General features: G+C 42.8%; 1 protein-coding gene across 1 annotated transcript; it reads right to left on the reverse strand.

Annotated features, from left to right (window-relative positions):
• Positions 1-10437: 10437 nt before the first annotated feature.
• On the reverse strand, positions 10438-56511 carry WNT2 (Wnt family member 2). Its single transcript, XM_023228217.2, has 5 exons — positions 56128-56511; positions 53780-54006; positions 48268-48545; positions 30814-31078; positions 10438-11610 (listed from the first exon to the last, which is right to left on the reverse strand). Exons 1-5 carry the CDS (start codon positions 56208-56210, stop codon positions 11381-11383), a joined length of 1083 nt encoding a protein of 360 aa, XP_023083985.1. The 5' UTR covers positions 56211-56511; the 3' UTR covers positions 10438-11380.
• Between the last annotated feature and the right edge of the window lie 4437 nt (positions 56512-60948).

Here is a 60948-nt window from a genome sequence, read left to right on the forward strand (position 1 = left end):
TTTCCTACACCAACGTGGTCTTCAAAACCCAAACATCTAAACAGAAACATTAGTAAACTTCTATTGGGGTACTGAATCGGGTTTTCAGCTTTCTCTTCATTTTGGTCTTTGGAGCTTTCCTATATTAGAGACTGCAGGTTGGGAGAGTTCACTTATACAGTTCAAAAGATGTTTATTTTACTTTATGCAAAATTTCTGGGCATTTGTAGCTGGGGGCTTTTTTGAGAAATATTTGGTTTGCCATATTACCAGAAATATTTATGTCTCATTTATTTCATTTATCTTATTCTATGGTGTTTCCCAAACACTAGGGAAAAATGTTTGGCAGATTGTAAATTGTACCAGATATTTGTTGAATAAATAATTGTTGAATTAAGGAATAAAGCTGAATAACATCCACATATTTTAGAAGAAATGTTCAGAAGATAGATTCTTAACTCCAGGCAGCAGCAGTAAGGATGGGAATTTTCAGCACTGTTCAAAGACAATGAAAGAAAATGATATTTGGAGATGAGTTGTTCCCTGTCATGGGTGTTAATATATTCTACCTACGGGTCTGATTCTGCTATAGTTGCTATTAGGAAAAAGGCTTACAGGTCCAAGGAATAGAAAAATTTCCTTTGGCCATCAACTCACTCTATTTATTGCTCCAAAAGAATGAATCGTTTGAATACAATAAAAGTTGATTAACAAAAAAGAAAGAATCAAATTCTAGGCAGGATTAAACTCCCTAGATTTTATTTACTTATTTAAAGTACCACCTTCTTCATGATCTCACATTTCTTAACAGCTTTCTCACAGATTAAAATGCATATCTGGGGGCAGTTTTTTTCCCTATCGTGAATAAACATGAGTATAAATCTATTCCATACACTTTCAGAATAGTTATAATAAAATTTCTCCACCCTCTCCCCTGACCCCTTATTTAAGATTTCATTTATACAAAGATTCCCTCACTTGCCTTCATTCTTCAAATATTTATGTGAGGACTTGTCTTTGGTTCCCCTACTTTCTGAACAGATTTACCTTTTATTAATTTGGCCACCATCAGAAACAACCCCAATCACAAGTTTGGACTAAGTGACCAGTCAATTGGAGGTGAGTGCTGGGAACCTATGTTCATCCCTACTGGACTTGGACTGTTTCTAGATAACAAGGTGTATTAGTCTGTTTTCACACTGCTGATAAAGACATATCCGAGATTGGGTAATTTATAAAGAAAAAGAGGTTTAATGGACTTACAGTTCCACATAGCTGGGGAGGCCTCACAATCATGGTGGAAGGCAAAAGGCACATCTTACATGGTGGCAGGCAAGAGAGAATGAAAACCAAGTGAAGAGGGAAACCCCTTATAAAACCATCAGATCTCATGAGACTTATTCACTACCACAAGAACAGTATGGGGGAACCACCCCCATGATTCAATTATCTCCCACAGGGTCCCTCCCACAACATGTGGGAATTATGGGAGCTACAATTCAAGATGAGATTTGAGTGAGGACCTTTTGTTTCTAGAAGCATTATCCAATAATCTAGTATTATAAAAATCTTCCCAGTTTGCCTTATGAAGAGAAAGAACACCCATACTTAATGTTAAAGGAGGCAAAATCTTATTGTTAATAGATGCCAATATCATATTTATATGTACTTTTTGCCTTTAAAATATTTTAAAATACATCATTACATTTGAAAGCAATTCTGAAAAATATTTCTTAGACATTGTTGCTAAGAAAATTCTTTCTTCTTCAATGAGAGGGCAAGTTTATTATGAAAAGTATTTTTTAAATTATTGACATGTTAATTCGACCTGAGTAATCAAGTATTAGGCAGAGGCTTGGAGAAAACTCTTAAATTAGGATTCATACCACGCCTAAATTGATACATATAATATTTTAGAACCATCATCAACTGTGGATTGACTCTCTACATGACAGAGAAAGCAGATTTCTCATGACCAGAAATCTCAGATTTTCTGCAAGAATCTAAAAACTATTTTATTTTATTTTTTAAGACTGAGTTTCACTCTTGTCACCTAGGCTGGAGTGGAATGGTGCCATCTTGGCTCACTGCAACCTCTGCCTCCCAGGTTCAAGCGATTCTCTTGCCTCAGCCTCTTGAGTAGCTGGGAGTGCAGGCGTCTACTATCATGCCCAGCTAATTTTTGTATTTTTAGTAGAGACAGGGTTTCACCGTGTTGGCCAGGCTGGTCTTGAACTCCTGACCTCAGGTTATCTGCCCACCTCGGCAGTGCTGGGATTACAGGCATGAGCCATTGTGCCTAGCCTATTTTATTTTAAGGAAAAATGCCTGTTGTGTATAATTCAAAGTCACTTTCTGGTAGAGTTTTGTTCAATATGTACCTACATATGATTTGCTATTTAAATTTCATATAAATTAAATAAAAATCATAGAAATATTTTGGCCATCCATGAATCCTCATTTTTGCTTAGAGAATATGATCATTGAACTGGTCGTTTTCAATAGCCAGTTGGACAAATACTCATTGAGTTCTAATCACACGGAGCCTCTGTTATTCTAGAAAGGACACTGGAGTGAGTTAGAAGACAAATACCTGAGTCCAGTCTGTGCCTCTTATACGCTTATAAGTCTTTTATGACCTGGAGCAAATTACCATATCTGAAACTTGCCTCATCTCAAAAATGGGGATAATCGTATCCATATCTAAGGGTGGTTCTAAGCACCAAATCCAATCCAAGTACTTTACAAAGTTCTTGTCAAGCAAAAGGAAAAGTGTTTGGTGTCAGTCCTTCCAGAAGGCTCTGAGCAAGTGTATGTCTGTCTTAGTCACGATTACATTTCCAGTATGTAGCACAGTGGTTGACTCATAGGAGATGCTCAATACAGCCTTACTGAATGAATAATGTGTTCTTCCCTGAAGATGATTCAGAGTGTCTTGCTCATATCACAGTTCGAATCATGAAGTTTCTTTTGTTTTCCCATGAATAACATCTGGAGGTTGGAATAAATAACCTGCAAAGTTCCTTCCAAATATGACATTCTGTGATGCCAGGAATTTTCACTCTCGGGGTCCCCAAGTGTCATGTAACCTCACTGCTCTGTTGAAGTCCCATACCCATATAACAGAACAATAATAATTTTCAGAAACTATTTAATTATCTGTCTACTATATGTAGGCCAGAAGAATCATCTTGACTTGCTCATTCCGTTGGTTCAGAAAAATTTAAAGAAATTTGCCAATGAATGGTTAATAGCCAAAGGAAATATTCAAATTCATTTGTCTGTATAGACAGTCTACTGAGTAATTCTTACTCCAGTTACTAAATACTGTAGAAGAGGAAAATTTCTCATCTGTGAATCATGATTCTAATAAAATCTCCAAGGGCTGGTGTAAATACTTTTAAAAACACAAGTGCTTATTATTTCATGAGAGTTGCTGAGAAGATAAGGCATTGCTTATAGTTACAGCAGTATATAGGAAAGTTAAACCCATACTCCCTTCTTCTAGTCGTACTCTTAGGCTGGGAATATTTGTCTTGATTAAGCACGATTCCAAAATGACAATTCAGGGTTCAAGGCCTTTCACAAAGTTTCATTACCATTGGAGAATAATGATCCAGATGCCAAAGATTATGTGGGTGAGTAGACTTTTGGAGACACCGATTCAGATTTTGTTTTCTGTTTTTCCTGCTGTTTCTTTGGCTGGTGGGCAACCTCCACTTGTAACCTGAAGCACCTAAACATTTACAGATGGGTTTGTGACGCTCCCCAGCCCCTGCTGGAGCCACCAGTGTGAGCAGTCCAGCTGAGTGAATCCTGGTTGCATCTTCATCATTTAATTATTTGAACTGGGCTTGCGGGCAGTAATGTGATTCCTCTCATCTGTGGAACTTAGGAAAGCCTACGATGCTATTAAAAGAGGACTGGGTGAACTGCCTGGGGAAATCCAGGGCCTGTGATTCAATTTCAGGGGCTTTCATGGGGTCAGTCACTACCCGGAAATTACAAAATCAATTTAAGGGTCCAAAAATAGTCTACATGTTAAATTGATCGTGTTGATCAGATTTTAATCGTGCTCTTATCTAGAACTAGATAATACCATGAAGGAACAGATCACGAGCTATTTGTTCATCCAAGCGGTTCTTGTCTGATCGTTGCTTCATTGGGCAGCATAAAATATAAATTCAGTTTTGCCCATGAATTGTCATGGCAAAGACAGGATTTCTGATCACTTCTGTCAGTCAGTTGTCAACTGCCCCAAATTCTCCAGCCAGCTGGGGTTACCCTTCCTTTTTCCTTTGAGACAGAGTCTCCCCCAGTTGCCCAGGCTGGAGTAAAGTGGTGCAATCTCGGCTCACTGCAACCTCTGCCTCCCAGGTTCAAATGATTCTTCTGTCTCAGCTTCCCGAGTAGCTGGGATTACAGGTATGTGCCACACATCCTGTTAATTTTTGTATTTTTAATAGAGACAGGATTTCACCATGTTGGCCAGGCTAGTCTCAAACTTCTGACACCAAGTGATCTGCCTGCCCTGTCCTCTCAAAGTGCTGGGATTACAGGCATGAGCCACTGCACCCAGCCTAGGGTTATCCTTCTTCTTGTCCACCGCCCAGACTGGTTTTTTCTTCTTCTATACTCTACTTCATTTTCCCTCCAGCATGCACTGCCCCTTTCCCACCCTTTACTGGCACACATTAGACAGTATTTCAGTTTGTTCTCTGCTAAAATACCAGCTGGACCACGCCAGGGGACATGTGGTGGGGCAACTGGCAGTGACGAGGGGGGTTTCAATGAACAAACTGCAAATAAGACCCATCTGACCTTAAACTTGAAATTCTCTCTCTTCACTTGAAACCCAGACTTTCTTCATTTTGCAGAGTCTCCTCCTTATTATTACTCTCCCTGCTGACTATCTTGAGAAACTCAAATGTGTTGAATTATTTGCTGCAGAGGTCTGATGTTCTCACTCCTCCACCTTTCCGGGCACATGTATCTTGGGGATTTGGGGTTTTCTGTTTTTGTTTTTCCCACTGAGGGTATTGTGAAACTGAAGAATTCCTAAGAACTCTGCCTCCAGCTTCTAAAACCACATTATTGTTTCTCCCTGTTACCCTTCCATCCTTTGTCTGATTCCCCTCAGTTAATGCCCATCCTAGAAACCCAGGAGCCTCACACTTGCACAGACTCCAGGGACACACAGTGCAGGCCTACAGGAGCTTCCGGTCAAGTCTTAGCCTTTCTTATTCTGCCCCATGATGCTGAGGGGTTTCACAACTACTCCTTTTCCTAAAGATTCCTTTCTGGCAAGCCTGATACATTAATACTAAGAAGCGATCCCATTCAACTAATGTTCCCGATGAGGTGCTCCTAACTGAAAGCGGCTTGCATTTGAATAGAGGGCTTAACCCAAAGTGTTAGACCAGTGGTTCTCAACTGGGAACAGTTTCTCTCTCACCCCTCCTTCCTTCCCTGGGGAACATTTGGCAATGTCTGGAGACATTTTTGGTTGTCACAGCAGAGAGTTAAGGGAGTTACTTCTGGCATATAGTGGCTGGGTAGAGACTAGGGTTGCTTCTAAACATCCTACAAGGTGTAGGACAGCCCTCTTACACAAGAAGTTAGAAAACAGGAAAATTTCATTGACAATTTCAGGGCAAAATATTTGGGGGAGATGTCCTTTGAAAAAAACACACAGACACGTGAATCACCACCCCTTTTTATTTTAATTTTTTGAGATATAGGGTCTTGCTGTATTGCCCAGGCTTGAGAGAAGTGGCACCATCATAGCTCTCTGTAGCCTCAAATGCCTGGGCTCAAGCCATCTTCCCACCTCAGCCTCCTAAGTAGCTAGAATTACAGGTGTGTGCCATCACACCCAGCTTATTTTATTTTGTTTTATTCTTTATTTTGTAGAGAAGGGGGTCTTGCTATTTTGCCCAGGCTGGTCTTAAACTCCTGGCCTTAAGTGATCCTCCTCCTTTGGTCTCCCAAAGTGCTAGCATTACAGGCATGAGCCACCACACCCGGCTGCTCTCTCTTTTTCAGATCATCTAAGTAGGTGCAGGAGTTCTAGATGGGTGGATGGAATCCTAGAGGGACAGTGTGCAGTCTAACCACAGGGCTGCAACGTGGTGCTTGAAGTGCAGAACCCATGCCTTGGTCAGCCAGGTCGCCCTAAAACACAGCTCATCCAGGAGGAAAAAGTGGGGAGGGTGGACTTCCTTTTCCTTAGTAGCCCCCAAAATCACAATGCACAGATTTCAGTAACTGGGCAAGGGATTCTGCATGTTTCTCACCGAGCAGAGAAAATGCTATTTCAGCCCAGAGTCAGCACTTACAGGGAATGCAATAATTTGAGAAGTTGATGGGGGTGAGTTAGCTGCTGGGGAAAGACACCGAATTTATAAACACTGACAAAACATGCTAACATCGAGAGAGGGCAAGCACTCAGACTGGTGCACATAGGAAAACACAGGGTGAAAATGTGGCATCATTTCTCAACTTTTAACCTAAGTCTTACTCATCAACTCACAAGAATAGCTATTGAGGCAAGTCAATTGCCTTCCCGAACATCTTTACAAACTTGAAAGATGCCTCTTGATTGAGTTGTTTGAAGTATGGTCCTGAGAAAAGACAAGGGAATAGTTCCCATAACCTGCAGGGACTTCTTTTCACCAGAGGGTTTGGCAAGACTACCATGAGTTTAAAATAACAGAGTTAACACTGAAAATTCACTTTATTATGTTTTGACTTCACAGAAAACATAGACTTGTAAATAACAATAGTTTTTTGTAACAATCTGCATGACACTTTTATTAGCTAGTGGAAGTGGGAGGTTTGGTTAAACAGGAATCCATGTGAATATCGGGGGGAAGAAAGCTAGAGCTGGAACAACTATGATTTAGAAAAATAATAATCATGTTGGGTTTTGCAAATCACCTGTCACCTTGCTGATCCCCAGAAAAATGTAAAGAACATTCTCATGGATGAGTGAAAATTTTCTCTGCCTAGGTAAGGAGAAGGTCAAAAGACGCATAGCTTAGCTGTCAGTTCGCACCCGCGGATTGCTTTTCAGAGGCTCAGTGTGGACTTGACAAAAGCTATTTACCAGCTTTGGAACTGGCAAGGTTTATTTGTTGAGTACAACTCTTGCTCTTAAGATAAGGAAACCCACGCTGAAGTACAGTAAATAGACACAAAAGAATGGTTCTGGTCCATTGGACACCCCTCTGAGCCTTTATTTTGAGAGTCGGCAAGAGGAGAGATGAATGTTTTTCAGCTGCGCCAGACAACAGCCCCGGGCCAGCTTTTAATAACCGAGAAGTAATAACAATACCCCGGCCTGAACAAGCCAGCCAGGAGAGCGCATGCACGGTCATGTTGTCCCTTCTGAGACACCCCTGCTTTCGGTCTGTTAGAGTTGATGTGAGGTTCCTTCATAAATTAATATGGCCTAGAAACGTCGATGTGAAACTGGATTTTCTGACTTTAAAGCTACCTTCTTTGAAAAAGAAATGTAATGCTTGATTTTTTTCAGACTTTGTAATAATTCTAGTTAAAAAACAATATAGTTGTGACCATTTCAAAACACCTCTTGAAATTAATATTGGCTGCCCGGAACAGAGCTACACAATAGGTGTGGACAATCTGAGCCATGGCCTGGGTCCCTGAGCCCGGTGGGCCTCATGATGGCTCAGGAAGTAGGTGCTGAATGTAGGGACAGCGAAGTGGCAGCAGGAAGAAGGGTGGGGATTACCAACAAAAGCAGAAAAAGCCACTGGTCCCCACCCCCCATTTTTTTAAGAGACATAGTCTCACTGTGTCACCAAGGCTGGTGTGCAGTGGCACCATCTCCGCTCACTGCAACCTCCGCCTCCCAGGTTCAAGTGATTCTCCTGCCTCAGCCTCCTGAGTAGCTGGGATTACAGATGCACCACCACCACGCCCGGCTAACTTTTGTATTTTTAGTAGAGATGGGGTTTCACCTTGTTGGCCAGGCTGGTCTCAAACTCCTGAACTCAAGTGATCCACCCGCCTTGGCCTCCCAAAAGTGCTGGGGTTACAGGCGTGAGCCACTGTGCCCGGCCTGGAAAAGCCACTGCTCTTGATCACCAAGCTTGGCCAGTCATCTGGCAAAAGTTACCAGGTTCTTTCCCTCTCACATCCCCTCCCATCATCTGGCCCCACCCAGATGCCACATGATAGATCTCTCTTTTCAGATGTTTATTTCAATCTGGTGACACCTGGAGAAGGGAGAGCAGATAGCATTCTGGGGCACCCTATGCCTCTCCTGCTTCCATTCTGAGGCATCTTTAGTCCAGTAACATGCCAGAGCTCTCCCTCATCCCTGAGGGGCACAGAGCCAGAGTTTAGTGTGGTCATGGCACTGGGGACTAGCGTGCTTAAGCTTAAGTCACTTGAGTGGATAAATCATCTCTTAAGGCAGAGGATTAACTCTTTCAGGCCTTGGGGGGCTACCCAAGATGCTGAAACTGAGTGCTCATTGACAAAACATGTTCCAAGAATACAGACAAATATCAGTCAGCACCATGAACCAACTTAACAGAACCAAATCTGTTGAAGAAAACAACTTATATGCTCAGTCTCAGGGTCATGTGCAGATTATATCTTTATTGTAGAAAACTCCAGTGAACTAGTCTATGTCCTTTTGTGGGCACTTTTTCAGATATTGTAGAAAATTAATGGACATTATCTTGGACCTAGAAAACTTCAATTTATAGTAAGATTTTCATAAGGAGGGAATTTATAAGGGGATTTCCCAATTATTTTGTTTTGGCTAATTTGTGCCATACATTCCCCTTAAAAGCCTCAGATAATTCAGAGTTTCAGTGTATTTCAGGTTCCTGGAATACTGATCCTCTACCAAGCTCGAAGGCAAAGGAGTTTTAAAATTACCGTCATTTGTTTTGTAATTTTTTTCCCAAACAATAGACATTTCCTCTTTCACAAGTGAAAGCCGATAGCAATATTTCATTCTCTCATTTTTCCCTCCTCAGTGGCAGGACCCACCACTACTTGCGATGGTTGCCATTGTCTCCCTTAGGGATTAGGACAATTTATGTAGGTTTCTACGTGGATATGCCTCGTCCCCTTACCACTTACCAGGAGGGATATATCTCAGCATAAAAAGAATGTCAGATCTAAACATCCCAGGCATTAAAAACAAACAAACAAACAAACAAACAAACAAAAAAAAAAAAACAGCAAACACCCCATTGGAAGCTAAAATTATTTAAAATCCACTGAGTTAATTCTGGGAGAAACTAGTTTCATTTAATGGATGAAGTCCTACACTATCTCAGACACTCAGAGTGTGGTCCTATTTGTGATGGAGCATTGGGCAATGCCTGATATGTGCACCGATCCCTTCACCTCTCTTGGTCTCAATTTCCCCAAACTGAAGGAAGCTGAGATGTCTCCTAAGATCCTTTCCAATTTGAAACACAGCCTGGATTGATGATTTCACAGTTCATCTAGCAGGAGGAAGGGCTGACGGCTGTGGGGCCCTCATGAAAGTGCCTTTGCACTCTCATGAAGGAATTCACACCAACCTTCAGTGTAACTGAAGACTGAGCAGCTGCCCACGTGCCTGGCCTTCTTCACACCAAGTTCAGAGCAGCTACTGTAATTGCACTGCTCCCAACATCTGAATCCATAGGATAAAAGGAGGAAAGAGTCACTTTGGAGAAGTTAGAGAACAAGTTAGGGGTTTGGGAGTGAGGGAAAGGGGATGAATTATGTCATTTTTAAGAGGGCTGGAGGCAAATGTCAACTATGACAAAGTGCTCCAGTAGGTTGTTTTCTCAGTCTAAATGACCTTACTGTCCAGTATTAAAGAATGAGGAAGCACCAACAATTTGATACCAGATGCATGTAATGAAATATCCTGTTAATATAGCACTGTAAGGAAGTCATATACAGAATAAGAACCAAATTTTTCAAGAAGACGAGAAGTAGCTATTTCACCTTTCTTTCATTTAATATTAAAAAATGGTGCAGGCAGCCCCTCCATTTTCCCTGAATGTCATCTTTTGGCTGATGGCAGAAGCCAACCACTATTTGCATACTGATGCTCCCATAATTACAGTTGAGTCCCTTAAACATAGTCTCCAAGTTACGATTTGTTTGCAATATAATATAGCAGGGTTACCAACTTTATAAGCAATGCTATGTGTCATTTGCTTTAGGCTACAGTATCACATCATCTTGTAAGCATCAAATAAATACAATTAAATATGACAGGTCTTTAAACTGGCCTTGAAGGGTGATGGGCATTAGCAGACGGTGGACATGGCCGACTTCTTTCAGGCATCTGCTTAGTGTAAGGCTGCCCCAGGCATGAGTTAGCTCTGGAAACCCCTCTGTCAGCATGTTAGTTCACCAATCTTGTATCCCCAAAGTTTTCATCCTTAAAGTCATTTCAGTTATGAGATTCCATGGGTCACATGCGTAACACCAGATAGGAATTTTATTCTCCCTTTTTTTTTTGATCTGTACAGATACATTTCTGATATTCCATCCACTGAATTATTTTCCACCATATTGACCCAGTAGTTACAGAATATTGCCAGACCATTCATCTTCCTTTTAATCCCCTTCAGGTTCTAAGTGAGAAGGAAGTCTCATTCCCTAAAGATTGTTTATATCAAGGGGACAGTAATGCAAAGCAATCCCTTTCTGAGGCTTTTGCTCTTACAAAGATACAACACACCACAGTACCAAAGGACACACGTCCCCACCTGGTTACATCAGATTTTAATATGGCAATAAATGCCTTGAAAAATACACATTTTAAACTTAAAAGTGTATTGAAAGCCATTCTTCTCCAGGCAATTACCAATTACCCCTAGGGGTGGTAGCTGTAAAATCACTTGATCAGACAAAAGTCTTGGTCTTTTCAAAAATTAAAGTTAAGTCAGGGGCAGTTGATTCTGCTTTCTTTACTGTTCCCATCAGAGAGAAGTATGGAATTTCTTAATTGGGACCATTTGTGGGAAGACATTGAGAAAGCTCCTTTGAGGCACTCTTTTTTCTGCCTGGCCAACTGCTCTAGAAAGAAGAAAAGTCGAGGTGGGTGGAGACAGTGGTCTGGGCCCATGACCCTCCCAGTTGAACAGCCTCTCGCGCTATTTCCAAAGAGAACTCACCAGGAAAGGAGATGACCCCAGAATGCCGGGAGATGGATAGAATAGGGTAGGCTTTAGGTGCAGCATGTGGCCCCCCATCCTGGGGCCCCCAGAGAGGAAGAGGGGGTTTCTGTTGAGACAAAGGCCACATGCCTTAGGAAATATCCCCCCAGAAAGAACCTGAAGGTCCAGGGTTCTTGCAGATCCAATGCAGTCCTTGTAGAAGGGAAGGTGGATGGTGACACCTGCTGGGGTCATGTGGGGGTTGTCCAGTCAGCGTTCTTGGGGGCCTTGCATGTGTGCACGTCCAGGGCCTCCAGGCAGTCCTGACAGCGCACGGCGCAGCACCAGTGGAACTTACATCCACACTTGGTCATCCGGGTGACATGGGAGGTGTCGTAGCCTCTCCCACAGCACATGACTTCGCAGCTGTCCATGCCCCGGGAAGTCAGGTTGCACACTCGGCCTGCTGTACCCAGGGAGCCTGGAAGACAAGCCAGGGAGTGTTACTGAAAAGGTCTGGGTGAAATCCAATATGCCTCCGGAGGAGGAGTCATGAGGTCCATCCGCTAGGACAGAGCCCTGGCCCTCTCTCCCTACAGCCTGGGGCTGTTATACCCATTCTGTGGGCCCATGCCACGTGTGCCAGTCCCATTATGCCAGCTGCAGGAGTGCAGTGGTGCTGAGAGGGCTGAGTCCCGAAAAGGTGAACATGAAACTTGGGATTTCCTTGGACACGCTGAATCCAGCTCTCCCACTTCTGAGTTGGATAAATTTTGCAGATTATCCTTACCCAGCCTTGAATTTAAGGATCCTTGATCAAGCAGAGCCAGATCAAAATAAAAGAAGGATCTATCCTGGCTCCCTCTCCCTACATCAAACCACATTAAGGAAGCAGTGACCAAGGTTAGCTCTCTTGAAATCTGTCAGGGCATGGAGCCCTCAAAGGGAGGCAATGTTATCTCCCTAGACCTGATTACACTGGCTTATTAGAAAGAGAATAGAACTCTGGTTCTGAAGGGGAGAAATGGGCATCATTTTTGTGAGACCCCAAGGAGGGAGAAAGGCCCCACCAGGTTTATCATATTAACTGTCTCTCCTGCTGCAGTCTAGCAGGACATATAGATGTGTGTGAGGTCCTGGGTGAAGCCAGGATTCCAGGCCTTCAATAAACAAAACTGGCATAGAAAATCTGCTAGGAATTACCAGTGGAACATTGTCTTAGTTAATCATCGTAATGTTCGCTAAATGGCAATCCATATTTAGGTATTTGTTTATGAAAAATAATTTTAAAGCTAGAAAGCCTATTCATTTACCCTACTCTTGGGGACACACTCAGAATTCTTTCATAAGCACATTATCAGTCAACAGAACAAAGCATAGTAGATATTTAGGGAGAGTGCTGGGCTTACCATGATCCTTTCTACTTCCTCCCCCACAGAGATGGGCACCTGGCAGCCATGTTGTATAATGGCACCCTGCTCACTGGTGACCAATGATTGGACCAGAGGCAATCACCTGACTTGTGCTGGGCCAATCAGGTAAATTCCCTGAAGGTTTGGGATTTTGACAGAGATTGTCACTATTGCCACTTAAAAACTCAGTTGCTGTTGGCAGCTGTTCACCATGGTGAGGTCTGTGGACTTGAGGAGGTCCACAGAAAAATAGAAATGAAGCAAATGTACAGTGATAGTGAAGACAAGACATGGGAAGAAATGCTGCCCAGATCCTGAACTATTTTCTGGTTCTGCTTCCATTTCTCCCTGAGGCCTGGCTGCATTCCAACGCTTGAGTTCCTAGAGACTCTGTATCCTTGTAAGAAGCTTCCCCTTGTGGCTTAAACTGTCCCAGTTACTATTGCTTGCTATCAACAATCCTACCTAATTGATAAACCTAGAGAAGCTAAACTCTTATTTAAAAAAAACAAAACAAAACAATTTATATCAGGGTGAAAAAGACAGTGACTTAATCCATTTTCAGTTTCTTCATCATTTAACTAGGAATCTCTTCCTTTTGCTATCTCTGACAATGCCTCGTGACTGTCTCTCTGTTTATCACAGTCCGCTCTGTGTTGGAATTATCTACAGAAATGTCATGTTGCCCTGCCTGTTCAGGATGACCAGGGAAGCAGCAAGGTTCAAGCAGCGCATGGGGTCAAGAAGAGAAGAGGGTGGGGCAGCACTTGGTCAGAATGATTGGCAGCGGAGAGCAGGAAGACTGGCCGGGGAACTTCATGAGGACAGGAAGGATGGCAAAAGGCCGGGGTCAGGGTGGAGGGTGGGTCGGCTAGGGATGGCTCCGAGCTTGCATCGTGCTGAAGAAGCATGGGGTTAGAAGAGGCAGCAGCTCAGCTTGGATTCCAGGCAGCCATCAGGACAGTCCTCAAAATTTACTGATTATGCGGAAAGGACTCACTGCCAAATGCTGCCTCTTCACAGCACACCCATTATTTCATTCAGTAAACATTTAGTGAGCACAAACATGTGTAAGACACTGTGCCAGCTGCTTGGGGCTTGGGGGACAAGGGAGAATAAAATAAATCTCAGTGAACCCTCTATAAGGCGCAGAGATAAACATGTAAAGAGAAACTTCCACTGCTTTGGGTTGTTTGATTCGCTGAGGACCTACTATAACCCACAGTACAGTCATGTGCAAAGCACCACAGCACACAGAGCTCAAAGACGGTCAAATGAGGTTATTTAGAGCTTGAAAAATCAGGGTTCAAATCCTAGATTTGCCATGTATCAACTGGGCGGCCTTGGGCAAGTTACTTCAACTTGTTAAGCTTCAGTTTCCTCCTGTGCAAAACTGGAATAAAAATAGTTATTTCGTCATAGAGCTTTTGGTGAGAACACAATGAGAGAATGCATGAAAGCACCTGGCATAAAATAAGTGCTCAATAAATGTTAACTATATATGTCTGTATCTAGCAAGTGTTTCTTGAGTGACTACTATGTGCTAGGCACAGTTCTGGGAACATGGGATATATCAGAGAACAAAACGAACATCCTGCCCTGAGAAGTTTATGTTCTAAGAGCATGAGCCAAGCATATTACAATAGTGATATTTCTTGGTATTAACAGTAGCAAATAGGAGCCATCAACTACACAGTTTTACAGAGGAGGTAGCATTAGAGATAGGTGTAAAGGACGGCTAGAAGATTTGCAGGTAAAGAATGGGGTAAACAGCATCCCAGGCAAGAGAGAATCTTCCGGCAGAAATTCTGAGGGCAAGTTCACAAAAGACTGCTGATTCAGGGAGGGTATTAGGGACAATGAGCATCGGAAGGGAGGCTGGAGCAACAGGTTAAAGGGTCTGTTTTTTTGTTGTTGTTGTTGTCTGAGACAGGGTCTCACTCTGTCACCCAGGCTTGAGGGCAGTGGCACGAACATGGCTCACTGGAGCCTCGACCTCCTGGGCTCAAGGGATTCTCCCACCTGAGCCTCTCAAGTAGCTGGGACCACAGGCACACACCACCATGTCCGGCTAATTTTCATATCTTCTATGGAGACAGGGTCTTGCCATGTTGCCCAGGTTAGTCTCAAACTCCTGGGCTCGAGTGATCCTCCTGCTTCGACCCCCACCAAAGTGCTGGGATTACAGGCATGAGTCACACGCCTGGCCTAAAGGGTCTTTATGCATGCCACAGTTTGATTTTTATTACAAGGTGGGTGGTGGACCTGTCCAGACCTTTAATTCTGAAAATTGTGTCACGGAGATAAGTCTGGAAGAGTAGCTTAGGGCAGGGAGCAGGGCTGCTGGAATAGTCCAAGCAAGAGATATTGAGTGAAGAAACAAGCAGGACAAATACATGATTGGCTGAAGAGGGTGAACCACTGGAACTTGATGACTCATCGAATTAAGGAGTAGAGGGAGTGTCAAGTAGGAAAATACTAAAAAAAAAAAGTTAATTTGGCTGCATACCAAGGAGGTAACTGGCGCCCTTGATGAGAGCCGTTTCAGTGGATGATCTAGATGAGTGTGGTGGAGGAGAGGACATGGGGACAGTGAGTGTAGGTCAGTTTTTAAGAGGCTTGGTGATGAAGAGGATGAAAGAGAGTAGGGCCGAGAGTGGTAATGAGAGCAGAGGTGGGACTCTAAGGTTGTTTTAGGCCATTACATTTTTTGGTGGTATGTTTTGCAGCAGTAGATAACTGCACAAGGTTTTCATTTCAGATTAGGTTTCCATGTACATAAAGTACAGAAAAGGGAAAAACTAGTCATTGCTATTAAAGTCAGGGAGGTGATTTCCCTTGGGGAATAGAGAAAAAGAGCGTGAGACATGCCTCTGGAATACTGGGCCTCTTCAGGTTCTTGATCTGGGCATAGGTCATGTGGGTGTGTCCATTTGTGAGAAGTCATTGTGCTGTACACATGGAATGTGGGCACTTTTCTGCATTTCAGACTTCAAGAAGAAGAAGAAGGTAGTAGAGTAAGAAGAGAAGGGGCGGGAGGAGAAGGAAGAAGGGAAAGGAGGAAGGGAAAGAGGAAGACGGGGAGAAAGACAAAGAGGAGGAGGACGAGAAGAGGAAGAGGAGAAAGAGGAGGAGAGAAAGGAAGGGGAGGAGGAGAAAGAAGATAAAGGAGGAAGAGGAGGAGGAAGCAATGGTGGCATGTGCCAAGGCCAGAAAAGGAGCAAAGCTCTGCAACATGTGAGGAGTAAGAAAGTGTTCCCTATGGCTGGTAAACGGTACTCAAAGGAGAGAGTGTCAGGAGATGAGGCTGGAGTGGTGAGGGGAAGCTGCATTCGGAATGGTCGAGGGGTTTAAATTTGAACTGGAGGGCAACAGAATGCTATCAGGGGCTTTCACGCAAAAAGGCAACATGTTCTGATTTGCGTTTCAGAAGGATCTCCAAGGGTGTGGGGCTGGAAGGAAGTGGAGGGGGCTGGAGTGAGGGCAAGGAGACAAGTTAGAGACCAGTACAGACTGTGTAGGACATGAGTGGCCTGGATTAAGACAGTGGTAGTGGGAATTGGAGTGGTTACTAGAGTCAAGAGGTGAGGAGGCAGGACCTGTGGGACATGGTGACTGAGTGGAGACTGGGAGAGATGAGAAAAGTCAAGAGGGTTTCTCAGGTTCTGGCCTGAGTGACTGTTGGTGCTGTTAATTCCCTAACATGGGGACACTTGGTTAGGGGCCAGCTTAGAGAAAAGATAATGAGTTCCGTTTTCAACAGGCTGAGTTTGCTGTGACTGTGGGTCATTCAGGTAGAAATGTTTGCTGAAAATACTCTCTGGGACTCAGGACAGAGGTGGGCATGAAGACTCAGGTATAGAAATCTTTTGCGCAGTGGTGGTAACTGAAGCTACGGGCATGAATGAGACCCCAAGTGGGTGTGAAAAGTACTCTCACTTGGTATCCCAGAAGTGACTCTTAATTTTCACTTTTTTGTTATTGTTCATATGCCCTGAGCAGCAGTAAACATTCTTCCCTTCTACTGATCTGTGCTTATCACAATGGGAATACAGTGCCATGCATTAGAATTCTTTATCTGCCACAGGGCTTTGGGCTTAAGGGGGCCAGGATAAGGAGGTGAAGTGTCTCGTTCCTGACTCAGACTGTCGGTCTTTCACTGAAATCTAACTTGGTGGTCTTCCTTTCCTGAGTGGCTTACAGCCTGATGAGGTTTGAGCTTGTGGTCTGACTCAGCCTTCTGTAATGGTCATGGTGTCTTTTGTCCCCCAGATGCAGAAAACTGAACCAGACTGTCTGAACAGAAGGATTGCTCAGTGTAGTGACCTCAACACCATCAGAACTCAGAGAGAGGAGCAGACAAAGCTATGACCATTGACAAAAGCTTAACTCAGAAGTGGTTTCAGTAAAGGAAACAAAGACTTTGGCAATGAGACGTCTCAGTAGTTCAATGCTCAGCTATAAAATGCTGGAAAACACAATCTGAACATGCCACTCTCCACCAGCTGCCCAAACAGGGCATAATGAAGGCCCAGAAGACAGAAAATGAGAGAGGGTTTTTGAGGATTGAGAGCCACTGATGAGAGAACAGCAGTGAGGTCGCAGCCTGGGACTGTGACGGGCCCCTCTGAGGTATCAGGGGCACCAGAGAATGGGCCAACTGGGCGGGGAAGGGCGGTCCCTGCAGCTGGAAGGGAGGATGAGGCTGCCTAGTGATGGATGACAAATTGGCCCTGTTTGGGGGTTTGGATCTAATTAAATCTAATGACAGGTTGTAGGGCAGGATGGCAGTTTTGACACTTGCTGTCATTTTAGCAGAACATAGAGCCATTTCATCAAAACCCCGAAAAGAGCATTTCCAGAGTGCAGAATCTATACAAAATCGCTGGCATTACTTTCCCTTAATGAATTACAATAAAGACTCATTATTAGCAATAGCAGTAGGGCCATACTGTTCCATTGGTCTTTCCAAAACAGAAAGCATCACCATTATGTTTCCAATAAAATATAAGAACCAAGAGTATACGTGTGTGTGTGTGTGTGCGTGTGTGTGTGTGTGTGTGTGTGTGTGTGTGCGTGTGTGTGTGAATGAAAAGGAGCCACTGACTTTCACCATCTGCCTATTTGTTTAGTTCTAAATCTTTGGGACACATACTTTTAGATCTTTTTTCTCAAATAATTTACAAACTTGTTAGCTGAGTCACTCACCCTTGCTTGGGCCACAACAGGAACCACCAGGGAAACAAACCCAGCTACATCTATCAGCCTTAATCCCATAAGGGTGAGTTTTCACATTTTCCAAGCTGAATGGAGTGAAAAAGTCCTTTCTCGTTTTTTTTGTTTTTGTTTTTCTCATTCCTCCTCCTTTTTTCCTTTCCCTCTATCTTCTTTTCACTCTCTTTTCTTTCTGTTCACAACTGGAACCAATATTTATGGAGCACTTATGTGAGCTAGCCCCATGCTAAGCATTTTACCTGCCTTACCTAATTTAATTCTCATAAGCTTATAAGGAAGGTACTATTATTATCACCATTTTGGAAATGAGGAAATGGAGATTCAGGAAGATTAAATAACTTGCCCAAGATCACACAGGCAGCTGGTGGCAAGGACAGGATTTGCAAGCAGGCTCGCCTGACTCTAGAGCTGAAGCTCTTGACAGTTGTGACATTCTGCCCCTTTGCCGAGTGCCTCGTCCTCGTGCCTGGCCAGGCACCAGAAAGCAGCCTGCTTTATAATATTATATGACCAGTGCGGCAGCGTCTTTCCCGCACTCTCTTCTTTTATCAAATGAGTAACTGCAAAGGTCCTGACATATAACTTTTTGGGGAGAGGGTCTTTTTCTCCAGTTCATGATATGCTGTAGACAATTAAAACACATAAAGGTATGTAAGAAACTGAAACAAAGACTGGGATAACATGGTGTTAGTTGCTCATGCTGCATTTTTCCTATGCTGATATTCCTAATGGATTCCTATAACCTTTTAGAGAAATGAGAATAATTTGTTGGCAATGCCAGGATGCACGTCTCCAAAATATGCGTGCCCTCAAGATGATTTTAATGTCTGTCACTGATGTGGCCAAGGCTGAGGACACTGAGCCCTCTCTAGGCAGAACCTTCTGGTTTAGGGAAGCCAATAGCATCAATTTATATCTCATCAAGAATATAATTACTCAGTCTGATCATCTACCTAACTCTTCATACTTCATTTGAAGATTCTCTGAGCCATTTCCAACAACCATCTTGATCTTTATAGGACAAATATTTGTACCACACTGTATCTACAAAACAAGTGTAGCTGGCTCTTAAAAATACTCCAAAAGAGACATTTTAAAAAGATTTTCAATTACTGGTCCTATCATTAGAGTCTCCAAAATTGATACTTTAAAAGGATAAACGTATATTTGGGTGCTTCATATTTAACAAGTTTGTTCTACAAAATCATTCATATTGGTTTATAATGTTATTTCTCATTGCAGTTTGATTTACATAGTTCACCTAAGAGGAGAGTGACAAGTTGGAAATTCATTTCTCTGACTTCCTTTTGCTTTATATTTGTGAAGTGTCCTCAAGATGTGTGGCCTGCCTAAGTCCAGAGCCCAACCCCCAGACACAGAAGGTTGCAGACCCGAAACTTCCTGTCATCTTTATACCAAACAATCGTGAGATCATTGTCCTAAACGCAGTGTCTGTAAGATCCGGGCAGAGTTGCTAACGTTTGGCAATGTCTGTGCTGTAGGGAAGGAGCTGCCTCCAGCCAGAGGGACCATTTGCTTGCCCACACGTGTTGTCCTCATCCCGACTCGCACAAGAGCTCACAAATGCATAAGATTAAAAAAAGGACAAAGAATTGGAGTTTCTAAATCACATAAGTTTGGGACCATGTAACACTTTTGGTGGGGCAATGCCGAGGGAACTTGACAGAATTGAGAATCCCATCTCTAGAGCTATAAAATTAATAATGGAGTCAGGGTTCCCAGTGTAAAAACATTTCTGTCTCCACTAACATGCATCTTGCTGACAGCAGAGGAGGAACAGAGGGGCTTTTGCTAATAGTTCCCAGACCCATACCTCTGGGACCTGGAGGAAGGGCTCTCGCGCTCTCTCTCTCTGGCTGTCTAGCTGTCTCTCTCTCTCTCTCTGTCTCCCCCTCCCTTTCTCTCCCTACTCTCTCTCTGTCTCTCTCTGTCTCTCCCGCTCCTCCTCACCTCCTTCTCCCCCCGTCTCCTCTCTCTGGATAGCCCTGTGTCTGGAAATTCCTGCCACTCCAGGATGACAGAGGCCCATATGTTGACTATTAGGGCATAAAGCAAGATTCACTTAAGCCTGTCATCCAATAGGCTGTTTCTCCTCTGGTTGACTTACACGTTGTCATTAATGACACAGATTTATTGAGGGAACAAAAGTATGTTAAAGAGCAAATGTTAGAGACCGCACATTCATTCACTGGCCAGGCTCACCCCTTCCTCACATTTGGACAGCACGGCTTCAGCTACATAGGAAAGACAGTATCTTCACTTATCTCAGGTGATTTTATTCAGTGTTTTCGTAAGTTGGAAAGTTTGACTGGCACAGGAAAGCATGTCCCATTAAATTAGCAAATCTTATAATGGAATTAAAGTTGTTATGGTCAGACTCTGTGAGGCTTTCCATATCTAGCACTACACAGCCTACTCAAAGCTATTTCCCACGGTCCTCCACCGGTACCTGCTAACACGGGTATCTCTTCACTGTCCTACTGAGGTGACTTTCTGATGTCACAGTCATGTAGACTGTTTCCTCATAAGAGTTACTTTCTGCCAGGCGCGGTGGCTCACGCCTGTAATCTCAGCATTTTGAGAGGCCAAGGCAGGTGGATCACAAGGCCACGAGATTGAGACAGTCTTGGCGAACATGGTGAAACCCTGTCCCTACTAAAAATACAAAAATTAGCTGGGCGTGGCGGCATGCCTGTAGTCCCAGCTACTTGGGAGGCTGAGGCAGGAGAATCGCTTGAACCCAGGAGGCGGAGGTTGCAGTGAGCCAAGGTCGTGCCACTGCATTCCAGCCTGGGCGAGAGTGAGACTCTGTCTCAGAACAAAAACAAAAACAAAAAGTTCCTCTCATCTGCTGCATTGGCCTCTCCTATAACTCCTTCCATCAGAAGTCTTCCCATCTTTCCAGATTCAGGCCTACTTCAGCATTTTCTATACAGCACTTTCGGTCTGCAAGCCCAGTTAACCTCCTTCATTAGGCCTGTAATCCACGTCATGCCACAGGGCTCATGCACTATTTGGAAATATTTGATCATTTTTCATGCATCTTGTCTTCCCAAGGACAGGGGTTGGGTCTTATGCTTTCTTCTTATGCTTTCTTCCATATACTGTGTAGTGCTCAGCTGGTCAACACATACATGCTGATTTATTAAATATCACATTGAAAATCGTGTATTAAAAATTTAGATCAAGGCCGGATGTGGTGGTTCATGCTTATAATATCAATACTTTGGGAGGTCAAGGTGGGCAGATCACTTGAGGTCAGGAGTTCAAGACCAGCCTGGCCAACATGGTGAAACCCCATCTTTACTAAAAATACAAAAATTAGCTGGCCGTGGTGGTGGGCACCCGTAATCCCAGCTACTCGGGAGGCTGAGGCAGGAGAATCGTTTGAACCCAGAAGGCGGAGGTTGCAGTGAGCTGAGACTGGGCCATTGTACTCCAGCCTAGGTGACAGAGCAAGACTCCATCTCGGGGAAAAAAAAAAAATTAAGATCAGCCTTCCTTTTGCCTGATGAGGGCACATTTCTCCAGGGACTGGTCACCCAGTCTTCAGGCACCATAGTGGCAGCAGACCAGCTAAACCTTGGCTGTATTCAAATGATCTTGCTTGGTACATGGAAAACATATACCAAAAATGTGGCACATTTTTAAATCAGTAGAAATAGTCATATGCAGCAATCTGTAGCACCAAAGTCTCCTTATAGATCACACAGGGCTCTTTCCCTAATAATATGAAATTCGCATATCTTTAAAAAAGAGGTTTACCAGTACAAAATAGGTGTCATGGGGAAAGCTTAAATGAAGTAAGCAAATTTGTTACTTTAAAGTATTGTAGCATCATCCTTTTGTTTGCAACACATTTAATTGGTAATTCAAAATGAGTACTTTCTATTTCCAAAACATAAAGATAAAAGGCATCTATTTGGTAAAGTATTTGTCAGTAGTTCAAACTAAGTCAAACAATTAGATTTAAGAAAATAAGCATTTTTTTTTTTTTCCTGAAAGAAAAGCGTCTTTTTTTTTTTCAGAAAAAAATCCTTTTTTCAGTATTCACAATTCAATCTGATTATCACTGTCAATTCAAATTAGGGCACATTTTAGCGTATCCTAAAAATATAGTAATTCTACTAAGTTTGTATTTTAAAAATAACACAGATTTATAGATTGTGCCTACAACATCAAAGAGCATTGGATGTGAAAAGTATTTTTGCTATGTTAGTACCAGAATTAGGAACTACCCAGGGAGGCCACTGATAGTAGTGAGTGAAAAATGCCCCTCCAAGAGTAAAAGAACTGAGTTTCTGCTGCCAGTTAAAAGCAAGAGATATAGTCTGCTGATGCATTTGTTCACTTGAGACTTTTTATCTCCAGGGAAATAGCCAGGCAAGCAACATCTGAAGCTCCTTAAATGCCTTATGAATGTGCCTGAATATGAGGAAAAATTCCATTGAACACTTAAGCTTAAATGGGAATTTTCATAGGCTGTGTATTAAAAGCTAATCAGTGCTGGGTGGAGACGTGCTTAGTAATTCCCTTCAAAGGAACCGAGTTATCTTTAAGCTATGAAGCAGCACTAACACACTTAAGAATGCAGCTAATCTAATGAAACTATTTTATGTTTTTTATAATTCGCCATTCAATTCACTTCAACACATGTTTGTGTACTAGGAGTTGGGGAACGAGTGAGCAAGGCAGATACAGTTCCTGCCATCACAGGATCCTCAGTGGACTCCAATGGTGCAGGCAGGTCACAAACACATGTTTATACAAGCTATACACACTGTGGCACGTGCTATAAATGAAAGAATGTAGCTCCGTTTGGACCTAGGGGTTGGTAGTGAGGATGGAGCAGATAGGTCCTTGACACATTTAAGAGGTCCCAGTGGTACCCGGGATGATAGAGGTGACAAGGAAGGAGTGTAAGGAATGACTCGCAGATTTATGCTTGACCACGGAAGTGGGTGGCAGTACCATTTTCTGAGATGAGGAGGGCTGGGGGAAAACAAGTTTCAGGTGATAGGGCAAATAAGGAGTCCAGTTTTGAGCAGAAGCAGGTTGATATAATTGTATGAAATCTGGGGGAAGCTGTCAAGCAGGGAATTGGATACAGGATGCTGGTACAGAAGGCAGACAAGGACAAAGACAGCATTTAACACCATAGGAATGGAGAGACCAAACCGGGGAGAAAGTACAGAGAGACAGCGGAGAGGGTTCAGAGAGCCTGGAAGATCTTCAAAATTTGGAGAAGGAGAAACTGGCAACTGAAATCAGAAAGGACCAGTTATTGGAACAGGAGGAAAAGCAGGGGAGTGTGGTGTTATAGAGTCAAGAAATTAAAAGTGGTTTGGGGAAGAGGGAAAGGCTAATTATACTATACACCACTAAAGAGTTTGAAAAGAGGGCTCAATGGATAGTAATTAATACTAATTCTACAGCATAATCAGTAACTACCCATGAAAATGGTGACTTACAAGCCTCAGTGAAACATTTTTTTCTACAATTCTCTTCTGGTCTAGCTATCTTAGCACCTTTTAGATATCAATTCATGAATTTCTATAATTCTCAAAGCACAAGGAGATGAATAACTCATTCTTTACCTTGTCAAAATGACATATGTAAGATAAGACCTTGTAACAGAGCAATGCAACAAGGACTGAAACCTAAACACCACCACTTTACTGCCCCCGTGTGAGGGTTCTCCAGCACCTAGACTGTGTCCCAGTGCCTGGCTATTGCTTCAAGGACCATGAAGTCAATGACGCCATAAGGGTAAGGACTGAGTCTGTTTTCCTCAACCCTGCATTTCCAGTGATTATGAGTGTCTGGCACATAGGAGGATCTCAATGAATATTTGTGCAGTGAAGAAATGAGGGACTTAAGGTGTATCGGTTAGAACTTCACATATTAGTGTCTAAGTAAGATCCACCCATTGCTATTGGCTGACATATTTTTAATCATGTTTAATCATTAAAAACATGTTCCCTTGTTTTTAATCAGCTGGTGGGACACAATCCCGGCATTCGTCAGCTTCTGCAAAGCAGGCCGCACCCCTGGGCATGAGAGAATACCAGTCTCTGAAAACCATGATTGGGACTGGGTACCCAAGGGTTCTGAGTTCTGTTTGTCAAATATGATTTATGTGGGGGAAAAATATGATACCTCAGTGCTTACACCATTCACAGCCTGGAGTTGTCAACCGGGCTTTGGAGTTTTTTGCAGGCAACAAGTTAAACAACCACTGAGCTCTGTTTGTTTTTTGAACTTGACTGGAGAAGAGGTGGAGGGTGGCTTGTTTCCTGCAGTTAGAGAGGAGACCGCAGGGTGACCTCTGGCCCGGGTCAGGGTTTTTACATCATAACTAGTGAAAGTGGCCTGTGATTAGGTGCAGACGCATTCTCTAGAGAGGAGAGCAGCAGCATTCCTCGGTTAGAGATGAACCTATCTCTACCTTAAGGGCTTCTTTGATTTACAGATGCCTGGAGCAGTGACCAGAGTAGATAACTATAGAACCACCAGGATACTCATCCCAGTCAGTCCAGCTTCCGAGATCTAGCCTCCCATTTGGCCTGCAAAATGTCACATGCACAACATCACATGGTTGTATGTACTCTTCAGATCTGAGTTGCATGGGGGGAGTAATTATAGTTGAACCTTAGAACACTCAGTTTCTTCAACTGAAGACTAGAGGAAAATGTCTTTTTCTCTTGTTCTTGCCATAATAATATCTTCCTTAATTGGTTTTTAAGCTTTCTATTTCTTTTCTCTTTTTTTTGAGACAGAGTTTCGCTCTTGTTGCCCAGGCTAGAGTGCAGTCTGCCGAGTAGCTGGGATTACAGGCATGAGTCACCACGCCTGGCTAATTTTTGTATTTTTAGTAGAGACAGGATTTCACCGTGTTGGCCAGGCTAGTCTCGAACTCCTGACCTCAAGTGATCCACCTGCCTCAGCCTCCCAAAGTGCTGTGATGACAGGCATGAGCCACCCCACCTGGCTGTTTCTGTCTTTTCAACAACCATTTTACTTCGCTTCTCGCTGCATCAGGCACAAAGCACACAGCCGCAGGTGCTGGCTTTCTGAAGGAAGCTATATCACTTATTTTCTCTCTCAATTTATCTCTCTTCTGTCTGAGACAAATTTTAGCTTATCTGACTTTAAAAAATATGAAATTGGTTCTCAGTTGGTGTTGATTAACCAATGTATTGGATCAGATTTCCAGTAAGATTCCTAGATTATTTATAAATGATTTGAACCGTACTTAGTTAATGTTCTTTTTGGCTGAGCCTAAGGAAATGCTAAAGTGGTTGATGCAAACCTTGCAATATTTCTTTTGAATTCTGTTGACCATCAGACGATTATTTTATTACAAATATGATTTAGGATATTCGATATTATATAAGCACAAGTCCAGATAGTTAAAATGTTTTTTATTGTATATATTTGGAGTCCTACGCAATTAGCCGCATGTATGAGATGTATAAGATGCAAGTTTTATCTGAGAAAACCCGCTTCCACCCATATGGCTGCTGAGGGCCTTGCTCTTGGTTATGTAACCAATGGCCTTTTAAAGATGAGGCTTGGTCAGACACGGTGGCTCACGCCTATAATCCCAGCACCTTGGGAGGCCGAGGTGGGAGGATCACTTGAGGCCAAGAGTTCAAAACCAGCCTGGGTAACATAGCGAGACCCCTATCTCTAAAAAATAAAAAATAAATAAAGTTGAGGTTTTATCCTGGCCATTTTCCACTAGAAACTTCTGTAGCATGTGCTCTAGCAAGTCAGTCATCCTGGAAAGAACAGAGTCATCCTGGAATGTCCTCTAACCCCTGGTTAGTAAAGGCAGTGGGTGTAACAGAGAATCTGAGACCTGTAAGAAGGGGGCTTTCTGCCTTTAACTCAGTGGGATCTGGGAGCCTCTCTCTTCTCAAAATGAAGGTGTTGGGTATCATCTTCTCAGTCTGCACTGAAGAGCCACCAGCATGCACACATTATTGAGTAAGCACACCACCGAGGACCCCAACCCCACCGTGCTAAAATCCTGTTGCATTAGGAAAGGCCTGTTTTCTGGTAAACAGAACTCTTGCATGTTCAAAATGGGCTAGCATCCTGGGATAGCCAGGCTCCAAAACAAGTCCAAAGTTTGCAGTCAAATTTAAATCAAGTAATTAATACAGAATTTCTTGTTTTTCATTTTCTCTTTTAAAATCGGCATTAACCCTTCCTGACATTGCATCTCATACCTCTCACTCTGCTTTGTTGTGGTTATTTTGTTTGGTTTTGCTTCTTTTTTTGCTTTCCATCATTGCTTTTGTTTTAAAATCACGCACACTTAATAGTTTTCAACTTAGTGGGCACCTTCTACTTGCTGGCACTGGGGAAGCAATGGTGGTGAGAAGGTTGAACATCATTAGGGAATCATTATTTGGAACTGACTGGCTTTACTCCTGCTAGTCAGCAACTGCTTCCTGTGCAAGGCAGCTTGTTGACTGACATGAACTGGCTTGTTTTATCAGTTAGGTTTGTGCAACCGATGCAGTCTACAGGTGTGGTCTACTTTTTTCCAAAGGAAGTGGCTCTTCAGCAACCTATTGAACCAGTATCTCAGGGAGCTGTTCTTGAAATTGTATACGTTTTTCTGTTTTTCATCATTTTAATTTTTTTTTTTATTTTATTGTTCTGTTGCCCAGACTGCAGTGGCACCATCGTGGCTCATTGCAGGCTCCGACTCCTGAGCTCAAGTGATCCTCCCACCTCAGCCTCCCAAGTGGCTGAGTTCACTGGTGCTGCTTTTCAAACTTAAACACCTCAAAGTTTGAAAAGTCAGTGATTTAGTTTGCCTCTGATTCCTAATTTTCTCTAATTATTAGGCAAGAAGAAATTCAGGGAGACACACCTTTTTTTTTTTGAGTACCTGATTTCTTGCTAAGGAAAACTAGATAACTCTAAATAAATATCTCCCAAAAAACATCTCCCACCATGGCTTGCCCAGTATAAGAGAGTCATTCTTTCACTTTTAGGCCAGCATCCTCAGGAACCCTCTTTGACTGCAAATAAAATCATTTCAGTCGTCAAAGCTTTCACTGACAGCAGTTACCAAGTCAGCCTCTAGAGAAGTCCTGAAATAATGCTAACAGGCTAGTGAACTTTGATGAGAAAAACTGCAGAGTCGAGACCCCAGGTTATTCCTGGATGGGGACAGACCTAGCTGGAGAAGGATGTGGGAACATTTGTTGAGTTCCTGCTGCAAGTCAGGCCCTGCGCTACACACCTTATGTGTATATTCTCTGACTCTTCAAGGCAATTACCTCCATTTATAGAGAAGGAAAGTGACATTTCGAAAAATTACTTAACTTGCCCAAGATGGCATGGCCTGTAAGTGAGAATAAAAAAAATAAAAACAACAACCCATACCTTTCTCACTGTGCCACTTATGTCCCAGTGTGTGTGTGTGTGTGTGTGTGTGTGTGTGTGTGTGGCTGGGAGTAGGTCCTGTGTGATGAAGAGGCAGCATGAGGATGTGGGAACTTTAATGGGGTGAGGTGCCCACAAAGAGGGGAGGTCAAAAGTAATCAGAATCAAGCTTCACCCACATTTCGGTTAGGTTACCTTGAAGCCCTTTTCAATTACAAGCCCCTCGGATTTTCAAAAGTGTCGATGTCTTTGATTGCTCCTAAGAAATAGTTAGCTGGCTGGGTGCAGTGGCTCATGCCTATAATCCCAGCACTTTGGGAGGCCAAGGAGGCTGGATCACCTGAGGTTAGGAGTTTGAGGCCAGCCTGACCAACACAGACAAAACCCATCTCTACTAAAAATACAAAATTAGGCAGGCGTGGTGGCGCATCCTCATAATCCCAGCTACTCAGGAGGCTGAGTCGGGAGAATTGCTTGAACATGGGAGGTAGAGATTGCAGTGAGCCAAGATCCTGCCACTGCACTCCAGCTGTGGTGACAGAGCAAGACTGTCAAAAAACAACAACAACAACAAAAAATAGTAAAGAGAAGAAAAAGAAAAAAGAAAGAAAGAAAAGACAGCCAGGGCTGGGTGCGGTGGCTCACACCTGTAATCCCAGCACTTTGGGAGGCTGAGGCGGGTGGATTACCTGAGGTCAGGAGTTTGAGACCAGCCTGGCCAATGTGGTGAAACCCCATCTCTACTAAAAATACAAAAATTAGCCGGGCGTGGTGGCTCACACCTGTAATCCCAGATACTCGGGAGGCTGAGGCAGGAGAATTGCTTGAGCCCGGGAGGTGGAGGTTGCAGTGAGCTAAGGTCCTGCCACTGCATTCCAGCCTGGCCAACAGAGTGAGACTCTGTCTCGAAAAAATAAATAAGTAAAAAATAAAAATAAAGAAAGAAAGAAAGGAAAGGAAAGAAAAGAAAAGAAGGAAAGGGAAGGGAAGGGAAAGGGAAGGAAAGGAAAGGAAAGGAAAGGAGAGGAAAGGAAAGGAAAGGAAAGGAAAGGAAAGGAAAGGAAAGGAAAAAGACAGCCAGGCTCAGTTTAAGTCCCTGCTCTGCCTCTTACCAACCACAAGTGGTTGGGGAAAATCTTTACCCTCTCAGAGCTTCAGTTTCCTCCCATAAAATGAGATAATAACACACTCACCTTACAGACTTTGTGTGAGAATCAAAGAGAGAATGCAGTTTCAGGCCTGGCATGTGATGGGTACTATAGATATATCTGCTATTTCAGGATTAAGAAACAGAATTTCTTTCTAATAAAAAGAGTTGAAAAAGCAGAGTACACAAGAATAACTTAGTAACTTGAAGAGGCAGCAGGGATTAGATTCAGAATCACCTCTGAGGGGTAAAAAAAAAATATGGTCTATATTTCGTTGACAATAAATGTCATACCTGTTATACCTAAGGCAGTACGTATTCCTCAGGTACACCAGCTGGCTTCCCTGTGCAAACTGCTTCAATTCAAAGAACCAGAAAAGACATGCTGGGGAAGAGGGTCCTCTTATATTTGAAATAAGGTTTTTGCTCCCCAAGGCCTTTTCACATATGTGTCCTTGGAGGCAGGCAGGGGCAAGTGTGTAATGACAGGGTCAAAGCACAGGCCAAGGGATCAGAGACCCACCCTCTCCTACCAGTGAGATCATGAGCGGGTCGTTCACTTTTCTTATCTGTACAGTGGAGAAGACGATATCTAGGGTTGCTTATCTGACTTAAAAAGTAAGATGTGAATGTGGTTCTTGGTTGTTATTTTCATCTTCCAGGCCCCCCCTTTTTTTCTTTTTTTTTTTTTTTTTTTTTTTTTTTTGCTTAGTAACAAGTTTCAATGCATTGTTGTCATAGGGCTGCTGTAAGGATCCTACTGTAAGGATAAAATAAGACCATGTGTGCAAGGATCTCAGCCTAGTACCCAGTGCACAGGAGTCAATGCATAGGACTTCAATGATCAAGACAGCAGCATCCCCATGCTCAGTGTGAGGAGGCTGAGGTTAAACAGCTAGTGACCGGTAGAGGGGGGTCAGACCCCTGGGACAATCCTGTATCCAAGCACAGGTTTCATGGTGATTTCACTATAACTTTGGCCTGACAGGTAGGATGACTTGTTAGAGGTCCCAAAGTGTCAGGAATGCAGTGGGGAATAGCATCTGGTCCTCTGCTCAGTTGTCATTAATCCCTGGGCTGCGTGTAGCAACCTGCTCAAATGCTGCAGAGAACTAGCTCCTCAAACCATGAAGGCAATTCAACCACTCAAGGAAAAAAAGGCTTTGGCCTCCTTGTGACATTCCCTGGTAACCTTGCCTCTTGGTCAATCTAATTGACAGCTGGCTGCCATCTACACTGTTTTATTGGTGCCTCTGCAATTATTTTGAAATTAAAAAAAACAAAAACTCAGACTCTAAATTAGAGGATTTTTTTTCTGATAATGAATTCCTTTGTTTTCTACCAAGTCTTAGAAATTGACTTGGGCCGTGGACTCCCATCACCTCCTATGAACTTAGATTTGTACTCATTCTTATTTTGGACTAGAATCTTTACAAAGAATGAGCTAAACCTGGAGCTCAGAATTGATCAGGAGGAGTGAGAGGTAGAGCATGAGCATGTGTAAACCAGATAGGTGGGACAGCTGCGGTGTTGAGGCTGACAGAGCTGTTCTTTGAAGGATGGAGAAGGTACCGTCTGGAAGGGAATGGTGTGGCTTTCATAAATGAAGGGCCTCTGACACAGCCTTTATTATACACTGCCCACCTATAGCCAAGAGAGTGGGGATAAATTCTTGCTTTTTATCTTTGGCAATTTCTAAGCATATTGAAAAGAGCAGGGAAGGGGAAGTAGGGCAGATTTCAGAAGAGTCTAAATTTAAAGCCCTGGGACCATTTTCCATAGTCACAGAGGTGGGATTTAATGTATCCTGCTCTCAGCTTCAGGATCACATGAAAGATGCTGGGCTGCTCTCCCTAGTGTACACAGTCCACTAACTAGAAATCTGTCCAAGCTCAGGAATTTTGCTAATCTGCGTATCTTGACTTTTTGCCCCAGACATTGTGCAGTTTCAATTTCTCCAGAATCTGTGCACTGTCAACCCATTTCTCCAGTTGCATAGGAGAGCTCTCTGTGCAGTTTCTTTTCTTTTCTTTTTTTGAGATGGAGTTCACTGTGTCACCCAGGCTAGAGTGCAGTGGTGTGATCTCGGCTCACTGCAACTTCTGTCTCCTGGACTCAAGTGATTCTCCCACCTCAGCCTCCTGAGTAGCTGGGACCACAGATGCGCACCACCATGCCCAGCTAATTTTTTGCATTTTTGGTAGATTCAGGGTTTCACCACGTTGCCCAGGCTTTTCTCGAACTCCTGAGCTCAAGCAGTCTGCCCACCTCGGCCTCCCAAAGTGCTGGGATTACGGGCGTGAGCCACTGCGCCCAGCCCTGTGCAGTTTCAATAAGAATGGTAAGGATTGTGAGCTTCGAACCTAAAGAGAGCAGGCTGAAAATACAGAACCTCATTTAAATTGTGGATTATCAATTGTTGAAAGAATTAGATGCTATGAAGAAAGTCTTTTGAGCTTACCTGCCTCTCGGTCCCTGATACAGTAGTCTGGAGAATTCTCAAAATACACGAGGTCATTTTTTGTTGGCTTCTTAAACCTCTCGTTAGCCACAGTGAAACCTGTGCCATCCTGGTTCATGACCACCTGGATGGCCCCATTGTACTTCCTCCAGAGATAATCGCCCGTTTTCCTGAAGTCGGCCATGGCCAGCCAGCATGTCCTGAGAGTACACGAGCCGCTCACCCCATGGCATTTGCACTCTTGTTTCAAGAACCGCTTTACAGCCTGCCGAAAAAGACAGGGGCAAGTTCAGTGAGGTGGTTTCAAGCAGGTGACACATGCTACAACTACTCTCCTTGCCTCCCAGTAATCCAGAAGTGACTCTCAGGATGCTGGACCCTGGGGCGAGTGACTGGGAGATGTTGAAGCATTGCTTGTCACTTGTTAGCCACATTAGCCGCCTGCCCTGACTGCAGCAGGCAGGACGGTGGGTAGAGAGGTGAGGGATAGTGCCTAACTGTGTACCCCACTGGCTATCAGTATAACAGAAACCTCACTATTTAACAGGGCATGTGGCCAGTTTGAAGAGTGAGGGACTGAATTATTTTCTAAATAAACAGAGCTTTATTATAGTAAACATATATACTATCTAATTAATGCTGTCCAGTTTAAAATAAAATAATATAAAAATGTATGCTATTATGCAAATTAGATTAACAAAATAACTGCTAAGTCCAAATCCTTCCATAAACCAATCATAGTAATTGGTACTACAGTAATCCTGTGCTACTGTATTTATTTTGCCGATGATCGAGAAGCAAGGCTGAGAGAGGTGGAAGCACTCACCCAAAGTTACACAGCCAGGAAAAGACAGAGCCAGACTGTACTGCAAAGTCAGTTAGTGACCCTGAGGCTGACAGTAACTTGGGGAGATTCAGCTTAGATGACAGGGGTGGGTTTGCTCTGATCTTTCTTAGGAAGCAAAGAAACTGGGACAAGCTCATCTCGGCTGGCTCCCAATACGGAAACCCCTTTTCTGTGGGTGCAAGGCCTGTGGAGAGGAGAGGGGACAGGTGGGCCTGAAACTTCCGGAGAAGCTTCTGCTTTGTTTTCATAAGCCAGCAGAACAGCACTGTCCCCAAAGCAATTTGGTGAGAGTTATCCTGCCCTGGCCCATTTTCTCCTTTGCTCACCCAAGTGAAGAGATTATTAGTGCTCATGGTCCTCACAACAACTTTGATGACTACTCTTCCCATGTTATAGATGAGGAACCAGGGATGGGGAAGGCAGGTGACTTGCCCAAGCTCGGTAATAGGAATTCACTCCCACTCTCCCCAGGCTGAGCCTTGGCACTAGGTGTTTTTCCCACCTTACCCCCACCTCCATTGTGGATGGTGCACATTTGAAATCTATCCTCCTCAACACGAGCCAGCCCTGGAGGGCAAGGATGGAGAAGTGAGCAGGAAGCATGTGCTTAGCTTGACTCTCCCAGTTACAGGGAGCCGGGCATCTTTAAAGGATGTCTTAGAATGAACTTCCTCTTCGGAATTACACTGCCCCCATGTGCCCCACCCCCATCTTTATATTATGAGGGTTTGGTAGGAGGCTCACAGGATGGCCTGGATGGCAGGCCTCTGCCACAGACACAACCCTGGGAGTGCCATCTTGGCTCCACCACTCTGCCCCATGTGGCTGTCACCTGTCCTGGAGCTGTCCCTCCTAAGATCTTGGAACGTGCCACACAAAACTCACTCCACACCAAGTACTTGGGAATTAAACATGAATGCTCATTCTTCCAAGTTTATTCTTTTTAAATCTAGATTATTTAATCATAAGTAATACTCCTAGATTTAACAATGACAGGAAATATTACTGCTCCTCCTCTTCTTTCTTTTTTTTTTTTGAGACAGAATCTCACCCTGCTGCCCAGGCTGGAGTGCAGTGGTGTGACTGTAGCTCACTGCAGCCTTGAACTCCTGGGCTCAAGCAATCCTCCTGCCTCAGCCTCCTGCATAGCTAGGACTACAGGTGCATGCCACCATGCCCAGCTCATTTTAAAAAATGTTTTGTAGAGATGGGGGTCTCACCATGTTGCTGGGGCTGGTCCATAAGTCTTGAGTTCAAGCAATCTTCCCATCTCAGCCTCCCAAAATGGTGGGATTATAGGTGTGAGCCAATGCATCTGGTCAGCCTTCCTTTTCTAATATTGAATTTCTAGATCATAAACTTCAAAGCTGATATTTTTATACAATTAATTGAAGAATTTGCATATTAATTTAAAATTGGATCTTAAAAATAACATTATAAATCCTTAAAAAACATGTGGTGGTGACAGACAGGATCATCTGTGCAACCTTCTCCCTTCCTTGCTAACAGTTTTCATTCAGGTGTTGGGCAGCCTTGTGTTCCAAAGGACTCCTGACCCCAAAGTAGTCTAAATCGCTGATAGTAATTTCACGGTCTTGCCACTTAATTTTTTTCCAGTGTGGAGCATGTGCTGATTCAGTTTGGGCCAATCCTATGGTAGGAGAAATCCCTTAGGAGTCTTGTAAAAAATGTTTCTTCACTCTTTATTTTTTATTTATTTATTTTGTTTTTGAGACTGTGTCTTGCTCTGTCGCCAGGCTGGAGTGCAGTGGTGCAATCTCAACTCACTACAGCCTTCGCCTCCCTGGTTGAAGCAATTCTCCTGCCTCAGCCTCCCGAGTAGCTGGGACTACAGGCGCGGGTCACCACGACCAGCTCCTAATTTTTGTGTTTTTAGTAGAGACGGGGTTTCACCATGTTGGCCAGGATGGTCTCGATCTCTTGACCTTGTGATCTGCCTGCTTTGGCCTCCCAAAGTGCTGGGATTACAGGTGTGTGCCACTGCACCCGGCCATGTTTCTTCACTCTTTAAAAGAGACACGTGAGGTGGGGGCACCGTGGCTCATGCCTGTAATCCCAGCACTTTGGGAGGCTGAGGCAGGAGGATCACTTGATGCCAGGAGTTCAAGAACAGCCTGGGCAACATAGTGAGACCCCATTTCTACCAAAAAAAAAAAAAAAAAAAAAAAAACTAGCCAGAGGTGGTGGCACATGCCTATGGTCTCAGATACTCGGGAGGCTGAGGTGGGAGGATCACTTGAGTATGGTGTCCAAGGCTGCAGTGAGCTATGATTACATCACTGTACTCCAGCCTGGGTGACAGAGTGAGACCTTGTCTCAAAAATAACATCTAATAAAATAAAAGAGGCACATAAGGAGAAATACCTTGTCTCTGTCTCTAGATGCTGGTTTCTGTAGCAGCCTCTCTGCAACCTGAGGGCGGCAATGCCGACAGGCAGCGAGCTGCAGGCACACTTGATGGATGTGAAGATCTGGGTTCTGGGGATGCCACTGACCTGTTCAATGAGCCCACTTTGGACCTGCCCTACCACCTGACTTTTTGTGATCCAAGTGAGTAAACTTTCCTCCTTTTTTTTTTAGTGCCTTTGGGATCTGTTACTTGTAGCAGAAAGTATTTCAGCAGGTACCATAGTCACTTCTTGGTGGTGGATTAATGACAGGCTTTATCTGACAATAAACCTGGGAGGAAATTGAGACAGCATCTCTAGTATTGGGCTTGCTCAGGTCTCCAGCATCCACTGTTAATGCACAGTGTGTTCAGTGCTCAATCACGGTCAGGGGCTACCTTCATCTCTTCTATGTACTGGGTTTGCCGACTTGAAATTCAGACCCTTAACCTTGAAGTGGACAAAAGCGTACTCAATCAGAGAGGCAGAGGGAAGGGGATGTAAGCCAAGGCAGCCTGTTTTCAAGAGTAACTGAGGTAAGAGTAAGGATATGGGGGCAAGAAACTCACAATGAGGATTCCTAGTTTAGAACAACTCCAGTATTCAAATGTTATAACATGGTAACAATAACAACCACGTATTGAGTGAGTGCTTCACTGTGTGCCAGGCTCCACACCAGGTGGTTTACACACATTATCTAATTATCATCATCAGGCAAAGTAAGTTATCATTCCCATTCTATGGTTATGAAAACCAGGGCTCTGTAAGGAAAGGAAAATCCCTAGTCACCCAGCTATTTAGAGGTAGAACAAAGATGTGAATCTCAGATCTGTGCTATTTCTAAAAGCACACTTAAAATTCTACTATAAATCACACTGTGATTTTGAATTATGATTTGAATTGTGATTTTGAATTATGCATTCTGTTTCCCTCCATCCTTTTTTTTTTTTTGGACAGTCTCACTCTTGTCACCCAGGCTGGAGTGCAATGGTGCGATCTCGGCTCACTGCAACCTCTGCCTCCTGGGTTCAAGTGATTCTCCTGCCTCAGCCTCCCGAGTAGCTGGGATTACAGGTGCATGCCACCATCCCTCGCTATTTTTTGTATTTTTAGTAGACATGGGGTTTCTCCATGTTGGTCAGGCTGGTCCTCAGGTGATCCATCTGCCTCGGACTCCCAAAGTGCTAGGATTACAGGCGTGAGCCACTGTGCCCGGCCCCCTCCGTTCTTTCGAATAATCAAGAATTGACATAAAATATTACATACCTTTTATAATGGGGCAGAGGAGGAAGAAGAGGTAGAGAGAGAAATAATGGGGGATTACATTGCATCTTCCAAACTAATCATTAAAAATTTATTAGACAATTCACAGAAGAAATACAAAGTACTAACAAAAGGACAAAAAGGTGTTTGACTTCATTAGTAGTTGGAGAAATGCAAACTGAAATAATACACTTTTTTGCCTAGCAAAAATAGTAAAAATGTCAATTTAAAAAAAAATTTTAAGAACAAACAAATAGTAAAATAGTAAAAAGACTGATAATGTTTGGTGTTAGTAAGAGTCCAGGGGAAGAGATGCTTTAACAAACCATTGGTGGGGGAGTACAGCGATCCATCATTTAAACGAAGAGTGTTTTTGCAATACCTACAAAAATGTTAAATGTACGTATCCTTGACCTTTTGATTCCACTCTGGAAACATCTGCACAAGCTTGGAAGGATACACGCCCACATGGATCTTCATGCAGCTATTGCATAATTCGTAACAGCAAAATATGAGGAAAAACCCAAATGACATCAGTAGGAAAATGGCTAAGCAAATTATGGTATATGCTTAATAATGGAATATTATGTGGTCTCTGAACAATGAAGTAGGTCAGTCTTACAGGCAGGCAAGAAAGTCAAGTGATAAGAGCAAAATGCAGAACAATATATGTGGTATGATCCACTTTTTAAAGGCCTGCATATGTGTGTATAGCTGGCAGAAAAAGGGGGAAAGATGTTCTTTTACAATCTGGCTACAGTTTGAGGGATTTCATGGTCTTGAAAGAGGGGGGAAACAAAAAGGGTGAAGCTACTCCACACAGTAAAATAACAGGAATTTGAGACTTTCTCCCTGGCAACTGAAGAGGGCAGGCCAGTGGGTGTCACTCCTGGCTACATATTAAAATCACCTGGGGATCATTTCCAGCCTCTCCCGAGACGGCATAAATCAGAGCCCAGGGTGGTCGTGAGGCCTGGGCCTTGAAGGTACTTGTGGTTCCTCAGGTGACTGATTTTAATATGCAGTCAGGATTCAGAATCATCCAGACCCAGGGATGCAGAGGAGAAGATGAGAAACCCCTGCACCGTGGCGGGAGTCTGGGGCCTATGGAAGGTTACAGAGGTGAAGGATTCCTGCGGCGGAAGCTGACATTACATTTCTAATAATGGGGAAATCATTATTCAGTTAGAAATTGTTTCCTACCCTATGCCTCCAAGACATCGCAATCTCCAGGAAAATGTGCCACCAGTGACAATCTCTGCTAGTGCTGCTTTGGAGGGAATGAAAGATGGGTGGTGGCCAGTGTCCAACCCAAGTACCAATGGATCCATGGATTAGTGGGCCACACCAGAGCAGCAGGCTATAGTGGCGGGATACTCCTCCTGGGGTTTTTGGAGGCACTGGGCAAGGAGCTTGGTTGGGGTTGGGGGCCAGTTTCCCATGCACAGTCACTGATGGAGGGACTGGAGACATTTTATTTGGATGATAAAGGAATGAGTGACTAAAGTCGAGGACCTCTGTTCTGTAGCTACAATTAAGTAAATTTTGATTCTAAAATTTTAAAACAATAAACAGCTACATAATATTAACTGCACAGCCAAGAACTGTGCCAGGATTGCAGTTCATTGTCTCTGATCCAATGTCACAAACCTTCTATCAATGAAGGATGTTCTTAAAGTGAAGTTGGGTGTTTTCTCGTTCTGTTCGCTACCAAGTGCATTGGCTATCACCTCACGTTTTCCACCCTCACAATTGTTCCACCTGCCGTCACTTCTCCTCATTTCCTGGGGGCAGCCACAGTCCTCCGTCCTTTAGTGCCAACCAGGACTGGCTCCACAGCTCAGACCTAACTTCCTGCCCTGCTAGCCTGGACATGCTGTCTCCTAGATGCCATGTTTCCTCTGTTGATGTATTCCTCCTTTCTGTTGCAGTACAGTGTTGAATAATTCCTTTAAGGTGGATGCATTTTCTGAATTCTTACATGTCTGACATGTCTTCAGTCAGTCTTCACACTTGATTAATAGCTTGGCTGGGTATAGAATTCTGGATTTAAAACTTTGAAAGTATATCTCTGCAGGCTTTTGGCTTCTAACGTTGCAGATGGGAAGTCTGATATGGGAAGTGGGGAAATCTTTGAAAATGGATTTGTTCTTATTTTCATTTTACTTTGTACTTTTCCCCTATGAAAGCTCCCAGAATCATTCCCTTACTCTTGGGTTCTGAAATATCACAATATTATTTCTCATGAATCTTGTTCAGCACTCAGCAGACCCTTTGAATCCTCTCCGCCACGTTTTTTGTTTTCTTTTTGAGACAGAGTTTCATTCTTGTTGGCCAGGCTGGAGTGCAATGGTGAGATCTCTGCTCACCGCAACTCCACCTCCCGGATTCAAGCGATTCTCCTGCCTCAGCCTCCCAAGTAGCTGAGATTACAGTCGTCTGCCACCATGCCCAGCTGATTTTTGTATTTTTAGTAGAGACGGGGGTTTCACCATGTTGTCGAGGCTGGTCTTGAACTCCTGACCTCTGGTGATCTACCTGCCGTGGACTCCCAAAGTGCTGGGATTACAGGCATGAACCACTGTGCCTGGCCATTTCTTTTTTTTTAAATGGCATTCTAATTAGCTGGTTGCCAAATTTTGGAATTGGTCCTCTGTGTCACTTATGTTTTCTCTCATCTGTTTTCAGTACTTTCTTCCTGATTTCTTGAGGAAGAAATTCCATCAGAGTAACACTCCTGGCTCTTTCTAGCCCCTTACTCATTTCTTCCCAGAGGAAGAGAAGTGATTCGTCCAACTGGTAAGTTTAGAGGAAGGAGCAGGGCTTGTGTGCCTGGGTTCTTTCTCTTTGGGGATCTGGTAGCCTGTGGAAATGAGTTGTGATCAGCTCTTACTATCTAGTGTGTGGCTCCCTTGCTGCAGGGGCTTTGAGGGCCAGCCTGTGGCAGGTGAGTCTTCCTGGCTCAGGGTTGGGCTGCTCCGGAGCACTGTGCTTCCAGCCCGCTTCCTCTAGGGCAATTTTCTTCAGTCACGAAACTGACACTTTTAGCCCATCCATTTGTCCATTTTTCAGTTGGTTTCGAACTCAAGTGGAAAAGAGCGGGGGGCATTTATGGACCTCCTTAATAAACATTTATCTTTTGGGCTTTTTGATGTACTTTCTGAGAGGTTTATTTGGCTTTCTCTTCCAAATTCTTTCTTCTCTGATCATTACCTTTTCAAGGCTTCCATTCTTATTTGGGGTTGTCAATATTATGTATCTCTGTGAGGAGACTGATAAGGCTATAAAAAAGTTCTCTCATCCTTGAATTAACTGCTTTTTCTTCTGGAGTAATTTTCCTGCAATTTTTTTGTCTTTTTCTTTCATGCTGCTATATTGAATCTAATATATGATAATCCTTGGACAGTCTCTTCATATTTAAGAATGAAGCAGTAAAAAGGCATTCAGGAACTCTGGTTGTAGAGGTGGGGCTTGTGGACCAAAAAATGTTGCTTTCTGGTGAGTTGGCAGGACAGTGACTATTTTTTTGAGATGAGCTCTTGCTGTGTTGCCCAGGCTGAAGTGCAGTGACTATTCGTAGGCACCATAATAGGGCACTACAGCCTTGAACTCCAGGGCTCAAGTGATCCTTCTACCTCAGCCTCCCAAACAGTTGGGACTACATGCAGGTGCCACTGCACCCAGGACACTGGCTCTTATGCTGAGGACTCTAACTCCAGAAAGCCTGGGATGTTAAATGCCTGCTCATGGGGAGAAGGGAGGGGTTGGGGTTCCCTATTCCATCGATGGAATTTTCAGTTATTCCCAACTTTCAGGTCTATGTTTCTCTCCAGGGCTTATTTATATCTGGGGCATTCTCAGGGCTTCTTCCCTCCCATGTTGGCAGTTGCCCCATTTGCTTTTATTCTTCTAGACTGTGGCTTTTCCATCCTTCTTTATGAGCTACAATTTATTCATTTGCTTTCTACTTTCCAGAAATTCATTAAGCTCTTTCGTTTCTTTTACTATTCTTCTTATTGTCAATTTAAACCATTTTTTCCATTACTATAATTTTAATGAAGTTTGGGAGGAAGAGGGGAAACATTACATGTCCCGTTCACATCCCTGAGTCAGTTTGCATTTTGAAATGTTCTAGGAGACAAGGACTGTGAGGGGAGAAAATGGTCCCATTTTATGATAGACATTTCTGCACTGCTCAAGCTGTTGCTTTTGATACTATGTGCAAGCACTGTTTTTACAATAGGAAGAGAAAGAACTAGAATAAGAATCAATTACAATGACTTGCTGCCTCTTGCTAATGTGGGATACTGAAAGCTTCCTTCAGAACCTCAAGGCCATAGCCCATGACACAGTCACATCCTGGTTTCTATTTTGTCTCTTGAATCTTTCCTGAAAAGTCTCTTGTTCTACTTCCTTCTTCTTTGATTCTTAATGCAGGTCGCTGTCAAGATTCCATTTTCAGCATTCTCATATGCTCCTGTTCTCAATTCTCCCAGCCCCCATGGTTCTTAATATCACCAACTGACCAGCACAATTTTTTAATCAGTTCCTATTCCTCCCTAGGTGCCTTAATCCCCTCTAAGTTTTACTCCGTGGCATCCTGTCAATAAATACTTGTTCATGTGACATGGCTACACTAAAAAAGTAGTTTTTTGATGACTTCTAAGGACAGCAGGACTCTTTTGGTGTTTAGCTTCATAGAAACCATTTTTAGCTTAATATATAACTATTCTCAACAAAAACTCTTCAATAGGTTCATAACTGCTTCAGTGCTAAAATCTTAGCAGATTTTTCATGTGGCCCTTCATTTTTTATTTATTTTGAGCATTTTAAGCCTTTGACCTGCAGAGGCTATTTTCTAATTTTAAAATTTAAGAAACTTCTATTTTTTAAAGTTCTTTTTTTCTTTTAAACAAACTTCTAGATATTAGCATTCTATACCAGATACGGAAGTCTGTTAAAAAAAAAAAAAAAGGCTATGGAAGAAGAAAATACATGCATTGCATAGGCTAGAACAATTCTATTTTACATTTCTCTGCTCTAACTTTGTGTCGGAGTATAATACTGAGGCATCACATTCATTAAGTTCTTACCATATATCAAACCATGCCAAGCACTTTATATTCACTATTTTATTTAGTCCACACTACCACATAAGATATATACTATTATTATCCCATTTTATAGATAAGGATGTTGAAACACCCAGGAGTAGAGGAGCTTGCCCTAGATCTCACAGGCAGTAAGTGAGATAACCCAGGCAAGCAGGATATAAGCCAAGTCTGTCTGACACCAAAGTCGACATCACTCTGCTGGTGTTTTTCATATTAGGGTTTGCCAGTCTCTGGGGCTCATGTTCCTTGGATTCGGTGAGTTCTATAAGCTTTTACACTTAGTGTTTGCATATCTAATTATAGTCTAAAAGGAATTATATTGCCAGTTATAAAGACAAACTTCTCCTAAGGAAGTTTTGGTTCTTAAGTCAGTTCTGAAGACTGAGTCCAAGCAGCCCTTACAGTATCTTTGTAAAACTTCTTTGCAGAACATGAGAATTTTTTTCTTGTAGGTACCTGCATTTTGCAAAGTTTATGAACCCTATGTCATGTCATACTGATTTTCTTCCTATCAGAAAGAAGGCAGTCCATTTTATGCTGTGTGAAATATTTGCCAGCTTAACAACTTGTCTTAGAAATCCTAGTTAGAATTTATTTTAGGTCTCCATAAACTGTGTCTTCACTAAATTATTTAGTTAAACGTGAGCATTTGAAGAAGTGTTAGTACTTCACTTTTTAGTTGGGCATATTCTACAAAGTCAGTAATATATTTCTGGATCTATATCAGTTTTCCTGAGGGAAATTCTCATTAAAAACATATCATTTAATTTTCAGATGCTGGCTTGAAGCCAAGTACATTTATTAACAATTAAATCCTTTTGACAGGTCCACATCTCTAAGATAGAAGTTACTGAAAATTGGGCCAACTCATACCTTTTAAACATACACACTCTGGAACTAAGAAAAAATATATTTATTAAAAAACTGTGCAGTTGATTTGCTTATGCAAACATTTATTAACTTAATAAGACATTGTGATTCTTGGGCACTGTCATTCTTTAAAAGCAGTGACTGTGGGTGGGCTTAGCTAGAAAATATAAGGTGTGGAATTTACATTTGTGGAATTCAAGAACATTACCATTGACTAACCATATATATAATAATTCTTATTGACTAATGAGGCAAGTCTAAAAAACATTTTCCACTAATAATAGAACTTTACATGGAGCTGTAACAATTTTGTTAAGAGTTATTCCCTGTCTTGGGACTTGACTTCTGGTTAGTTTTTGATTCATATGATAAATAAAGATCTCTAATATCAAGCACATATTATTTTGGGGTCCAACAAGACAGAGGTGAGGCTGGCAGAACTGATCTAACTTTTAAAAATGCTTTTCATTTTATGAACTAAGGAGACCAGTAAGTAAACAAATACCTACTAGGTGAAATTTATACCCCATAAAGATGCTCAAGATTGTTGAAGGGAGGGTCAGGATGAATAGAAGGTTAAAGCAACGTGGCTCTGCAGTTCAGTATGGCTTTGGCATTTTCTTTCCTATTGATATTCCCTACTGTCTAAGAGTGGGATTTCTTTGTCATCATGCCCCAGTTCTCTTAGGTCACACCCATTATTCATTTATTATTATTTATTTTAAATGGCATCAAGGGATCAATTTTTTAAAGTCTCAGCCAAACACAGTGGCTCATGCCTGTAATCCTAGCACTTTGGGAGGCCACGGCAGGAGAATCACTTGGGCCCAGGAGTTTCAGACCACCCTGGGCAGCATAGTAAGACCCTGTCTTTACAAAACATAAAAAAAAAAAAAAGAAAAGAAAAAGAGAAATTAGTTGAGCACAGTGACATATGCCTGTGGTCTGAGCTGCTTGGGAGGGTGAGGTGGGAGGATCACTTGAGCCTTGTGCAGTGAGTCATGATTGCACCACTGCACACTCCAGCCTGGGTGACAGGTCTCAAAAAAAAAAAAAAATCTTTTTTAAAGTCTTTATTAGAATTTGGATTTGCTTGCTTGTAAGGTTTTACTTACATGTAGTACAATATCCATTTCTGTTTACTTTGGAGGCACTTTCTGAAGGTGGAACTTAGAAGTATCTGGTCTGTCCCAATGCCCAGTAGGCCATGCTCATGCTCAGGGGCAGGCCCTAGTGCTCTGCAGCACTCACCTTGGGTGGTGCTTGTTTGGATGGTGAGTGGAACTAGAAATTTTGGACCCCCTCACCCTCTGTGCTTCTCCATAGAAAATACAGGATGCCAAGTCAAGTTTGAATTTTAGATGATTTCAGTGAGCAAATACATTCAATTTATTTGCTGATTCTGGCCACCCTGCTAAACCTCAGTCTCTTCATATGCAAACTGGGTATAATAATGGTACCTACTCCTGAGGCTTGCTTACCACCTGGTGTATATGCGTATGTATTTTATTTTATATGGCAACCCCGGTTTGGTAACTTGTGCAAGATTTTGCTCAAGTATTAGAGCCAGTTTTCTGATTCCAGGGCCTCATCCTCCATAATGCCTCAGTCAAGAACTCCTAAACTAAGAGCTCCCAATGAGTAGAGTAGCCAATCATGACATTAACTACCATGTTGAAAATGTAAATATCGACACAGTTGCCATATGCTAATTTTTTAATATTAATAAACACCCAGAAGCTTACTATATCAGTACTTATATGTATATTTAAGGCTAAAAGTAAAATTCAAAGAGATACAAATTTCTCACAATTTTCCTAGTAAATCTGTTTTTTTGATGTGGGATCTCACTATGTTGCCCAAGCTGGTCTCAAACGCCTGAGCTTAAGTGATCCTCCCACCTCAGTCTCCCCAGTAGCTGGGATTACAGGTGCATGCCACCTTGCCCAGTTAATTTTTTAAGTCATGAATTCAAACATATTACAGAAGGTTTGAACTTTGATAGCTATCACTCTATCGAAGTGGCCTCTAGAGAAATTAACAAATGCATGAAAATTAAACTTAAGTATTTAACTTTCTCTCCCACTGTTCAATGCCTTCCTCTTGTCTTTCCTCTTGTGGCATCCAAATGTCTCCGCACAGTATTTGAGACTCTCCAGGCTGGGTGCCGTGGCTCAAGGCCTGTAATCCTAGCACTTTGAGAGGACAACTTGGGCAGATCCCTTGAGCCCAGGAGTTCGACACCAGCCTGGGCAACACGGCAAAACCTCATCTCTACCGAAAAACAAACAAACAAGCAAAAGACACCCAAAATTAGCCAGGCATGGTGGCATGTGCCTGTAGTCCCAAATACTGAGACTGAGGTGGGAGGATCGCTTGAGCCCTGGAGGTCCAGGCTGCAGTGAGCCGAGATTGTGCCACTGCACGCACTGCAGCCTGGGTAACAAAGTGAGACCCTGTCTCAAAAAAATAAATAAATAAATAAATAAATAAATAAATAAATAAAGGACTCCAGATCTGGCTGGGACTCAAATTTTCAGCCTCAGTTCCCATTAACTCTCAGTCTTGAACTCCACTCTAGAGTTCTTGTATTCCTCAACTTTATGATACACTTCCTGCTCCAATATCTGTCTTCGTCTTGAAGTCCCTTCATCCTGGAAAGTGCTTTCCCTATCTCAACCATGGGAAATCTTTTATCTCCAGCTCAAACACCCAGTTCTTTTTTTGATACAACCATTATCTCCTCAGCTAACTGGCCGTGTGGCTGATTGTTATTATACCACATAGCATTGCTTGCCTTGCAATTGTATTACACTTGTCTCCTTGACTAAAAATTAGTTTCTTATGGTCAGGGGCTGCTTTGTTTTATTCTTTTCCACACTGATTTAGTACCAAAACTGATGCCTTTCCCAAAGTAATTCCTTAATAAAATATCTGTTGAACCAAAGTTAGTCCCAAAATACAAGAACAGAGCTCTGAATGTTGCAGTGCCGTTTGTTGAAATTTTGTGAATCCTCCAAAAAGGATAAGTTGGTTTGGGTGTGCTCACAATGACTGGCTGTTAGGTTTTCAGCACTTAAAACGACTCTTCCTTGCCGTTAAAAACCGATACACATTCATTTTAGAAAATGTGTGAAGACACACACAAAGGAAAAAAATCATCAGTAAACTACCTTCCAAGGGTAGTTTACTGGATTTTCCCTCGTACATATAGAAATATTGTTTGTTTTCTCAGAAATACTCAACAAAGGCAATATGGAAATGTAGATAAGGGCACATGGGAGAAGAGGGGCGGATGTGAACTCCCAGGATCTAGTACTCCGTGATTCTATGACCCTGGTTTAGTCTCTCTATCCCTCTCAGGCCCAGTTTCTCATCTGAAAAGTAGAAATATGAATGCTCGTTTTTATTCCTACAGGAGTTTTGGAAAGATCAAATTATAAAACATTTGACAGTATTTTGTAAATTGAAAAATACTATATGTCTGGTTTTATAAGTATGTTAACTGAATAGAAGATGACTCTATAGATAGATGGAGCGATCAGATTGAATCCTAAATAATAATTCCAGGTGGATGGACTTCTGCCTAGCTCTGTTACCTGACTTACAAATAATCTTAACTTCACAGAAGGGAAAAGAACTTTTATTAAGCATCTATTACATGCCAGGTTCTATGCTATCTGCCTTACACTTGTCTTCCTGTAGCACCACAAAATGCCCTTTCATACATGAGGAAAAGCAGATTCAGTGAGCAAAGTCACTGATACTGTAAGATTAAAACCAAGGTGCATCTGATTTGAAGTCCCATGTTCTTTTCTATTTTTCAGTTAGAGGCACCTTTCAGGGAAAGCATTTTCATGGAATTCCTCTTATTCTTATGGAAATTCTTACTCTTATAGAAACTTTCAGAGTGATGGAAGGGCAGTAAGATTGGAAACATGAGTTATTTTGATACAGATTCCCTTAGGAATATTTAAAGAAGTTGTGATTATTTCATTATTTCATCTTAGAAGAAACAGTGAACTCACTTTTTTGTTTGTTTGTTTTGTTTTTTTGAGACAGGGTCTCGTGCTGTCACCCAGGCTGGAACGCTTGTGGTGCGATCAAGACTCACCGCAGCCTCAACCTCCTTGGCTCACGTGATCCTCCCACCTCAGCCTCTTGAGTAGCTGGGAATAGTAGCTGAATAGCTGTGGTAGTAGCACTACCACACCTGGCTAATTTTTTGTATTTTTCTGTAGAGACAGGGTTTCACCATGTTGCCCAGGCTGGAAGAGTGGACAAATTTAAAAAGTGCTCGTTTGCAAGCTCATTAAAGGAAATAAATGGCAGATGTTGACCTTTTGCATGTAATTTACCTAAAGCTATCTGAAAATATAATTTGGAAGTTTTTATAGCATGGCTTCTTTAGACCTAAACAGAGCTGCTGAAGGATGCTGTAGAATTTCCTTCTTGATAAAATATTTGTTTTGAACAAGACAGGCTTATCTTTTTGGTACTTATTCATAGTCCTAATTGGAGGTGGAAAACTAGACTCAATCAAGGATGAGCATTCAAGTAAACATGGAAGAAAAAAATCATTATAAATTCTACTGAAACTGTGATTAAAATAAATGATACAGCACAGAGGATCTAAAATGATATTACAGTACAGAGACACATGAGGGTGCTCTAACCAACTGCTATAATAAATAAATTGTTCAAATATTGGGGAAAAATTAAGGCCCGTGGTGAATGGCAGTGATGAATTCTGACTTTTAACATTAGCTAAACAGAACAATCTCAGAATAGATGGTTTTATAAAAATAAAATATATTGCTCTCCCCTACCTCTCCCAGTTTAAAAAGGAGATGTTCATATTGGCCAATTGGGAAAATACTGAAAAGCACAGAGAAGAAGAAACAAAGTGGACCGATGTTACCATCAGCCCTGGGAGGTGGGGGCTTTCTAGAGCCTTAGAGCCAAGCCAGTTGGAGGCTTAGCTCAGGAGGCCTGCCTTCAAACACAAGCCCAGCCTGTTCTCATTTTGATTCCACAGACCTTCTGCTAGTACGAAGGGGGAGTAGAGACTGGGGGTCTAATGACCGCAAGAAGAGAATTAGAGACGCATGTTTATCTCAATACATTTACTCTCATTAAAGTTCATATTCACTGACATCATGCATCTCCTTGAAAAAGTCTGCCCACCCACCATTAATTAAAGCCACATTTTAAAAAGTCAGCGTGTGCACTTTTATTCCAATCAAAAGTAGCCTCCTAAGTTTTGCAGAGCAGGCAGGAGAATATCTGAGGCCTGACAGCTGTTCACCTCTACATGGTGAAGAATCATGTGATTTACATTAAAAGTTGTGTTTATTCAGGGCCTAAAATATAATAGGTATGATCTATTGTCTTGAAGAGTTGAAACATTCAATATCTAATGACCTATTTAGTGAAATTAACATTTATTTTGATAAGTCAATGTTCTTTTGGGTACAACATCTGACCATATGCTTTTATCTTTCCAAATAGAGAAATCTAACCATATACCCCGTTTGAACAATTAAGCAGCACACTCCTATCAAAGACACCACACTTTATAACTTATACATGCACTATCAATGTTAAGACAAAGGTCAGTGTAAATTTTTTTTTTATCCAAATCGTTGCACAAACGGTAATTACCAATAGTTGTAGGATTGCAAAACCATAGTCTATTTTCTTGGCAGTAGCGACTGTAAGTTCATAAATTCATGAAAATTAGGAATGTTGATTTTTAAAGTTCAAGAAAGGTACTATTTGTAAACAATTCAGATCACACTCATGTTGTACCATGTGCTAAGCAAGAGTTCTTTCCTTCCAACTTCCTTTAAATGAGATTTGTTCTCTCCAGGAGCCTAGTAAAGGGGTTTTCATCCATTGTTTTCTATTATTTTTCCTATTAAAGCCCCTCCAGGGACTGTTCAATTTTATGCTGATTTTTCTTTATATATTAATATCAAACACATTTTTATGTTGTGGTGATAAAAGACAAATTATGGTTATCTCTTCCTATTGGCAATTAGATTATTCTAGAATAGTTCTGCACAAATTCACCCAGCCAGTTAATGCTTTCCACACAAAAGTATCAAGTACAGCATTAAATTCTCTAGTTATTCTGGTCATACCACCATCCCAAAAGACATGGGTCATCAATGGGTCGGAACATTGGCATTGAAATGGTTTAATCCTAGGGTAAAGCACTCCTGGACTAGGTGTTGAAACCTGACTTTCTAGTCCTTTCTACTAACTTCCTTGTGACCTTGAGTACCTTGAGGGCCTCAGTTTCCTCATTTAACAAATGGTGGTTAGAGGGGGAACACTGACTGGAGCCCAGGAAGTTAATCAGGTCTAGAGGAGAAGGGGACAGAACACCCTTTGGGGATCATGTCTTCCCCTGGTCCACTTACTTATCCAGCACCAGAAACAATAAGGTGGGGCTTTTATGAGTGAGACTTGGGTCAGGTTCCAAAAGAGGGCATCCCTAAATCTAGAAGAAGCCAACGAATCATGCTTGGTGAGTTGTTTTCATGATACATGTAAGAAAAGATGCTCTGGGTCTTTACATCCCTTAGATATAAGCATTCAATGTGCCGTTGCTATGTAGGATGAAGCACTATCCTAATCCACAGATTGTATCTTCTGCTTAAATGATTAGTGTCCAGAGGGACCATAAAAGACTCGAATCAACACAATGCCAAATGCAATGGGTGGACTCCTTCAACTAGCTGTAGGAAGGAAGGTGGAGTGTGGGTGGAAATATTTCAACCTAGTTGTTGGTATTCTTCAGAACAAACAGCTAATGGCTAGCGGATTATAGGAAGTTGTGACTACACAGCATTTTATCAATTCTACGAAAGTTTAAGATAAGCTCTGCCTAAGTGGTTTATAAAGCCATGCAGCCTACAAAATGAGCACTGTTGCATTTCCATACCTTCCTGCCAGCTCTGTTGTTATGAAGATTCATCAGGGCTCTGGCATCCTTTCCTTTCCTTTCCTTGGCATCCACGAATGCGCGGGCAAATTTGATCCCATAGTCAATGTTATCACTGCAGCCACCCCAATCAAAAATGCCCTTGCTGTCCTTGGCGCTTCCCATCTTCTTTGGATCACAGGAACAGGATTTTACTTCTCCTTGGCTACAGGCCCTGGTGATGGCAAATACAACTCCAGCTGAGGAGATGGCATAAACAAAGGCAGATTCCCGACTACCTGAAACAAAAATGCTTTTCTTAAAAGTGGTCCGGTAGCACTATTTCTGAATAACTTTCATATGATAATTGTTTAATACTTGCTCTGTTTCAGACAACCTTTGCCACTAGACAACAAGGTACTGATATTCTTGAAGGGTTCTTTTCCAGAGCCCGGGCTCTTTCTTTAATATGAATCATCTCCATCTAATGTAGGTTTTTGTCAATTTAGATATCTATATGGCAGCTCTTCTTAAATAAGGAGTATCAAAGAAAAAGATGGCCTTGCCCAGCTCCTGGCTTCACATTAGTCTCAAACACAGGCTTGCCCTGTTTCAACAGAGAGCTCTAGATGTCCTAGAAGAGAGGAGCATAGCATCTCTAGGCCTTTTTCTTTACTTTACAGTCTGAATGCTACAATTCTATCATTCCACAATATAGTTGGGAACTCATGGCAACATAGCTTTCCTCAAAAAACCCTTCCAAACCCCCAGGACTTACTGAAGATACTCATATGCATTTAAATTATTGAGAATGAAATACTGAATTCAAAGAAATCTAGGGACTAAGGTGGGAAGAGAATTCTGGCAGTAACCAGCCCCTTGCATTAACACGGGAGAGCTTTGGCTTGGCATTGACTTTCATAAGTAATTGAGAGATTGCTGAAGGCAATATGCAATATCCTTGAGTTACATGCTATATGTCTAACTATTAAGGTGAATTTACTTTCTTCTGGAACACCTGCACTAATCACTGGTATTGGGTAAAAGACAGTGAAAAGTTTTTCTTTGGTTTTTCTGGAAGGAAACACATTTACCGCCTATAATTAGACTTGGGCAAGAACCCTTTGGGGTGCTTTCTTAGAATTGTTCTTTATTAGAGCACAGGCTACTTTCACTTACAGGCTGAAAGGTACATATTTCAGTGCAATAACTACATTAAATTATTTTAATAATCTGTAGTAACTCATAACACGGTGTTGTGGTATAGTGACAGATATAAGGCTCTTTAGGGTCCGTGTGCACCTCATTTTTCAAGTGGAGCTGTATTTCATTGTTATTAGCATGCCCTTTTATTAATGGTTGCTGCAGCAAATATATTAACAATCAAAATAGAAGCTGGACAACCTAATGCCAATGCAAGGCAGAAAACAGAGAACCATTCGGTGATTCAATATGTCAAGAGGAGTGTGACTTTTTGAACCACACAGCTGGGAGAGCAAACCACCTTTTCGCATTGAAGCCCTGCTTGTTTCCGTTTGTCATTCAGTGTTAAAATTTATTACACATGCCTTGCAATATCTGCTCTGCTAGTCTCATTATTAAAAATCAGGAAAACATATCTACACCATATTAAATGGCACTTACCTCAGCCTTCAGAAAATATTTACCCCCCAAACCTCGAACCATCAAAAAAGGAATCAATCATGTCCTGTAGCTAGGTAAAATCAATTATATGACTATTCGCCATAGGTAGCAGGTAGTCCTCTCCAGAGGGAAATATGATGGTTATGAGAGCTATTTTCAAGAGTCCCAGCTTATACTATAGAGATCACAGATATTCTAAGTGGAATTGAGATGTTTTGTAAAAGAAGGTGACTAATACATGCTAATGTGACTTAATCTCAGGTTGTGGCTTTCAGATAAATAAAACTTTTATTATATCCATTTTATAGTTTAGGAAAATACCTTCTCCATAGTTACCCCATTTATCTTCTAAAGCTTCGTTTGGGATTTAGAAGCCAGTGCCCACATTTAGAGAGATCACATAGAGGAGGAAATTCCCAAAAGCTTAAGTATGTGGCACTAGTCTTATTTTTTAAGGAGAAAGAAGAGACATTTTATGAGGTGGTCTGTTACGGGCAAGGCATGGAAGATGGGGATGATAGTATATCAGGTAACCAGACAGTATTTTGAAAGCAACAAGAGAAATAAATTGTCTAGGTGCAGAATTCATCCTGGTATAACTTGGAAACAATTACATTAACTTGTTGACTGAAAGAAAACAAATCACAATCTGCTTCATTTCAGAAATAATTTCTAAAGCAAAAATATGACTTTTCTAAATATTTGTCGTTTCTTATTCAAACACATTACTAAATAGCTAGATGTTCCTTTATTTAAATTAAAAATTTAGCACATTGACTGGTTTTTCATTTTACCTCCAGATGGTTTGGTACCATGTAGATATAGCCCTAAGATGTTTTCAGTTAAGTGTTTAGATGAATCACTAAAATGTTATGTGTGAAGTAGTAGCACATTTCAAGAGCTGGCTTTGTAACAAAACAAATTTTTGATCTTGGGCCTCTTCTTAGAAAGATTCTTTTTACAGCTATCACAAAATGAAACAAAATCCAAATCTAAGTGGTGACATCTATATTTCCTAATGTGTTGCTATTGAAGTTTCTCTAATTTTTGTGTGGAGATAAATCAAGCAATGTCTACTAAGTACATAGGCACAGTTTTTATTTGGGGTAGAGAGATTGTTACCTAGGAAGGCAAAACTCTAGAAGCTAGGGTTTCTTGAAGGTTATGGGTTGTTTGACTCTCTTTAAAGTATTTGCTTTATAAAAAAATATTTATAAGGATGAGACCTAATTACCTTTGTGTTTTCTAAGGCTAATTCTAGAATTCTGGAGGTGCATTCTTGCAGGAATATTTTTAGATTTGCTAGTTCTGTCCTTGTTTCTCTGCCTGTGACTGGTAACTATCTGTTGAATGAGTAAATTACAAATGTTTCTAAAAATTGTTCTGTCTTACTCTGACTCTTTAAAGCCAAACAGGCAAATTTTCTCCATTTCTCTATGACCATGGGACATTTTGGTAATTTTATGTTCTTCTTATAAATGGTCTTGCCCGCTGCCTTTCCTGTTCATCTATGAGCATATTTAGATGTCCACAACTCTTAAGATGTAACTTTCTCTCTAAGCAACTAATTGTAGAAATCTTTGGATAGCTTCATTGGAATTTCTCGATTATTTCCAAGATGAGCTGCTTTAGGCCAAATTCAGCCCTCCCATAACCAACACAAAATCATCACTGACAGTCACAATAGTTTGCATAAATGTTTGAGAGGGAACATGGCCTTCTGTGAAGAATGGAAAGAAATTGTGTAGCATGAGTGGTTTAAGTTCTGAGTACTTTGGCAAAGTATCCTGCTTCATCTGAAAACAAATCTGACGGAAGTATGAGTTAGAATCTCTTATTTACCTGAGGCCTAGACTAAGTTAAACTAGTTCTGCTTCCTCCAGTCCTGTCACCCAGGCTGGAATGCAGCAGCAAGATATTGTCTCACTGCAACCTCCTCCTCCCAGGTTCAAGTGATTTTCATGCCTCAGCCTCCCAAGTAGCTGGGATTAAGGGCATGTACCACCACACCAATGGGGTTTTACCATGTTGGTCAGGCTGATCTCGAACTCCTGGCCTCAAGTGATCTGCCTACCTCGGTCTCCCAAAGTGCTGGGATTACAGGAGTGAGCCTGGCTGTTGCCTCTAGTTCTGACCTCCTTCCTCTCAGCAATTCTACAGCTCTGAAGAAGCTAATAGCGTTAAGATTAAGTTACAGTATTTTATGAAAGAATCCCCAGCTTTGATGGATATATGTTCTTTAGGATCAGTGGTCGATATTGCTTCCTTTGATACGTGATCTAAAGGTTTTATTCAAATATGTAGACACCTTATTAGATCCAGAGATGATCATATTATAAATGAGATGCATATCTAATTTGAAATCATTGCAAAATGGTTGTAAGCACTTTGAAAAAAAATCCTGATATGTTTTAAACACTGAGAGCCATGCATAATATAGCCAGAGATTACTCGTGCTAGATATTTGCAAACTCTCTTTAACAAGGTCCAGTTTCTTTAATTGATTCACTGCGAGATAATCTAGGTGAAGTCTTAAAATTCCATGAAGCTGAAATTTATTATTAACCTTTCAAAAATTCGCGATGTCATATCGAAACTCCAAAAGGAATGCAGAAGAATATAGTTCTTAAACTAGAGAATAAAATTGCAGAATATTGCAGTAAATTAACTTTAGGGATACTCTAAGAATGAGAGTACTACACCCTTGGGGGATTTTAGAGACATTCAGTTATGCATTTGGCCTCATAAAACCCTAGGGCTGTGAGGATTACATGATAGAAACACCCTCTGTTAAGCATTACCAAGTGCACAGTCCGGACGATTTTCTTAGGAACTGGGGGGGTAGGCAAAAAACAAGCATAAAGTTTCCTATTTTGGGGGTTTGCACATAAACTGCTGTGTTATCAGTCAGATTTTCTAATAGCAAATGGGCTGTGGTAGTTCTTGGAGAATGCTGATAGTGCCAGGTTAGCAGATGGGCATTATTTGAAAATAAAATATGATTTTCAATTAATTTTCTTTGTGCATTAGCTAGTGAGCTACTTTCCATATTCAGAACTTTTAGGAAGTTTACTATGTAATTAGAACATGTTTAAGGTTCCTGTTAAGGAAGAAAAAAACCTCTATGTATTCATGGTTCCCACCTCTATCCCCCATAGCTATCCTTATTGCTTAAAATGTAACTGGAAAATAATAAGTACCCACTACAAGTTTATCCACTCATTCATCATAACGAATGGACAGGGCCCGCAATACACAAGGCACCAAGCAAGGTGCAGGGAATATAGGTTAGTTTCTGCTCTTATAGAATTTACAGTCTGTTGGGAGGAAAAATGTTGAATTTAGTCACAGAGTGACTCAAGGCTGAGTAGCTGAATGGAAGGTGAAAAGTGGTGAGTGGAGATTTGTCTCTGCTTCTTAACTAACACTTACGTGGTGTTTTTGCAATGCTGATCATCTTTTGCTGAGAAAAGATTTGAAGATTCTATCCTGATGATCTGCTCAAATTCTTCTGGAGGAAGCCCCAGAAAGACAAGGAAAAATTCAAAAGAGACTTGTGGCTCCTTCTCTCTCGTCTCTTAGAGACAAAATCTGAACCTGGAGGATGTGCTGTATTGAAGTGATGGACAGAGCAAAGAGTGAAAAGACAACAACCTGGGGTTCTACTTCTTCCTTAAAAGGAAGCCTTGTAATTCACCTCTTGTAAGCCTCTAGACATGTTCCTTGATTTCTCTAGTCCTCACCTATAAAACAGGGACAATGACGCCCAACAGAACAAACTTCTGATGGAAGAAAATGCAATAGAAGATAGGCAGGGTCTCTGAAGACAGGGTGAGGGAGCTGTGCATGAGTAGAGAGCCATAGGGCTGGGTGAAGGCAGGAGACTTACTTCGGAGTAGGACCCTGCCAAAGAGGCTGTGATCCCTGTCCAGAGTGTTGCAATTCCAGCGGTGCTGGCGGAACTGGTGCTGGCATTCCGCTGTCCACTCGGCCACGCCCTGGCTAATGGCACGCATCACATCTGGATGTCGGTGACACAGCTGCCGCTGGCTGCTCACCAGGCCTGGCACATTATCGCACATCACCCTGGAGGAGCCACCTGTAGCTCTCATGTACCTATAAGGGAAAAACCAACACAGAGGTGAGGGCAACGTGAACAGAGAGGCCTGACTCGGTGTTCCTGGGAGACTAAGGAGTTCAAAGCATTTTTCAAATATGAATTCCTTATCCTTCTGGTGATATTAGAAAGCAAGGGTTTTTACTTTTTAATGTAGTGGAGAAACAGCCAAGGCAGGCAGGCATAGTGAATGATCTTGCAGAAGTCATCCCCAAAATGCTGTGATGACTTCTGTTGGACATAAAGCTAGGTCCACTAGATGACGCTCTGGGCGGGGGGACAGAGGTGAGGTCAGCATCTGGGGAAATGAATGATGGGTAAGAAGCAATGTGTCTTAGGGAGAATGTGTGGAAGACTTTTCTCAAGAAGGTTCAGATCTCAGTGACACAATGTGTCTGGACTTGGCTTTGGGGGAAGCTGACCTTAGAAGCTCTTCGTTCCCATTTATTTGACAGAATGTCTTAAGAACTGTCTGTATCTGTCTAATCAACACCTGCTGGTATCTGATGTTACACTCTCCTCACAGACAGGCTGTTCTTTCCTTACTGAAGAGCCTTTTAAATATTTCCATTTTGTAGCTCCTTTTGGCTTTTATAAAGATCCTTTGGAAAAAATTCTTTCTATTGTTATTAAGGACACTAAATGTTTGGAAGAATCAAACAGTGTTATAGCTCCATAAAGTACTTTTTGAAAAGAAACTTTAACAAAAAATTACATCATCATCTCTACCCAGATGTTCTCTATTAGTCGTGAAATGTTTAGAAAGGTACCTTTTATATAACCCAAGCTGCCATAGGTGTCTTTTGAAGCGATCAAACAAGGAGAATGTCTTTTTCTTGTATTTTCATTATTTTATATGATCATAAAATCGTTACAGCTGTGACTTCCAAAAAATATATTTAAGTGACAGCTGAGAGACAATGTGACAAAAAGCCTGAGCAATAAATAATGTTTATACACCCATGGAAACAGAAATAGTCATTTTATTGAAAAATGGTCAGTCTGATAAATCAATCTTTGATCCTGTGTCAGCAATGTCAAGGCTAAACGCCTCCCTGTTCAAAGCCGGCTTAGGAAGGAATTGAACCCCTCTTCCCATCAGCGCATTGCCTTGCTCCTTTGAAGAGCTCCAGTGTCTTCCTACAAATTTCCCTGCTCTAGTCTGTAATTGAGCTGGGACCCCTTACCAGATTCTTTAAAAATTAGCCCACAATAACGGGTCTCTCTGAATCAATATTGTAATATCTGTTCTGAAACTTTTAGGTGCAAGGAAATTACAGGGCTATCAACTCTATCTCTTTCCAAGACCAGAAAGTCAGCAGATGAAGAACAGTTTATAGATGGGGAGGGAATTTGCCTTTGGAACTTTTAGCGACCTGTTATGGTTCAACATTCCATCACTATGCAAAAATAAATAAATTGCAGACCAAAGTACAAAGGAAAGCAGCAAAGTTACTCTTTGCGGGGACGGTTGTGAACAGGGTAACATCTTAAGAGACAGACTCCGGGGTTGTAGCTTTGCATTAAAGCCACAGTCTCTACCTGGAGGCAGCAAAATGTTCTTCCGCCCCACTGGGGTGAACCTGGAATGTGGAAGGACGGGAAATAATACAAAATCACACGCTTTGGGTTCTACAACTCCTGACTGCCTGAATTGGCCCGTCGATTTACCTTGAGGCAGTTTTGGGAGGGGGGTGGGGCGGAGGCGGTTGCAGTTTTCAAGGTGAATTTATACACGCACACACACACACACACACACACACACACACACACACACACACACACGTCTGTACTAGAGCTGGAGACCGGGCTAGCACGTCTCTCAACAGGATAAGAAATTGGCTGATTTTGCTGTCGCTCAGCTGGATCCAAATAAGCCAAACATCGGAACTCTCATTTGGTGGGGGAATGTGGTTTTATGGAGTTGTCAAGCTGAAATGATCTTCCGGGAAAAGAGAAGGGGCTCACCATGGGGCGATAAGAGGGCAGTAGCCAGGGTTCGGGCCAGAATCCGAGACTGCTGCGGCCGCGGGGAAACACAGTCAGGAAGGGTCTATGTGGCCAATGAGGTCCCCACTCCGATCTCCAAAATCCCCCCGCGGTCGCGCGCGTGTACTTACCACCATGAAGAGTTGACCTCGGGGGTGAGCCAGGTCAAGAGCAGAGGGAGCCAGAGCCAGATTCCACCGAGAGGGGCGTTCATATTAACCCCCTTGCGTCTGCATCAGGTCAGACTCCGTGTGCGGGCGCCATGCGTGCCCAGAGCAGAAGCGCTCAGCTCCGGGAGCGCCTCGTCACGGCCGCCGGCGCCTCGCCGCGCCCCCGCCCCCCGCTCGCGTCTGCGACGAGTGGCGAGGCTCGCTGATAAAGTTTCAAACGATGGGCCCGGCGAGCGATAAAGGCCAGCCCGGGCCGCCTCGCCCACAGCCCAATTCCCCAGGCGCGGCGAGCGCCTGCAGCCCCAAAGCTCTGCGCGCCTCCCGCGCGCCCCTGTCCGCCCTGCTCCCCTCCGGGCGCAGCCGAGGGAGGGGGTGCTGCGCCTGGCGGGGGTGGGGAGAAGCGCGGAGTTTTAGACAAGGGTGCACGAAATGATGGCAAGAGATGTCTGGGGATGAGGTGAGGCCGGGAAGGGGGAACACCGCTGCGTGGTTACGAGCACACGCGAATACAGGCACCTTTAGGGAAGCTCCGGGCCAAAGAGCATCCGTGGGCTCTAGGAGCGCGCGTTCCGGATTGCCGAGGCCATCCGCTGGCAAACAAGTCCCTGAGCGTGCAATGTGGAGCAACGAGGAAGGGGGCCGGGGGATAAGGACATTACTATGCATGGGATACAGGAATCCAGAGATGATTCTCAACTCATTGCTTCGCTTCTCTCCCTGACGCTGGGATGAAGGGCTAGCACTTGTAAATTTGGAGCTGCCGCGTCTATGCAGGGCAAGATTAGGGAGGGGCCAGGCCTCAGCGAAATGACCTGTTGGCTTTGATTCCTTGGTGCTGGGCTTATATACAGAGCCCATAGGGAGGGGAACTTGGAGGGTACATGACCCTCGGGACCTAACCTAGCAGTATCTGCCAAAGTACCCAGGAAAGATGCAGTTTTTACGCACATCCAGCTCCTCTCCGGAGCTGCGGAGCGCAAAAGATCACCTAGAGAGGAACCGAGGCAGCCAGGCATTCGCCGGGGGTGTGCGCCCTTGCACCTCCCGCCGCCCGGGCGCTCAGCCTGTGCGCTTTGTGGAGGTTAAGGGACCCTCGGTCCTGGACCTGGGCCCCCGCCCAGCCAAGAGAGAGGGGCTCGGGCCCGCGGGTGGAGCATTTTGAGCAGTAGCTGGCTTGTAGCAGCGCCGTTTATCACCGGAAAGGAAGGAAGACCAGGAACTCGTGGCGGCCGTGAACTGTTCCATTGCTCTTTTCCTGGGGTGGAGGGACTCACTGCCCGCCCGAGGAGCGTGCTCTGGGGAATAGAGTGTGCGCCTGTGTGTTTGTGTGGGAGGCGAATTGTTCGCAGGGCGTGGGGGAGGGGGTGCCGCCCAGATCGGAAGGACGGGCTCTCCCTCTCTCCCGCCCACCCTCGGGCCTGGGCTGGCCAGAGCGTCAGCCCTCGCCGGCCGCTAGCGCGGTGAGAGGCTGGACGAGGCGAAGCTCAGAGACGCCAAAAACCTGAAAGATGCTGTCATCGCCACCCCCTTCCCCCACGCTGGTCCCTGGCAGGTCCGGCCCCTCCCAGGCTGACCCAGATACATCCCCGTTTGGGTCCGGAAAGGGAGGGGAGGGAAACAAGCACCGCGCCACCCACGACTCGGGAAGAGGAGGGCTCCTCGCCAGGGCCGCTCCGTATCGCTGGGCCGCGACCCAGGGAAGTTCTGCTTGGTCTGCGTCGCTCGGGCGGGAGGTGCAGGGAGGGTGCATGCGGCGGCAGGCGGCGGGGCGGGGGAGAGTTTCTGCTCGCCGTGTGTGCACGCCGGCCGTGGAGAGGGTATGATAGGCACCGGAGAGCAACACGTCTCTCATGTACCTCCATGCTTCTGCTCACAAACCTCCTTCCCCCATGAAGCAGGGGAATAAACTAAAGCTTACCTCCACCCTTCTTTGTCCCGCAGTTTCTTGAAGTAAATCCAGACACTTGGGAAAGAAAAGGTGGTTGGCTCCGAGGAACCATAAACATTGCCAAAATCCAAAATTTCACTTCTACCGTGAATAAAGTAGGAGTGTGGATGTGTATGTTGGGAAAGGTAGGCAGTTGTATGATTCTCTCATGGAGAATACGATTTGAAACCACCTAAAAGCTTCAACTCAAGTTCCACCCATCTCAGCACATCGTGTCCTCGCAGCTAAGGGGTGTTAGAAGTACATGGAATGTGACCATCAGCTTACAGGCCCTTCCTCTCCGCCCAGGGAATTAGTGAGTGGCCAGGAGACCTGCCCTTCAGTTGATGGTGAGGCCAATGGAATGACCTAAACCTGAAACAGACCTCCTGGAAAAGGAATGGACCATCCCCAAAAACTAATTAAATCCACGCCAGAGGACCTCATCCTGGGGCAGGAGGAGGAGGGGTGCCACATGTCTCGCAGAGAAGAAATTGGTTTTGGTGAAAGGCAAAAGGCTGAAAATGTTCGAGTGAAGCTAAATCCAGATGTGAAAAAAGGGTCCACCCAAACACCCCTTCCTGACCTGTCTAGAGGCCGTCTGGACTCAATGACTTGTCTCTTCCAGATCTGTGATTCCATTTCCCTCCCATTCTCCACCCCTTTCACTTATGAACCGTTACTTAGCTCCAGCATAACTTCTTGTCGTGCCAAGAAGGCCTTTACTCACTCCTTGTCTGTAGTTATTCTCTCAATGGACCCCTTCACTTTGAAGATAAGGTGTTCACTAGTAGACATAGTTAGGAAATGCTCAAGAAAGTTAGGAGGAAAGAAGGTTACAGCAAACCTTACTTCTTTTGCAATCAAAACTACCATCCTAAAGAAGAGTTAATAAATAATGAAGTAAATTGCATATGACTTCAGCCTAGCTATAGCAGATGATGAGGTAAGGAAAGAAAGGGTCAGAGTGTCTTTAGATTTATTAATTTAAACATCTGATTTTTGATTTCTTCAATGAGAAATCTCAGAATTGACTGTAAAATTCATTTACAGTATACAGAACCCAATTCTGTTTCTGGAGCTTAATGTTAGTTTGCTTATAACTTCAGTATAGCACTGTAGCCAAATGAGTCAGTCTATTTTCTTAGTTAGATCCATTGTTTGTCTAATCTCCCAGGGCAGTGTAAGAGAACTCATTTACTACTGAGCCATCTCCACCCTTTAAAAATGGAGAGTTACTTCTCAACCAAATAGTCATTTGTCTTGCTGTCTGAACTGGCTTCTTCCTCAGGCAATAACTCCTAAGATAGCCACTCACTAACCAAAGGATAAGTGATAGTATCAATCATTTAAATCTCAGTGTGCCTTTAAATTAACGTGTACCAAAGTCTTTTGCTTCCAGCCATGACAGAGTAACAAGTACCTGAGTAGCTCTCCTTCTCAGGTATTGGACAGTAGGCCCCACACAGCTGTGATCCTTGAGAGAAGGGAAACATATTGGGTTTGCTCCACAACTATCCTGTGATTGTCCAGGTTTTTCTGCTGAAGAGAAAAACATTTTTCTAGAATGTAGGAAGGTAGAACACGAGGAAGGCAGAAGTTTCAGTTAATGGGGGAGAGACTGGAGTTTTGGGTTGTTGAAGCAGCTGAAATTTCTGAAGATAGGTAGTTATGGAAAAGAGACTCCCCCACAAGTCTACATGGAGATTCACCACCAGTCCTTGGCCAACAGCTAAGCTGAATTAGACATGACAAAACTCTGCAAGGCCTAACAGAGATTACCTGCTACATGTAGTGCATTGTTGAGAGACATTGGAGTTCCATCACAGCAGGGTAGAGAGACCTCATTGAGCACTTCAGGGATTCAATTGAGATGCTAGAAAGGCCTTGCCTTAAAAGCAATAATCAGGCGAAAAAGCATGTCTTAGAGCAAAATTCAAAATCTTGTTTCTCCATAGCACAAACTGTAACAAAGAATAATATGAAATCAGACAGGACCAGGGAAATTGTAAGAATGAAACAACACCCATTAAAAGAAAACAACATGATACAGACTCCCTACAATGGATAATTAACAATAAAAAATTTAATAGGCTGGACATGATGGTGCACGTCTATAGTCCCAGCCACTTGGGAAGCTGACAAGGGAGGATCACTTGAGCCCAGGAGTTCAAAACCAGCCCAGGGAAATATAGCAAGACTCTGTTTCTAAACAAACCAACCAGCAAACCCAACAAACAAATATAGACAAGTGAAAAACACACAAAAGTCACCTATACTGAAGAGAAAGCAGTCAATAGAAACTGATCCTGACATGGCCCAGATATAGGAGGAATTGGCAGGAAAGAAATTTTAAAGTAACTATGATAAATATGTTCAGGTATTTAAAGGAAAATGAATGAGCAAGTGGAAAATGAACAAATAGAGAATCACAGTAGAAAAATGGAAGCCAAAAGAAAGAAATGAAAATTCTAAACCCCATTAGTACAATTATCTAATTTGCAAAATTTGTGCTTTCTGAAATGGAATTCCAGAAAGAAAGCAGAAAGAAAATGGGGCAAAAAAATATTTTGGAAATAATGCCCCAAATTTGGCCCAGATGATGGGAAGCATACATTTACCAATCTAAGAAAGGTGGAAAATCCCCCAAAGAATAAATACTCAGCATATCACACTGGCACACACCAAACTATTTAAAGCCATAGATGAAAAATCTCTAAAGCAGCCAAAGGAAAAAGATATATTAAATATAGGAGAACAAGAATATGAATTACACCTGGCTTTTAATCAGCAACAATGGAAGTCAGAAGACAATGGAATGACATCTATAACATGCTAAAGAAAAAAAAACATCC

This window comes from Piliocolobus tephrosceles, chromosome 8 (genome assembly GCF_002776525.5).
Source record: "Piliocolobus tephrosceles isolate RC106 chromosome 8, ASM277652v3, whole genome shotgun sequence".
Classification (NCBI taxonomy): domain Eukaryota; kingdom Metazoa; phylum Chordata; class Mammalia; order Primates; family Cercopithecidae; genus Piliocolobus; species Piliocolobus tephrosceles.

Bases quoted from the DNA above. Each gene is read 5' to 3' on its own strand.
- WNT2 (XM_023228217.2), bottom strand. From the start codon at position 56,210: ATGAACGCCCCTCTCGGTGGAATCTGGCTCTGGCTCCCTCTGCTCTTG. The intron at 31,079-48,267 runs GTATGGAAATGC...CTTTTTCGGCAG, and splicing joins ACAACAGAGCTGGCAGGAAG to GCTGTAAAGCGGTTCTTGAA. The intron at 11,611-30,813 runs GTAAGCTCAAAA...CTTGTCTTCCAG, and splicing joins TATCAGGGACCGAGAGGCAG to GCTCCCTGGGTACAGCAGGC.